A 72089-nucleotide genomic window follows, 5' to 3' on the forward strand; every position below is an offset into this window, starting at 1 on the left:
CATCTCCTTAGGTGTTATTTTATCATTCTAATTAAAAATAATTCTAATTAGTTGTTCTGGCTCTAAACATATTGTGTAAATTATTGTTGCTTTTGCTTTTCACAATAAATGATGATATCTGTTCCTTATTAAAAAATAACAATAATTTCTGGAATTTTGACATTTCACTAAGTTTATATATTACATTGCGATGAACTTATCTAAGTACCATATCAATCTTCTAATCTGTGGGCATAGTTTTTATAAAGCTTTTAGTAAAGATTTTTCATATTCTTAATTAAATTAAATTCTAGATATTTAAAACTATTGCAAATGACCTCAGTTTTAAATTGTAAATGTCTAGTCTATTAGTAGATTATAAATAAAGCACACTTTTTTTTAACCAGTGACATTTGTTTCTAATGACATTCTTAAGTTAATGAGTTAGTGCTAATAATTTACAGATTTTATTTAACTTCTCTGTATTTATAATTATTCTGTAAAATTACCTTTAATTATTTGTGTTCAGTCATTTCCATTATTGCATTTTTTCACTAGATGGAATTTTATCAGAATACTGAATAGAAGTATTGATAGCTGGAACTCTAGATTTGATCTGATGTCTGAATAAATGTCTTTAATCTTTCACCAACTACAGTGCTTACTATATATTTTATATACATTAAGTATGCCAATAGCTTCTGGTTTTCCTTTTGTTTTCTGGTTTTATTGATTTTAGTTTTTAAAATACACGACAGCAGAATGCATTACAATTCTTACTACACATATAGAGTACAATTTTTCATATCTTTGTATATAGAGTATGTTCACGCCAATTCATGCCTTTATACATGTACTTTTTTGTATACAATTCTTATTACACATATATATAATAATTTTCCATATCTCTGTTTATATATAAAGTATGTTGACACCCAATTCGAGTCTGCAGACATGTACTTTGTATAATGATGTCCATCACATTCCACCACCCTTCCTAATCCCCTGCCCCCTCTCTTTCCCTTCCACCCCTCTTCCCTATCTAGAATTCATCTAATCCTCCCATGCCCCCCCTCCCTACTCCACTATTTGTGGTTTTTCTATCTATCTATTTATTTATTTATTTTTTACTTTCTTTGGTGCCAGGGATTGAACCCAGGAACACTTTGGCACTGATTCTCACCCCAGCCCTTTCTAAAATTTTTTATTTGTGGTAGGTTCTCACTAAGTCGCCTAGGGTCTCACCAAGTTGTTGAGGCTGCCATTGACCTTGTGATCTTCCTACATACCTCAGTCTCCCAAGTCACCAGAATTATAGGTGTATATAATACCACCATGCTCGGCTCCATTAAATTTATCAAATATAATACAATGCACCACTCTTGTGTTCTATTTAATACATTTTTACAGTAGCATACATCTGTATAATGCCAAATAAAATAGGGAAACGAACATTTTTATCCCCAGACATTGCCTTCTTGCTCCTATGAGTCATTATTACTCCCCAGAGGATATCACTTTTTCTTTTCTATCAATTTAAGGTTAGTTTTACCTGTTTTTGGACTGCATATAAATGGACTCATATATTATGGTCTTGTGTTTATCTAATTCTGTACCATGTTTTTGAGATTCATCTATGTTATATTTCATAGTGTCTATTTCTTTTTCTACGTTATATATCATTTGATGAAGTCACTACTCATTCCTGTTCCATTTATAACACTGCTTGTGCTGTTGGAACATATATATGTGTGTTTTGTGAACAAATGTTTTCACTAAAAATCTAAGAATGAAAGTTCTAGGTCATAAGATTAGTGTATGTTAACAAGAAACTGCTCAAGTTCCTGCAGTTTCTTATTAAGTTACACATACATGAACTATATATAATAGTTACACCAGCCTATACTTACACTATCAATTTATTAGATTTATACCTTTGGGGCAGGGTTGTAATATACTTTGAATTAAAACTTATAGAAATCTTAAAACTTAAAGAAATCTTCATATATTCACCAACTGGAGTGAGAAAAATCATTCAAATTAGGTTTCCAGTCCCTTCAGAATCAGTCTTTTTTAACAATAAAATATAAAAAGGAAAACTCAGGTAGCAAAATGTACACAAAATATATTTAGAACTGTTTTGCCAAAACTTTTGCTCTCCAAAATAAACACGTGAACATTCATATGCTTATTTGTACACATTTATGTATTCATCAACTTGAGAAACTCAAGACAAAGCATAACTAGACAGAGAACCGTCCTCTATTACTCATCTGAAATGCATATTTTTTTATTTCATAAATGTTTATGAATTATATATCTATACAGATATTTGTGTATGTGTATGCTAAAGTGCCATGTATATACACACACATACTTATGTATGTATATGGTGAGTGGTGAGCTGAGGTGAGCATAATATTATAATCAAGATAAATGAAAAGTGTTTCCTGGAACCATCAGACCCTTGGTCAGAAGTTCAAGGAGAAGACAAACAAATTCAACACATTTTTTTCTATAGTTTTCTCCTTGGTTAAAAAGCTGAAAAATGCAGAAATTGTCTCAAAAGTCCCAAAAGATCTTTTCCTTTGAACCAGAGCCTCCTGAGACACTGAACTGCAGAGACCCAAGCAGGTGCACACATTGGAGTCTGGAAATCTTCAAAAGGTGCAATGATGCTCAGAAGAGGCAGAACCTGACTGCTGTGTGACTCCTGGTGCTCAGAACTCTCAGGCATGCACACCACCAGTCTGATCTTTGCTAACACTGAGGTGACTTAGGTTGATTCCCGAAACTCATATTTTCAACAAATGAAAATATCTAGACCAGAAACACAAGTGTGTGATATGTGATTAATGGCAAATTCAGGATTAATTGTTTTTTACTCTCACCCTAACACGTTGCCATTTATTTGGGGAATAAGAAGGGAAAGGCTTCCTGGAGTTGTGAAATAAATTTAAGAACTATGTCATAATTCACTGGAGATAGCAAAATATGTGCAATAGTGTGTTGCAATAAAAGGAAAACAAAAACTTTTACCTTAATTATTGCATAACTACACTCAGAATTGCTTTCAGTAGGAATGTTTTTTGTGGGGAAGTGGAAAGTGAACCAGTATCAGACATGAATCCAAGAAAGTATTAAGGGCACTTGCTAAAAGAAGCTTCAATAGAGAAATCCTCCTACATGATCCCCTCCCTCTGCAAATGGGTGCCATATAGCATCTGTATGAACAAGTCCAGGGAGGAGAATTCAGCAATGACACAGATATATTCTCTCTATTCACAGAGCTCCTTTTGCTAAGGATTGACTTGCTGTAACTTTGACTTGCTGTAACTATAACTTCTCACATTTGTTCTACCTCTTCCTTAAGATACAATTAAGAAACATTTGTGCATGTGATAATATACCACAATGAATTCCATTATAATGTATAACTATTATGCACCAATAAAAATAGATTTTTTCTCTCCTGAAATTGAAAATCAGTTTCTTTCTGTGTTACCATGAGTTGTTTAGTCTAGTTATGTTCAGCTTATGCAACTCTTCTTCAATGTTTAGGATCGGTAAATAATTATAACAGATGGAGTCTGATTAGACAAGTGGCTTTGAAGTGAAAGTTTAATTTGATTGAACTTTGCCTTTACCAGTTTTAATTTTTTATGAGGATAGATATTTTGATTAACCTTGCATCTCCATCTCATCATGTATAAAATGATAGTTATAACAAATTTGTGATATTTAGATTGAAATATTAGCAGCCTGAGTGGAAGAGATTTGACTTGGTTGATTAGTATATCCCTAGAAACTAGAAAGGTGTCACAAATGTTGGAAACAATCAATAAATACCTGTTAAGCAAATAGTGTATGCCTCATCATATATTCTGACAATTTTAGAAGTACATAGCATGTGCTGATGTCCACATTCCAAGCACTGTTGAAAGAGTATTATTTAGCCTTCTAACATGTCTATGGTGTATATTATTATCTTTCTCCTTTGAGAATTTTGAATATACTTGCAAGGTGAAATGTGCAACTTGCTCAAGTCCATCCAGCTAGTAAGTGTTGGAAACAAGATGTAGCCAAAGGAGTCTGGGGTGCCCATGTCTCCATAGTAAGCAAGCAAAAAATCAGATCTCATACTTTCCGAGAGCAGACACTTAGTCATCTACTTTTCCTTCTTTTGTATATATTCTAAATTTATAATTAGTTTGCCTAACAGCAGAATCCATGTGAATCCTTGAGTGTCATTGTGAGGGAGGTTGTACACAAATTATTTATGAACTGAGGAGGAGGAAGGATAAACTGGCTCTGAATTTGTGTGCCTGTTTGTAAACTAACGAGTATGGTTTGATGTTTATTGATATTATTGATGCTTGGATGAGACTGTGATGACTGCCCAGCTTTTTAAACCAGCAGTATAAAGCCTAAAATCCCCACCTCTCCTGATATCCTGTCTTTTCTCCAGTCTTGTACCTCTTGTGGCTTCTGGCTACTTGAAAAGAAACAGAGACACAGGCAGCATTCCCTACAGACCAGTTCTATTCTTGGTGATTCCAATAAACACAGGATTAGTTAACTTAGAAATAGGAAGACCTTTGACGGGATTTAGTTGAATGAAATTTTCCTGGATCTGATTCCAGATCTTAAAAGACATTTATGTTTATATTTTTTTCTATCTAAAACACAGGCGCATGTTTAAATCTCCTGTCATAGTAACATATGTATTTTCTATAATTGACTTGCCAATCTCTTGATATAGCTGAGATTTTCAAAATTCCACACTATCCTTTTAACTCAAAATATACAATGGCACTTGAGTTCACAAAGGGTGAGTAGGTTTATTTGAATCTACACTTATTATCCAAGGTATGCTTGATCTCTTGGGATGCACTAAGCTAACTCAGAAGTGACAATAATAGCAGTCGTGATTATTGTTTATATCTGTTAAGTATTCACTCTGCACCATTCAAAGTTTTAGCACCTAATATTAAATTAAGCTATTGAATAATCCTGATAAATAATCCTGACAAGAATGCAATGATCTCATTTAGATGGAGAAAACCGAGGCATAATGTGGTTAAACAATATGTTCATATCATATGCTATGTGAAGTGAGAAACAAGTGGAACATGAATCTAGAAAGAGTGACTCCAGGGGAATCTGATAGATTCTCATTGCAAAGGCCTTATTGAAATCACACAGCTAACCACTAAAGACACTCCAAATCATGGTACTATCCAAAAGTGGGATCCTAAATTAGAATAAATTATAATCCATGTATATATGTCAAAATACATTCTCCTATCATGTATATATAAAAAGAACAAACTTAAAAAAAAGAATTCACAGAGTAAAAATAAAATAAAATAAATAAAAAATTTTATAAAGATGTTTTTATGCTCTCTACTTACCTTTGGTTTCCTTTCTGGCCCAGGGAACTGTCACTGTTAAAGAGTCTAAAATGCTCTCCTCCTGTCAGCCATTATGTCTGGAGCCAACAGTTCCAGCCTGACACCAGGATTCTTTATCTTGAATGGTGTTCCTGGGCTGGAAGCTTCGCACACCTGGATCTCCCTGCCATTCTGCCTCATGTACATCATTGCTCTTGTGGGGAATGTGGGACTCATCTATCTCATCAGTCATGAGGAGGCCCTGCACCGACCCATGTACTACTTCCTGGCCCTGCTGGCCTCCACTGATGTCACCTTGTGTACCACCACTGTGCCCAACATGCTGTGTATATTCTGATTCAACCTCAAGGAGATAGACTTTAATGCCTGCCTGGTCCAGATGTTTTTTGTCCACATGTTGACTGAGATGAATTCTGGGGTGCTCATGCTCATGGCTCTGGACCGCTATGTGGCCATCTGCTACCCCTTACGCTATACCACCATCCTCACCAAGGCTGGTCTTGCCACTTTCTTGAGGAGTGTGATGCTCATCATCCCATTCACTTTCCTCACCAAACGCCTGCCCTATTGCCAGGGCAACCTCATCCCCAACACGTACTGCGACCACATGTCTGTGGCCAAGGTGTCCTGTGGCAACGTCAAGGTAAATGCTATCTATGGTCTGATGGTTGCCCTCCTGATTGGCATCTTTGATATCTGTTTTATCTCTGCATCTTACACTATGATTTTGAGGGCTGTAGTGAGCCTGTCATCAGCAGATGCTCGTCACAAAGCCTTTAGCACCAGCATATCTCATATCTGTGCCATCGTGATCACTTATGTACCTGCTTTTTTCACTTTCTTCACTCATCGATTTGGAGGCCATAATATTCCCCACCACATACACATCATTGTGGCCAACCTTTATCTGCTATTGCCTCCTACCATGAACCCAATTGTTTATGGAGTCAAGACCAAGCAGATTCGTGAAGGAGTCATCAAATTCCTATTTGGAGACAAGACTGGCCTCACTTAAGACAAGCTAATCACAAAATGCATTGTTTGGCATGGAGAGAAAATAGTGGAGAAGAATTCATAAAATGTGCAAATGAAATATTAAATCATTCTAAAACATAGATTTTCTAAAGTCTTTGCAAGTGTATATTTTTAAATGTTTATTGTTTGTAAATATCTGCCAAAATAGAGAATGCAGAATTAAAAAGGTAAAATATTCATTCCCAATAAAGATTATGTTTGTCATGAATTTTTATAGAATCATATGTTTAGTGACACTAGAAAGTTAATAAAAGGCAAAAGGTAAGCCTGATGTATCCACACATTGTGTGGAGAAGTAGGAGGCTAGACTAATGTGGGCAAGCACATCGTCTCCACTAGGAACAAATTCTATGCAGATCAAATGCATTTTTGCCATGGGGCCATAAGGGTCCAGGGTTGCAATATTTTCTAATAATTTTTAAGGCAAGCAAGATTTGATGTTTTATAAAATCTTTGAGTTTTGTTCACTATTTTTTGAAAAAATCCTGTTTCATACAAAATTTTCTAAGTGTTCTATTTTGTCCTATGTAATCATTTTGCAACCTTTATTTAAAATGTATCTAAAGGATATAGTTGTCTTGTTAAATATCAAGGAGGCAAATGTGTTATTATTAGTATACCTATTAATTAATTCACTCCTTCACTCATTCATTAATTTTGAGACACTGATAGTAATATTTGTCATGCCTTGAATTTAATGAAAGAGAGGCAGAGTTGAAAATAATTCAGTCTCAGGCTTCAGTGTGTAGAATCTAGATGTTGGACCAGGATACATGAGAGGAAACACATGTGAAAAAAGGAGGACAGATCATTAAAAATGGATGAAATGTGGAGGAACCAAAAAGTTAGTAGGAAAGAGTTTGAGGAGATATAACATGAGTTTAATATCTAGTTAGTCCCAAAGTTTAAATACTCTGTCTTTTAATATCTAGTGCCTAGACTTTAAAAGACTACTTAATCTAAGTCTCAACCTCCATTTTTTTTCAAGTGAGGAAAAAAACAACAACATCAACAAAGATGCATCTGGCCAATTACATGCTCTAATATGTAATTTTTTAAAAAAAGTAAAACCATGTAGCATGGTTTTGGACAAGTTTTGCTTTTTTATGACTTATTAGTTTCTACTCTGTCTCATTCTGAACATCACAGTCGCAGGAGAAATATTTCCAATTGTACAGTCAGTGGACAATTAGTTTTCTATGGTTAAGCTTGCATTGAGTTTTCACAAACATTTTGTCAATATGAACAAACAAGTTTTTCTGGGTACTCTCTAGGTACCTGGCTTCATGTTATGTACTGTGAAATATAAATGATTACAAAAACTCTAGTGAATTCTACTCTAATAGAGGATAAAAAATGCTTGGAATGGCTACCAGACAATGTAACAAGTTTTGTTTGCTATTTTTTAAAAATAGCGAATAGTGCAACAGATTTTCAAAAATCATGGAAACTGAGAATAGGATCATCAATATCAATTAGAGTCAGTAAGTAAATTCTTTACAGGGAAGGTAGGATTTGAGATGAATCTTGAATTATACATGAGTATTAAAAGAAAGAGAAAATGGGATTATTTGAAACAATAAAATATTTTCATATATTTTGTGTAAAATGTGAAGGTTAAACAAACAATATCAAGTTTGGGCAGATAAATGTCTTCAGAAGCAAAAGATAAAGAGAAAGACAAAAAGATGGATCTGAAAGGTAGAAGCCTTGCTGGGAGGTGCATTGCTTGTGAGCCTGGGCAGGACACCAGGAGCATCAGGTGCTGCTCCTCCATCAGCACTGAGAGGCCACAGGGGCCCTAGAATGGCCCTTAACCTTGAGCAGCTGCTGTCCAATGGTCACTTTCCTGGACTGTTCATGTCTCCACCATAACCTCTGTCTCTGAAGGCCTGTCTCCCTCCCTGCTTTCTTCTATCTTCCATATAGACTCTATTTTCTCAGTTCTACTTCCTTCTTTGGTGAACCATCCTGAGTTCTTCAAAGGCTGTTCCTGGGTACAGTGTAGATTCCTTGTCTTCCTCTACTTTTTTTTTTTTGAAGATGTTGAGCATTTTCATAAGAACATGGTTTCAAAATTATAACAACAACAAACATATATGGCCCTTATTTTCCAGATATTTTTCTAAGCTTTGTATGTGCGTTTGTTCTTAAAACAAGTGTGAGGATGGCACTATTTCATGTCCTTTCTACAGGCAAGCTTACTGAAGCAAAGGGAGGTTAGACAATGAAAGTCATATAGCCAGCAAGTGGCAGAACTTGGATTTACATCCAGGCCACCTGGACCCAGTGTCTTTATTTTTAACAACTGCAATATACTACATCGTTTTCTAAGGAATTAAAAGTTTGTAGCATAATTTTTTTTTTATGACTGGGATAATGAGAAGTTCCTTATGGTGACCCTGCCCTGGGTGAAGAGATTCTCTTTTGTACTTCTTTATGACTGAAGAGTATTCATTCTCGTGTGAGAGAATGACTTATGAAAATACAGAACTGCCATCAGATTCTTAAGGGTCCCACACAATATTTGACTCAAGTGCACATAATTGCAAGAGAAAACGTGTGCTCTCTATCCTGCTCTTGTGTTTTTCATGGAGCATGTTGCTTTCAAGACTTTTATTGTGTGTCCCCCCCCACCAACCCTACTATATAGATGATTACTGCCATGATCGCTTCTTAGCCTTTTGACTAAGACCAAGTTTAGGTTATTAATGCCATGAAATCAGGATCTTTACCCGATTTATTTACCAAGGTATCTCAAATTCCAAAATTATTGCCTGCTACGTGGTAGATGCAATAAAAACATATCACCAAGCACCTCACCTAGACATGAGTCAGAAGCTCATTGCTGAGAAAGGAATTTTTAAATTCCATTTGAAAGTGGAGATAGACCAAGTGGGAAAATTAAAATAAAGATCCAAAAAAGACTTACATTCTTCTGTAAACTATGGTTATGCTGGTAATAATTTTTATAACTCATATTATTTCATAATATACTATAAACATTTTAATATTTATATATAAGAGAGTATATAGTATTTGTTTTTTTTGTACTTGGTTTATTTCACTTACTACATCCTCCAGGTTTATCTATGCTGTTACAAAAAGCATAATTTCCTCCTTTTTAAATGCTGAGTATTATTTCCTTGTGCACATATACCACATTTTCTTTATCCATTCATCTTTCAATGAATATTTGAGTTGTTCCCACTTCTCGGCTCTTGTGAAAAATGCTACTATGAATACAATGATGTGTACTTCTCTTTGAGATATTGACTTTATTTCCTTTAGATACATACTCAGCAAAGAAATTGCTGGATCACATGATAGTTATATTTTCAATATTTTGAGGAACTTTTTTTTACATAGTAAACATTTATTTACATATCAGTATAAACAATATTATTTTTGTTAATATTATAAACAAAAATATTCAAAAACATGTTATTTCAAAGAGACATCAAACAATATATAAAATTAGTTGAAAATATTATTATACTAGATTCAAAAATAAAAGGTTAACCATCCTTTAATATCCATTTGAACTTGATATGTTAATTTTTGATATATTTAATATTTTTTTGGCTTCAAATATATCTCTATCTCCATCTCTACCTACCTACCTAAATATTTATTTAATTTTATTTTTGAACTTCCAGCTGAAATCTACTGAACCTGGTGACTGATGTTGGCAATATTTTAGGAAAAGTTGCACCAAGTATGAAACTCTGTATTCATTGGATTTCTTTATATCTACATATCTATATCAACCTGTCATTTATCTGCCTATTTGCATAACTCTTTGATTTCATTTTTGATTTCTAAATGAAATCCAAACATCTTGGTAGTGTTACCAATATTTTAAGGAGAGTTTATTTCCATAATGGCTTTACTAATTTATGTTCCCCTTACCAGTGTACAGTTATTCTTTTTCCCCCTATATCCTTGCCAGTAATTGTTATCTTTTGTTGTTTTCAACAAGTTAAAGTCACTATGGTTCCCTTTCTTTTTTATATATATTTATGAATAAATTCATACAGCACTCATTTTTCTGTGCCTGTTTTTTTCAGTTAGCATAATTATCTCCAGTTAACGCTATTTATACATATGACAGATTTTTGTTCTTTTTTATGATGTTTTATGATGGAAGAGTGTTCTATTGCATGTATGTATGACTTTTTTTATCAATTCATCATTTTACTGTTGGCTATTATGAGTAATATTGCAATATATTTGGTAGCCCAAGTGTTTCTTTGATATACTTTTGGAGTCTTATTTTTTAAAAAATCCACACCCATTCCAAGGTTCTAAGTGAATTTCCTATACATTTTCTTCTAGTACGTTCATTATTTTGTGTCTTACATTTAAATCTTTAATTTATTTCAAATTGATTTTTAGAACTGGTAAGAGATTGGGCTCTATTTTTACTCTTCCACACACTTATAACCAATTTACCCAGCCCCATTTCTTGAAAAGACTATACTTTCTCTAATGCATATTCTTAACAGTTTTGTAAAAATTCAGTTGGCTCTGGATACCTGGATTAATATCTATTACCTGCTTTTGGCACCAAAACAGACATATTGACCAATGGTACACAATAGAGGATACAGAGACAAACCCACAAAAATACAGTTATCTTATACTAGACAAAGGTACCAAAAACATACATTGAAGAAACTTTTTTTTTCTTTTATCCACTACCTTAAGATACCTAGCAAGTTAAACACAGTGTGTTGCTAATAGGGACCCATGGTCTCTATTTAGCTGTTACTGATACTTGCTTTTTGTAGTCTAATTCCCTCACTGAAGTTTGATAAATGTCCACATCTCTGTGTGAACCAGACGGGATCTAGAGGTAGACCTGAAATTCTCTGGGTGGTTATGAGGATTAATGGATATTTCTGATTTAGTTCTGTAGATCTCAAAAATCTTCCATGCTACTTGTACTGTGTCCTTTGGAAAGCTACATATTTAAAACATCACCATGTGAGAGTCATAATTACATTACAAATTTTAAGTCAACAACCATTAAATTTAATGGAGTCTTATTCTGGTTGTTTGTACTTCTTGGCTCTTGTGAATAATAGATTATTATTATGAAATAATAATAATTATTATTAAATAATATTTTAAGATAAAGAAAATCTATGCCCTAGGTCAAAAGTATTCAAATTGAATTTACAGTATAAATATGGCATTATGTTGAAGTGATTTTGATAGAAAGATTAATTCATTGCTCTTTTCATGCCTTCTAATGGTAGATCCACTTAATTTTGTTAATTCATGTAGGTTGTTTCCACTTTTGAACTAATAGTGTTATTATAAAAATGTATGCACAAGTTTGTGGAAGGTTATCCAAAATAAAGAATGAGGGTAAAAATTAGAACAAAGATCTATGAAGTGGACAAAGGGATTAATGGTGAGGAAGGAAGGATAGAATAAAGAATGAACATTGGAACAAATCTGACCTAACTTTCCTATGTACGTGTGTGAATATATCACAGTGAATCTCACCATTACATACATGACAGTAATTTTTAAAAAACTGTAAGTAAATAGCAGAAAGATTATTAGAGCAGAGGGAAGGGAACTGTGGGAGGGATAAGAGGAGGCAAAAATAAAATACTGGGGACTAAATTAGAAAAAAATTATATTCCATGCTTGTACAATTTTGTCAAAATGAATTCCCTGATTATGTACAACTAAAAAGAACCAATAAAAGAAAAGAACAAGTTTTTGTTATAACAGTTGCTTTCCATTATGTTTTGTCTGTACCAAGGAACAAAATGCTGTTTTTTCCCCATTGTTTTTAACTGCCTGAGTAATTGCCAAACATTTTTTTCACAGCTGTTCTACTACTTAACATATCAATAGCAATATATCTATATGTCTATAAACACTTGCTGATTTCTAATTTTTAATGATAACTATTTTAGCAGGTATAATTATACATTATTATAATTTGACTTGACTTTGCTTAATATTAATGACTAACGATGCTGATTATATTTACAGGTATTCCTTGGTGATTTGTACATTTTCTTAGAGAAAGTTGTATTCAAATTCTTTGCTCATTCAAAATTGACAACCAAGTTCACTTTCTTCTCTGCAGAATGTGGAACTCAAGATTCTTAAATATTTTAAGATGCAAAAAAGTCTTAGCAAATAAAAAATTTGAGATAATTTCTTATATCTCATCAGATTATGATGGAATGGAATTAGAAATCAACAAGATAAAAACAAAAACTGTTTTGGGGCTGGGGTTGTGCCTCAGTGTTAGAGAGCTTGCCTTGCATGTATGAGGAACTGGGTTCGATCCTCATTACCACATAAAAATAAATAAAATAAAGGTATTGTGCCCATCAACAGCTAAAAAGCTTTATTTAAAAAACTATCTTAACACTTGGAGATTAAATCTTCTTCTTCTTGAGAAATAGATCACAGAAGAAATCAGGGGAGACATAAAAAATTCTTTGAAACAAATGAGAATTGAGGTACTACATATCAAATGGGGCAAACTACATTTAAAAAGTTTATAGCATTAAGTTCCTACTTAATAATATGTAAAGATTAATATATAGAAAGGTTGCAAATAAATTAAATTTATACCTCAAGGCCTTAGCGAGAGAAGAACATACTAAGTGTTAAATATGCAGAACACAGGAATTAATGAATTTCAGAGCTGGAAATAATGAAATTGAGAATAAAAAAAGACATAAAGGAACTATGCAACAAAGAAATGGTTCTTTGAGAAGATAAACAAAATTTATAAACCCTTAGCCAAACAAATCAAAAGAAAGAGAGAGAAGACCCCAATCAACAAAATTAGATTAGAGAAGAAATACAAAATGTTAATGCAGACACTTCTAAAATTCAGAGGATCATTAGAAACTATTTTGAAAATTTGCACTCCAGTAAACTGGAAAACGTGAAGATAGAGACAACTTTCTGGATGACATATCATCTACCCACATTGAATCATGAAGATGTACACAGCTTAAACAGACCAATATCAAGCAATGAGATTCAAACAACCATTCAAAGCCTTTCAACAAAGAAAGCCCAGAACTGGATGGATTCCAATTCAGCTAATTTCAATCAGACTTTTAGGGAAGAACTAATGCCAATACTCCTCAGATGATTCCATGGGACAGAAGGGAAGGAACACTTCCAAATTTACTCTATAAAGCCAGTATTACATTGATATCAAAATCAGACATAGACACATCAAGAAAATAAAACTATAGTCCAACATCTCTGATAAACATAAATGCAATAATTCTTAATAAAACTTTGGAAAATTGCATTAAAAACATTAAGATGATCACCATGACCAAATGGATTTCATTCCAAAGATGCAAGATTTCTTCAAAATAAATGAATTGAAAAATGTAGTTCACCACATGAATAGAATTAAGAATAAGAATTATATGGTCCTCTCCATAGATCCAGGAAAAGCATATGACTAAAATTATGGATTCATACGAGTCAAAAACAGTGGAGAAAATGGTGATAGAAGAACTTACCTCAACATTATAAAGGTTATATAGGACAAACCAATGCAAACATCATAGTGAATAAGGAAAAAAAGTAGAAGAATGAAACTACATCCCTGTCTTTCACCCTGCACAATTCAACTCCAAGTGGATCAAAGACCTAGGAATTAGACTAGAACTCGGCAATTTCTAGGGAGAAAATGTCATTTCAGCATTTCAATATTTTGGCAAAGGCACTGACTTCCTTATAAAGCCTCTAAAGTACAAGAAATAAAACCAAAAATCAATAAGTGGGAGGGCATCAATTGAAAAATCTTTTCCACAGTAAAAGGAAACAAGAATATGAGTAGATAAGACTGGGAGATCTTTGACAGCTGCTCCTCTGAAAAGGATTAAAATTTAGAGTGTATATCTATATCTATCTATCTATCTATCTATCTCTCTATATATATATCTTTTAAAAACTTTACACCAAGAAAACAAATAACTCAATAAATCATCCAAAGAAATAAGCAGATGTGTCTAAAAAGCAGAAATACAAAAGACCAACATATACATGAATAAATATTCAATATCTCTTGCAATCAAGGAAATACAAATCAAAACTACATTAAGAACTCACTTCACTCCAGTTAAAATGGCAACCATCAAGAATACAAATAATAATAAATGCTGTTAAGGATATGGGGGAAAAAAAGTGGCATGCTGTCGATGGGACTTCAAATTAGTACAAACATTTTGGAAGTAGGATGGAGATTCCTCAAAGACTAGAATGGAACCACTATATGACCCAGTTACAGCCACTCCTTGGTATTTATCCATAGAAACTAAAAGTAGCATTCTACAGTGATTCAGGAAGATTGATTTTATAACAGCCACTTCCAACAGCCAAATTGGGCAACTATCAACAGATGAACAGGTGCCCTTCAACAGATGAATGGATAAAGAAAATGTAATAGAGTAACACTTACTCATAAAGTAAAATGAAATTATGGCATTTTATGGTAAATGGATCAAATTGGGTAAGATTATGCTAAGTAAAATAAGCCAGACTCAAAAAGTCAAGGGTTCAATATTTTCTCTGATGTACTGATGCTAGATCAAACTAAGGGAAAACAGTGTTCAGAATTCCATGGAAATAGAAAGGATATTATGGAGTATGATTGCAGGTGATGGGGAGGGAAAAGGAAAAGAGAGAAATGGTGGAATGAAATTAAACAAATTGTGCTGTGTACATATATGAATATACCATAGTGAATTCAACCCTTAGTATCTGTAAAGCACCAATTTTAGAAAAAAAAAACTATAAATGAGTACAAGGAATACCAGTAGAGTAGAAGAAAGAGGATAGAAGGATCAAAGTGAAAAGAGAAAAAGGAAGTACAGGGGACTGAAGTGAAACCAATTATATTCCATGCATGCATGATTATGTCAATATAAACCCCAGTATTGCATATAACTATAATGCACTAATAAAATATAAATTAATTAAAAATAAGAACATACAGTAAGGCAAATAAAAATGCAAATATAATTTATACTCTATCAATAATTAATAAAAAAGACTAAACTGTCAAATTGAAAAGTAAATATTGGTAAGTACCTGATCAAATGACATCTATTCATCATCCTCTGGACCTTCTACTTATAGAAGCCATAAAACATAATGAAAAGTATATTCTTTTTTATTGGTTGTTCAAAACATTACAAAGCTCTTGATATATCATGTTTCATACATTAGATTCAAGTGGGTTATGAACTCCCATTTTTACCCCAAATACGGATATATTCTATATATCTTTCCCTTAGATTCCTTGAAACAAATAGCAGCATTATGTTATTTTTTGTCTTGAAGATTTTTTTCTTGACGCACAAAGATTTCAAATAAAATTTCCCCATGTATTGTTCTCCAATTATGATTGTTACCATAATTACTTGTGATAAATGAAAACTTGCCACAGTGTCAATATTATTTACTTTTCACATTCACAGTCGCTGATAAACATAAAGGGTGAGTATATAAAAAAAATTAAAAAAAAGACTGAGTATCTCCTACATGTTATTTGCCCTTGATGTTCAGCCCAAGCACCTTGCATAATCCCTGCCTGAGCTCCTTGTTCTTGATGGCATACACCATGGGGTTGAGAGCAGGAGGGATAACATTGTGTAGAACATTGAGTAGAACTGGGATGAAGGGAAGTTCCATCCCTGCACTATGCGTGATGGAAATAACAACAATGACAGTGTAGAAGAATAGAATTAAGATGAGGTGGGAAGTGCAGGTATTTAGGGCCTTAGATGCAGCTTCTTTGGAGTTGAGCTTCAGTACAGACCGAAGAATCAAAGCATACGATACAATAATCAAACACAGATCACTTCCCATAATCAGCCAAGCCAGAAATATCTGATTGATACTGTTGATTTTCCTGTCATCACAGGAGAGGCTAGTGACTCCAAGATTAGAACAAAGACAGTGTTCAATTTGATTCTGCGAACAGTAATTTCTCTGAGCAGCTAACACAGGCACTGAAATTGGACACAGACTGTTTCTAACTGCCATGAACAAGGTTGCTTTGATCACAAAAGAGTCAGTAACTATTGATGGATATCTCAGTGGTCGGCAAATGGCTACATACCTATCTATTGCCATGCAGACAAAGATGCCTGACTCCATGGCCACAAAACAATGGATGGCATACATCTGAGCAAAGCACTCAGGAAGGCTGATGGCCTTAGCACTGAACCATAAGATGGCCAAAATCTTGGGCATGATGGTGGTAGCCAGGCCCATGTCCACCACAGCCAGGATGCCCAGGAAATGGTACATGGGCTGATGCAGATTTGCTTCTTCGTAGATGGTGGTCAGGATCAGGATGTTGGCCCCAAGGCCTAAGAGGTAGAGCAGAGCCAGGGGAAGTGAAAGCCAGTGTTGCCAGCTGTGGATTCCTGGGAATCCCATCAGTATGAACTCAGAGACCTGGAACTGAGAGCTGTTGGAATCTTTGACATCCTGGAACATCCTTTAGTAAGAGGAAGAAAGCTTAATGTTACACCTCTTAACTGTCAGTGTGAGAGTGTTGGAAATTGTCTCACCAAGGATAAAAATTCTTTATCATTGATACTGTGTCTTTATCATTCCTGTTCTGATATTAACACTCACTTAATTTTCCTTACAAAAGTGAAACTGTGATAAGTGTAACATTCTCATTCTCATCCCTAAAATTCCATAATGTAGCTCAAATTTTTTCATTGAATTATAACAGTGTGGACATCATTGTCTGACTGTGAGATTTGGCTTTGCTAATAAGTTGGTTGCTTTGAGGCCTAATATTTAGATTTGTTAGAAGCTTTCATGCATGTTGAATTCTTCTTTAGGAGCTTAGATTATAGGACATATGTTAATGAGTTCTTTTTTATTCAGGTACATGAGACTTTATAAAGTACCAATAGGCTCTTTTAAATTTTAGTAAACTTGTATGAAGCAAAGTAGACCCACTTTATACTAAGGACACTGATGTACCAAAATTGTAAACACCTTTCTAAAGCCAAGCAAGTATAAAAGGCCATAATGTAGTTTAGCAGCCCCAGTGATCTTTAAATTTCATTAATTATGTTTTATAGTAATTTACACCTACTTGATCTACTTGAACATATGTTTCTTGAAGTCCTTATAATCATGCTTCAATCATTGAGAATAATTTTTTTAAAAAGCACAAAATATATGCATATACATAACTGCTTTCATAAATTTCTTACTAACATCAAAACATTTTCTACTTAATATACTTCTTTAATATAAATATTTGCCAATATTTTAGTGCAAAAATTTATAATGGATGTCCAATATGCATTCTTACCAAATGTTACCATGTGCTTTTCCTTCTGTTTTGAAGATTTCAAATTATAAGAATAAAAATTATATGCACAATGTTTTAAAATATTGCAGATTAGAATGAAAAAACTACCAGAGGATGCAATGCAGGTGTAGACTTGGTGAGTACTTTCATCTTAACCCCAATTCCATCCTCATTTGTCCTTAAAATGACTGAAGTTACATTATTAAATCTATTTAATTAGAAAAATGTAGTTATTTATCTTTAAGTATATTATTTACAAAATCCTATCTTCTCATCACTTACCTTCATAAATTTGTTTTAGAGTTACTTACTACAAAATTGCCTGCTTATTTTTCACTACAAATTCAGACTTTTGTTTTAAAGTTCGTATTCTAATCTGTTTGTCTTTGACAACTCACTCAGACTTAATAAAAGGCTTTGAAAAGCTGTATCAAGACTGTGGATGAGTGAGCATCATTGAGAGGATCAATTTTGGGTGCTCTTCTCTGACCCTTTTGCTTCTTTGTAGACATTCTTAATTAGCACTGTTCACAGGTATTTCAAAAACACTTCCAATTGCTTTTAAAAAGTAGCCACCAATATGCAAATTGTTGAAATAACAAAATGGCAATGAGTGTGTTAGACTTGAGTAACAAAAGGTTACTGGGAATTTCATACCTCGATGTGAATGTTGATTCAGATCCCATTCTTTTAGAGTGCCTCCTTTTTGGACTTGTTCATATATAATGTACACCTGTACATATTATTAGTTGAAATGCGTACTTTGAATAAACTTTCAGACATCAAAAGAAGATAGTTTATATTACTTATGCTGGTGGACAAATCAGACATAGCTCATTGTTCCTCATTTGCTGTTCTTTCCCTACTTCCCTGTTTTGCACTGAAGAGTGACAGTGAGAAGGCAACTTCTTCTGGAAGTAGCAAAGAAACATAGGGTGAATATTTTAATAAGAGTATTGCTCAAACTCTTTTATTGTGTTATAATAAGATGTTAGAGTCATGTAGGAATATACAGAAATGGCAAGTAGGTGATCAAGAACAACTTCTAAAAGGAAAAGACAAATATTCTTATACCAGAAAGATTGCTGGTATTCTGCCAGATCAGAGTTTTCTTCAATTGTTATTTCTCATTTCCTATTCATATCACACTCAGTTCTTTCTTTGATGCTGTGACCTCACCTTCTTCCCCACCACATCAGGAATCCCTTTAGTAGGAAAACTCAGCTCTTTTGGAGAAGATAGCAGACCACACTTCAGTTCACCATAACATCATGTAACTAGGAAATTGGAAGGATTGTAGGAAGGAATATATAGGCTGATGGAATCTATATCTGTTGTTATTTGAATATAATGGTATCATGATTATCTATTTATAGTTTTGAATCACTCATAAAAGCACAACTATAATATTTGAACATATTGCATGTTATTTATGTTTTCCACATTTGAGAAGGTATGGTGTACATAGCAGATGCTAAATATCATTTGAAAATTAATGAGCTGATTAATGAATCAATAAATGTGATATAATAATAGACTTTAGAAATTATTATATTGGTGTGTATATATTGTTTCTTTGAAAATATAAAATATTCACTAGCAGAGTTAATATGTGTATCTCCTAGATCATCAGAAAAAGTACATTGCTCAGCAAAATTCCCATCATAAAAAAAGAAAAAAGGAAAGAAAATGCAAGAAAGCAAAAAAATTAGGAAACTTGCAAAACAAAGGTCCTGGTTTGGGGAATAAATGTCAATTCCTGTTTTCTCTGATATAAGGTGACTGATTCATAGTGGGGTAGGGAGAGGGAGCATAGGAGGAGTAGAGGAATTCTAGATAGACAGAGGGGTGGGAGGGGCAGGGAGGGGGCATGGGATTAGCAATAATGGTGGAATGTGATGGACATTATTATACAAAGTACATATATGAAGACATGAATTGGTGTGAACACACTTTATATAAAACAGACATATGAAATATTGTGTTCTATATGTGTAGTAAGAATTGTGATGCATCCCATTGTCATGTATTTAAAAATATAAGCAATTTTTAAAAAGCTGAATAATGTTCCATTGAATATATACACCACATTTTCTTTTTCCATTCATCTATTGAAGGACACCTAGGTTGGTTCCATAGTTTAGCTATGGTGAATTGAGCTGCAATAAACATTGAAGTGGCTTCAAAAAAACAAATAAAATAAAGTAAAATCAATTCATTAAGACCTAATACAAATCACCTTATTTCACAGATACAATTTATATAATGTATACGCAAAAATGTATATGTGTGCAATAAAAATATGTAAAAGAAAACCCATAAGCCAAAATATACTTTAAAAAGTTCTTTTGAATATCACAAATCATGCAAACATTAAAACCTACTAAAAAAGTTAGGAGGAAACATCAAAGTCATTCAATTGTAGAAACCAAAGACAGGAAACACTATCTCAAGATGAGTGGATAACATGTTTGACACAATGTAATTCAAACTGATAGTACCAAATTGTTTCATTCTATGTGTTTATCAGTTTGATAATTTCCCAAAAATAAAATAATAGGAAAAATTGTAATTGACTTCCTCACTGTATTTAGTCCATGGTACAAAATTGAAATATGGGGAATCTACTGAATCAGAGCATTTTATCTGATGCTTTGTTTCCTATTCAACAGCATTGTTAAGGACTATGGTCAAAATTGTAATTTTAACAAAAAACAAGTAATTTACATTATGGACAAAGAATAAAATAAATTTGTGTAATAGGAAAGCATTTCTTTATGTACCAAACTTGTCATCAAATTTTTCTGTCTGGTTTGTTAATTTTTATTTACTATTTCTGTTCAATAATACATTTTTCAAATTTCCATGAAAAATTTTCATTAAAAATTAAATTAAAACTTTCATATATGTATATGCATAGATGTATATTAAACATGTATGTAACTTATAATTGGTTACTATAAAAACAAGGTATACTTTGAAATGCATTCTTACTAGTTTTTATATGTATTATGTATCAAAAGGGTACAAACATGGATGCAGAAAGCATTCATGTAAAGTTCAGTGCATGAACAAGCAGTGAGTACACTCATGTGAATAAGAAATGGACTCACTTCTCTCATGTTCCTGAACATCACTTTCTGTTTCCCTTCTCCTCAAAGGCAATCAAGTAAGAGCTAACACTGTAGATCAACTTTGCCTTTCTATTCAATTTTTTGTTACAATTTTAAACATCTACAAAATAAATAAAATTTATACATTATACCTTAAGTTCAAAATTGTCACAAATTACTTTAAAATGTAAGATCATTCTTGTTACTTCCTTTCAGTTTATTTGAATGATCAAATCTTAGTTCATATTTGTTTTTTAACAGAAACTAAGTAAAAAAAATAAGGGATATGTGGATACCTGTGAATAGAGAATAGGAAATATATCTTTGAAATGATTTATGCTGTATTCTGAAGAATTTATACCCTAAATGTGAGACATAAATATCCCATTTATGATCCACACAATTCCTTTATAACTATGATTTTAACTTCTAATACATAAGAACACCTAGCTCTTATCTTCAATGTATTCTCAAATTGTTGAGTTAAAGATTCAAGTCAATACCATGAAGTGTGGCAATAACTACAATTAAATTAGACTTTTTCAGCATAAATTTAAGGTGTTTTCAATACTGTTTGATTTTACTTTTCTGTAAGGAAAATAGACTCATATTATGCTGTGATTAATTAGGTTCATTGAAGTAATAACAATAACACAATTATCACCATAGAATATACAACTTTCAAAGCATCTTTAATCTGTCTTCACTCCTAAACTCATAGAAAATAAGTTTGTGTCCACATTTGAACATCCTCAATCTTTACAACCTGTGGTCAAGTCTCTTGGTAGTGGGTTCATCAAAGTCAGTTTTGCCATCAAAAGAGGATGAAAGAAAGTCATAACTGTTCTCTAGAGAGGTTTGCTATGAAGCAAGTAAATTACATTCTTTTTTTGAGTGCAGGTAACAAGTGATAGTGTTCTGAAATTGACCAAACTCCTCTCCAGGTATTTCTACTCATCATGGTGTAATTTCACCTGTTTTCTAGCACTCCTGGTGAATTTTCTTTGGTCATTGAAAGAATAAATATTCACAATCATCATGAAAATTCACCTTTAATTGCAACATGAGAATTTGGGAAGTAAATATTTCCTAAGACAAAGCCATCTTCTACAACATTAATGCCTTAAACTTGGTGATGGAGATCAAATCTGCATTTCTGAGAACATTATAACCAATTAGTGTATATTCAAACAGTGTTCACACAAACAAAATATCACTGCGGTATGCTATAAAAAGTAACAACTAAATGATTTCTGACACTACTTTGTCTGCCTTTTCATGCCCTGTATTACCTAATTTCTGTGTGTTGAAAGAGTATGCAGGATACAATCTGGTCCAAGCAATCTGGGTTTGGTATTTTAAAAAATCAGAATTCTGCAACATATATACATGTATAGCCCTAAATATCTAATTCCCTTGATAGCTGTAGGATTGAACTAAGCCTTTAAACAAAAACCCCAAAGGAATATTTAACAGCTTTAGGACACAGATGCTGATGCAGAATCAAGATAATTCATATGGAAGGAGAAAAATAGAAGTTGCTTTTCATCTTTACAGCATGCATGATATGATACAGCATTAATACATGAATAATTTCTTATGCCTATGTCAGTACATGTGCTTGAGGGTGGCCGTGTGTAGATGGAGAGGAATGATAATGAACACAAGTTAATTTGAATGAAAATTCATAATTTTCCTATTATCTCAGATTTGTTTCTGCTTAAGGCCTGTTGGAGACAAGAGGAAATCTTTTCTTGTATAGAACATTTTAATCACTCACACATATGCATTTATATGTTTCTTATTCATTTATGGTTTCATGAATTTACAGTGCTTAGTACTCACCAAAGCAGAATGTAACTATGAAAAGAAAACATTAGATAGCATGGACTCTGGTTTTCAAAAAAGAATTATTTTCAAATGAGGTTGATGATATATATTATTACATCAGAGAAACTCAGAAAAAGTACAGGTACACTTTTTTTTTAATGAAACCTGACAAAGGTACCTAAAACATACTTTGGATAAAATACACATTTTTTAAAACAAATGTTGCTGAGAAAACTTGTTATCTATATATAGAGGAATAAAACTAGACCTTTATCTCTCATCCTGCACAAAAATCAATTCAAAGTGGATTAAAGACCTAGGAATTAGACCACAAACTATGGAACTTCTAGAAGAAAATGTAGGGTCAAAAAACTAATATATAGGCATAGACAATACTTTCACAATAAGAGCCCTAAAGTTCAGGAAATAGTTAAAAGTTGATTAATTGGATAGCATAAAACAAACCACGTTTGTATAAATATGTCAAAATATAGTTTATTGTAATGTATAATAAAAATAAAAGCATTTAAACAAAATTAAAGACTTCTTCACAGCAAAAGAGAACTTTAGGAATATGAATAAAGAATTACAGAATGGAAGAAAACCATTGCAAGCCACTCTTCTGACAGAGGATTAATATTAAGAATAGATGAAGAAGAAAACAAACAAACAAAAACCATAAAAAGCAAATAATCCAATTAATAAATGGGGAAATTAAGTAAATAGACACTTTTAAAAAGAAATATGAAAAGTTAATAAATATATGAAAAATATTTAACTCATTAGCAATTAATAAAATTCAAATCAAAACTACACTGAGATTTAATCTCACACCAGTCAGAATGGCAGTCTTCAATAATACTACTAATAATATATACTGAGAAGAAGTGGATAAAAATGAACACTTTTACATGTTGGTGGGGTGGTGATTAGTACAACCATTATGGAAATCAGTGTAGAGGTTCCTCAAAAGACTAGGCATGAAACTACCATATGATCCATGTATACCAGTCCTCAGTATTTGTCCAAAAGAATTAAAGTCATCATATTATAGTGGCGCATTCATGTTTATAACAACACAAACTATAGAACTAGCCAAATGATCATCAAAAGATGAATCAATAAAGAAGATGTAGTATATATACACAGTAGAGATTTATTCAGCCATAAAGAAAAATCAAATTATGTAATTTCCAGGAAAATGTATGGAACTAGAGACCATTGTGTTAAATGAAATAAGCCAAACTCAAAAGGTGAAGATTTGTATGTTTTCTCTCTTATGTGGAAGGTAGAGAGGAAAAAGGAAAAGAAATGTGGGGGGCGGTTGGAGATCTCATAAAAATCAAAGGGAGATCAGTAACCGAAAAGGGCCAGATGTGAAAGGTAGGGAAGGAATGGAGGAAGTGCTAAGGAGTGATATTGGCCAAAATATCTTGTTATATTGTGTGCATGTACATAACAACAAATCCCATTATTATGTACAACTCTAATACAACAATTAAAAATGTGGAAAGAAACTATACATGTAGTATATATAAAACAAGTGTATGTGTAACATGTACTTTGTCAGTTTTGTTCATTTGGTCCATTTATTTTTTAATTATTTTGAATTATTACTGCACTAAAGTTTGGATTTGTTTTTGTAATATGTAGCAAACCCTTATCTCCTTAATTGAATAGAACATTTCAAAGATAAAGTTTTATTGTATATATCAAGATTTACAGGGCTGGAGATGTGGCTCAAGCAGTAGCATGCTTGCCTGGCATGCATGTGGCCCAGGTTCAATCCTCAGCACCATATACAAACAAAGATGTTGTGTCCGCTGAAAACTAAAAAATAAATATTAAAAAAATTCTTTAAAAAAAGATTTACAGGATGATGTGATGTGATACATAACAAAGAGCAAAATAGTGATTATAGTTAAACTGATATCTTACCTCATAGTTATATTTTGATGGAATAATTGTTTTGTATAGATTATTATATTGGATTTTGTTTATCCATTCATCAACTTAAATATACTTATAGTGTGTTTCCACTTTTTGAGTAATAGTGCTACTATAAACATTCATGTATAACTTTTTGTTCTGACATATGATCTCAGTGATGATGGATTTATACACCAGAGTTAAATGTTGGAACCTATCATCATTTCAATTACTGGGTGATGGTCTAAATTTTTCACAGCTATGGTACAATTTTACATCTCAACAGCAATATATCAACATTTGCTAATTTCTTTCTAGTTTTGTTTATAGCCATTTTAGTAGGTGTAATGATAAGTTATTGTGGTTTTAATTAGAATTTGCCTAATTAATAACAATATCAAGCATATTTTCAGTTATTAGTTAGTGATTTGCATACCTTCTAAGAGAAATGAATATTCAAGTCCTTTGTCACTCAAATAAAAATATGACACATAATAAGACAAATAATAAACTACTGAATTAATTCCTACCATATTATTCAAAAGACTAGGAATGGAACCACTATGTAATTCAGTTATCCTATTCCTTGGAATTGATCCAAATGAACTCATTTTAGCACATTGCACTAATATGAACACATCAACTTTTATAGCTGCACAATACACAAAGCCAAGGTATGAAACCAGCTCTCAGTGTCTTTCAGTAGATGAATAGATAAAGTAAATATGGTATGTATGTATGCACAATGGAGTTTTACTCAGTCATAAAGAATAATGAAAATATGGCATTTGCTGGCAAATAATGGAACACCATGCTAAGTGAAATAAGCCAGGCTCAGAAAGTCAAGGGTCAAATGTTTTCTTTAATATGCAGAAGCTATAGTAAAATAAGGGGAAAAGGATGTGTGTGGTGAGGGGGAATCTCATGAAAATAAAAGGAATATCTGTAGAGTAGAGGTAGGGATTGAGGGGGAAGAGATCAGTAATGAGAAAAGTATGAAATTGACCAGATTATGCTAAGCATGTAAGTAAATATACCATATGGAAAGCTATTTTTGTTTATGTTTATAAATCATCAATTTAAAAACAAATAAATAGAAGGAAGACCAATAGAGTATATGAAAGGGGACGTGAGAATGAAGGAGAGAAAGTTAAGAAAAAAATACTGGGAGCTGCTGAAATGGAGCAAATCACATTCTATGCATGTGTGATTATCTCAAAATTAACACTATTATTATATTCAACTATAATACAATAATAAAACATTTTTAAAAGACTAGAAACAGAATCACCATATGACACTGCAATATTGTTCCTCAGTAATTATCCAAAGGAATTAGTGACATATAGTGCAAACCCATTTTTTAGATGTACATAGACACAATACATATTTATTTATTTATCTTTATATCATGCCGAGGATCGAATCTAGTGCCTCACTCATGCAAGGCAAGTCTTCCATAACTGAGACACAACTCCAGTGTCTATATATGTTTTATATCAGTTCAATTCAGAATAGCCAATTTATTTAACCAATCTATGTGTCTGTCAATAGATGAATGCATAAAGAAAATGTGATAACAACACACACACATACACACACACATATATATGCACACAATGGAGTTTTATTCAGCCTTAAAGAAGAATAAAATTACGGCATTTGCAGAAAAATGAATGGAAATTGAGAGCATTATATTAAGAGAAATAAGCCAGACTCAGATCGTCAAGCATTGTATATTTTCTCATATGTCCAAGGTTAGAAAAAAATGGGTGAAAAAAGGGGGTTCTCATAAAATTAGGAAAAAAAGACATAGAGCTGAGAAAGGGAATTCAGTGGCAGAAGAGGATAGGAAAAGGGGAAGGATTAGGGAGTGAAAGTGACTAATTTTGTTATATGTGTGTACAAATATGTCACAATGAATCTCATTATTACATGTAATTACAATGCATAAATAAATATTAATTAAAAACTCCTATTTTATCAATAATTACATCAAAATAAAAGTACTATACACTCAATTTTAATTGTAGATATTGATAAATACTTTCTCTAACCATAATTACTCAACATTATTTGAACATTCTAATCATGGAAAATACATAACATAATAAATTGTAAATTCTTCACATCTCGTGATTGGATTTCTTGAAACAAATAGCATCATTATGTTACACTTGTCATGAGATTTTTGTGGGTAATACAGAGATTTCAAATATTAGCTTCCACGTGTCTTGTTCAGAAGCTTTAGTTGCTGCCATGGCTTTCCTATGAAAATTGAAAAGATGCTACTGTATCTCTATTAGTAACTTTTCATATTTGCAGTCACTGAGCACTGTAGTGGGGTAACTGTGGAGAAAATAAAAAGTGTGTCTTTTCCATGTTAGTTGCTCTTGATGTTCAGCCTAAGCAACTTGCATAATCCCTGCCTGAGCTCCTTGTTCTTGAGGGCATACACCATGGGATTGAGAGCAGGAGGGATAACATTGTGTAGAACATTGAGAAGAACTGGGATGAGGGGAAGTTTTATTCCTCCACTATGAGTGATGGAAATAACAACAATGACAGTGTAGAAAAAAAGAATTAAGATGAGGTGGGAAGTGCAGGTATTTAGGGCCTTGGATGCAGCTTCTTTGGAGTTGAGCTTCAGTACAGACCAAAGAATCAAAACATATGATACAATAATCAAACCCAGATCACTTCCCATAATCAGCCAAGCCAGAAATATCTGATTGATGCTGTTGATTTTCCTGTCATCACAGGAGAGGCTAGTGACTCCAAGATTAGTACAAAAACAGTGCTCAATTTGATTATGAAGACAGTAATTTCTCTGAGCAGCTAACACAGGCACTGAAATTGGACTTAGACAGTTTCTAACTGCCATGAACAAGGTTGCTTTGATCACAAAAGAGTCAGTAACTATTGATGGATATCTCAGTGGTCGGCAAATGGCTACATACCTATCTATAGCCATGCAGACAAAGATGCCTGACTCCATGGTCACAAAACAATGGATGGCATACATCTGAGAAAAGCACTCAGGGAGGCTGATGGCCTTAGCATTAAACCATAAGATGGCCAAAATCTTGGGCATGATGGTGGTAGCCAGGCGCATGTCCACCACAGCCAGAATGCCCAGGAAATGGTACATGGGCTGATGCAGACTTGCCTCTTGGTAGATGGTGGTCAAGATCAGGATATTGGCCCCAAGGCCTAAGAGGTAGAGCAGAGCCAGGGGTAGTGAGAGCCAGTGTTGCCAGCTGTGGATGCCTGGAAATCCCATCAGAATGAACTCAGAAACCTGGAATTGAGAGCTGTTGGAATCTCTGAGATCCTGGAATATCCTTTAGTAATAGAAAAAAAAAAGCTGAATGTTACACCTATTAAATATCAATCTGAGAGTGTTGGAAATTATCTGACCCAGGATCATGATATTAAACAGAATTTAGTATCCTTCATGTTCTCATCCTTTCATTCCCTTCTTTTACTTCTTTCTTATGAAAAAGGAACTCTAATAGGAGACACAATCCATTTATTTATTCAATAAACCATTTTAAAATTCCATCAACTTGATAATATTTTTCCATGTTTTTAACTAAAGAACTGACTATTAGAGAAAATCAGGACTGTTAAAGATCATTCGTGTTGTAGGTCATAATAGCAGCAGAAGATGAAGATGATCTGATATCACAGTCTGACTGTGAGGTTTGGCTTTGCTAATGAATCGGTTGCTTTAGAGATCTAACGTGCAGACACAATAAAGGTTTTAATGTGTGAAACTTCTGCTGATGGAGGTTATATAATAACTTTTTAAAGTTATATATTTGAGATGTTACAAACTTGTGTGTGTGTGTATTTGTGTGTGTACAGATATATATTTTTTAAAAAACGCATTTTTAAGTTATAATTAATGATGGTGGAATTAAGCTAGACATATAGATGTGGTTTTAATAGTAAATATTTAGGTGCTATTGGAGATTGAACCCAGGGCATCACATACACTGGACAATCAATGCAACAATGTGGTACATCCAGTGCTCCTAATAATTAAATTTTTTATTCATAGATAACATGTGTGCACTAATGTATGCACAGGCTGTGCATACATAAAGGTCTCTGCATAATTACACAGTGAAAACACTTGTTTAAACAAGAAACAGACCATCTTCTCTTATATCCCGCTGAAAATTGCTTTCTCCTTTCCTCATCCCCAAAGGTAAGCAAAATCCTAAGAGCTTAATGTTAGATAAACTTCATCTTTTATACAAGAATTTTAACACAGATTTTTAAACCCAAACAAAATAAATAAAATAGTATAATATACCTGTCTCTTATCTTGAACATTGTCAGGAATTGCTGAAAAAATGCAATCTTTACTTGTTCATTTCTGTCTTAATCAGATTTTTTCTCCTGTGGTCAAAAAAAACCCAAAAATGATGAGAACAACTTTAGAGGAGGAAAAGTTTATTTGGGGGCTCACAGCCTTGGAGGTCTCAATCCATAGATGGTGGCCTCCATTACTCTAGGCTAGGAGAGGCAGAACATCATGGAAGAAGTGTGTGCCAGAGGAAAGCAGATGAGAACAAAGCACTAGGAAGCAGAGAGTGAGGTCCACTCAACAGGAGCAAAATATTTACTTCATAGCCATGTCCCCAGGGATGCACCTCCTCCAGCTACACCCTAACTGCCAACATTTACCACCCAGTTAATACCTATTAGGGAATTAATGTACTGATTCGGTTAAGGCTCTTATAATACAATCATTACACCTCTAAACTTTCTTGTATTTTCTCACTCATGCACTTTTGAGGGACACCTCAAATCCAAACCATAACACTCTCTCAATAAATTTGACTTAAGAGTCAACTATTATATGTTGATGTAACAAAAACAAGTAGAAAAAAATGGGGAAAACATAGATGCCCTTAGTTGATAATAGGATATATATAGCTGAGGTGACATTTGTTGTATTCTCAAGAGTTTATATTCCTAAACTCTTTCTAAATATCCTATCTATGTCTCTCATCACACTTTCATAGTTATAATTTTAATTGCTAATATTGGTTTTATTGTAACAAAAGTCGATGTCTCATGTTCATTGTATTTTTAAATCTCTGGGTTAAAATTCTAACTGATACCAAGTAATATATAGAACTAAGAACAAATTAAATTAGACATTTTACAATGCATCTAAAATGCTTTTAATACCATATGATTTTACATTTCTGCAGGGAAAATGGGCACACATTATTCTGTGTAAGGTCAACTGAAGTAATAACTCTGAACAAGAGCATCACTGCTTACAAAATATTATTTTGAAAGCATCCAGTGTATATTCTCACTTCAAAACCCATAAATGGTAAGTTTATTTCAAAAGTTGATCATACTCAATTTTTTCAACCCAAGTTCTTCTGTCCACGTGACTGTGGGCTCATTCCAGTCACTTCTCCTAAGTTGAGTGAAACATAGTCATGTCTAAGTCTATGTTGAAAAGAACAGTTTAATTAGATTCTTCTCTGGAAGAACAAGGGAGGACAGGTAAATACAATAGGGTACTGGCCATGATTAACAACACTTCTCTAGCTCTTTCTTCTTGTTATGGGTGATTCTGTTACAGAGTGCATGAGAATTACAAACTACTACACATATTGAGCCAAATAGAAAGGGGAGAAAAGTCCTTTAATGAGTATGGCAGGCTACCACATCAAAGAACTCCCAGCAACTGAATGTTGGAAGTATAGAGTTCATAAAGGCAAAAATCACAAGAACAATTAGCACATATAGGTCAGAAAGACTCTGTTGAGACAGATATTTTGATTACATGAGAAAATTGTTTGATTACACATTTCAGAGTCATCTTTGTTATACATAAGAGCCATAGTCAGAGATGCAGGAAGGTCCTACTGTACTGTCCACAGAGATCCAGATGTCAGGAGGCTGAAAAGAAACCTGTTAAGTAACCACAAAATGGAGTCAGGTCAGAACAAAATTTCATTAATTTGGTTCTTTTCCATTTCAATTTATTCCTGATTTCCACCATTTCCAATAGTGTCTATTTGTCTAGGAAAAACAAATATTCATACTCAGTATGAAAAGTAGCACTGTATAGAAATCTAAGAATTGTAAAAAGTAAACATTTTCAAAGACAAGCAATCTTCTCAATGTTGTCTGTTTTTAAACTAGGTGGATGGAATCAAAACTGTATTTCTGAAGTTATAGTTACCAGTTAGGATATATTCAAAGCAGCTCTCACCAATGTATCTACTAATATCAACAAAAAATACTTGGTAAGTAGTACCCCTTTGCATATCCTTTAACACCTCACTTCTGAATGATAAAACAGAGAGATGGAAACAATCTTATTTAGCTATTCTGGGTCTTATTTAAACAATATCACAATCTACAATGTATACATGCCTGGTACTCATTGTCTAAATCCTTTGATATCTGTTGAATTAAACTGAACCTTTAAAGGAAAGTGTATCTTATATATCCTGAAGGATATATCAGAGTTGGTGTGGAAACAACATTAATTTTAGGGAAGTAGAATAAAGACTTCAGGAGCTTTCTATGGCCTATGTGATAATACATAAAAAAGTGAAATAATTTCATTTGCGTGTACCTATGTGCATGTTTGCACATGAGCATATGAATACTGAAGGGAGTGAGAATTATCATGTTATTTTTAATAAAAATAATGATTTCAATAGTATTTTTAAGACATTTCTTTGTATTTAAGGCCTTGTGAGATACAGATAGAAAGTATTTAACTACAAAATGATTCAATTATTCACATTTGACAATTCATCTATTCCTTTATTCATCTCCTTTTGGTTTTGATGTTGTTACTGAGATACTTATGCTCTTTCCAAAACATGTACTAAATATTACATGGAACTCTGTCATCAAAATTTACTTCAAATTTTTCTTATACAGTATACTTTGTTTCATTGTGTCATATGTTGTACATGTTTATAACATGATTATATTCACTGCCTATTACCTCCTTTTTGTCTTCTTCTTTCTGTCCCCTGATTCCCTTCCTTTACACTAATAGTGCCACATTCACATTTATGATATACTTCCCCCCATTTTTTTTAGTTTTATCATATGAGAGAAAATATATATCTTTCTGATTTATTTTGCTCAACATGATGATCTCTTTTGCAGGAGCAAATGGTATAATTTCATTCTTCTATGAGACTGTCAACAGATTAATGGATAAAGAACACAAAAATACAGAACAGAGTATAATTCAGATGTAATGAGTTATGAAATTCTTTCATCTGCAGGAAAATGAATGAAACTGGAAGATATCATGTTAAGCAAAATATACCAGATACAGAAAAGCAGATATTGTGTTTTTGCTCATATATGGAAACAACAAAAAAATGGGATCCTGAAAGTAGAGAAGGGGATAATTTTCATAGGATTTAGGGTGTATAAGAGGATAGAACTGCACAACGATCCATATATGCATATATGGGAATGCCACAATGAATAACATTTATTTTTACAATTAATATGTGTTAATTAAAAAGAACAAGGACAGGATTAATACAACAAATCCAGAGGTAAAGCATAAGAATAGATAAGATTAGTGGAAAGAAAAGCTTACATGTAAAAATATTATTAATATAGATACATCTATGGGAAATAAGGAAAATTCAGAGCGTAAGTCACATTTGAGCTCCCTCCCAAGTAAAATTACCCTGCAACAAATAAACTACATGAGTTCAAGATAGAGTGCCAATCAAATTAAAAACCATAGCTCCTAACAAAATTGACAATAAAAAGTAACACAAGGAATAAAAATACAAATAGAGCAAATTTACTAAAGAAGTTAATATTTCATTCAAACCAATACAGCTCACTGTTTTTCTTCTAATAAGTAAATATGCTGTTAAAAAAAACCCAACAGAACCATAATGTTTCTCTATTTTGATGAGTACACTTCAAGATAGATTATTCTTGGATTATGTAAAGTATCCCCAGAACTTGGTAAAATTAGGAAAACATCTTCAATTCATTTGCAAAATATTTACCACTAATTTCAAAAGCAATTTCATTACAGACAGTATAAACAAAATTATGCAAATAGTTTCTTCATGATTTTATAAAAATATAATTGAAATATTAGTTATCAATAATGATGTTTTAAAATAAGATTATGATCACAGCATGTTCACCACAATGATAATGAGTTATTTACCAGGCAAAGTTCACTTTTAAATATTTTTACTATATTAAAATTAAACTAAGAATCTTATAGTTATCTTATATGCACATAAAGCATAGAAAAATGATTTTATAGAGTTCTAAACTGATTTATAAGAAAAACACTCAGTTGAACCAAGTCTTGTTAGCTTACAAAAGTATATGTACAAAACCCAGTATGCATGACATTCAACTGAGACTATTTAAAATCATTCCCATCTGCTTCAAAAGCAAGGCAAAGATATTCAATGTCATCATATAACTCTGGTGCTTGTGATATGTCTTCAGCAAGGAAAATATGAAATGATTAGTGTTTCTGAAGTAAAAAAAAATGAATTGATCAGTGTTTCTGAAGTAGTGTTCAAGGCAGAAGAAATAAATAAATAATAGTGTTTTTTGTTTTTTGTTTTTCTTTTTTTGATAGAGTTTCTGAGAGGCTCTGATAGATGAGAACAGAGAACTATCTATGCAATTTAACATGAAAGGCACAGGTTAAATAGACAAAAGCAATTCAAGATAACTGGGAAGAATGGCAAGTTCAGGAAGAGTGATTTTGGTGGAGAAAATGAAGAAAGTTAATGTTACCTTTTGTTTTTTCTTTTAAGGGAAGTTTTCCTTTAATTAAGTAGTTAAAGGTGTGATTGTATTTTGAGTAGTGGCATGCCTGTTTTATAGGATTTTTAAATAAGAATAACAGAAAGAAATACCATCATTAAATAGAAATTCATGAGTACATATAAATTGATTCAGGTGAATAAATTTGCATTCTTATTTGTTGAATAAAGAGAGATTAAATCATTGACTTTATTGTGTATTCCTATTTAATTGGTATCACTTTGGTGACATTAATATCAAATATTATTTTTTATTTGTTCTAATTAGATATGACAGTAGAATTCATTTTGACATATCATACATAAATGCAGTATAAATTCTCATTCTTTTGGTTGTACATGATGTAGAATCACATAAAAGCACTATTTTTAAGTCTGTCCTCTAATTATTAATTTGTAAAAATCTTAAAAATTAGAGAATGTAGCTTATTTCATGAGTTTCCTTCTCAAATACGAAGAAGGCAAGGTAAGTATTTTTGTACCTCCCTTATACTACGTTCTTAAGATAATATTTATTTTTATTCTTCTTAATGTAAGTAAAGGACTTCTCTGTCTCTCTAGTGTGTTTGATTTTGAAGGTGATCATGGAAAGAACTATGTATCTCTTTAGTCTGTGGGGAATTGTATTGTTTGGATCAAGTTGGGAGAAATGTGGTCAGCTGACATATTTACAAATTAAAACTCCAAAAAGTGAAATTTCACACTAAAGTCCTCATGTATGTTTCATAGCTTATCCATTAGGAAGACAGCATTGTGACAGTAGAGGAATTTTGGTAATGACAGCATGCATTTTCCAGGGGGAAGTCACAACTGCCCTTCAAACTGGACATTCTGATCACTATTTTGAAAACAAGATGAATTAGCATATGGTCTCATGATCTCCATCCTCTGGACACTTCTACTGAAAATTGACTCCAATTCCCCTCATGTTTGTTCATGGAAATGTGGATTAAATATAAGAACAGTTCTTCATAGAATTGTGGAGAATAAAAACTCAGAGAAAGGACCTGTTAGTGACTTGGAATTTGAGACTATTTAATAGGAATGTACCATTCAACACCCTCTTGTCATGGACAAAATGGGACTCTTAGGAAGGCATCACTAGCCTCTGACTAAATAAGTAGAAAAACTGTATCATTTTTCCTATTCTCTTTCCCTGGATCCTCCTCCCTTTTCCTGAGAAATATGTCTTTCATACACTCTGGGATTTTATCTCCTTAGAACCTGAAAGGATCTTCTGACACAGTCTCGTATTTCTTTGTTTTTACCCCATAGAAAATAGGGTTCATAGTGGGAGGCAAGAGCAGATAAATACTGGCCACAACAATGTGGCAAGATGGAGGGATTGTGTGGCCTCCAAAGTGGTTAAAAAAGAAACAGAAGAAGGCAGGACTGTAGGAGAAAACAATGGCACAGATGTGGGCAGTGCACGTGCTGAAGGCCTTTTGCCTAGCATCTGCTGAGGACAGGCTGACCACCGCCCAGAGGATCATGGTGTAGGAGACTGTGATGCACAAGATGTCAAAGCCTCCAATCAAGAAGGCAACCATCAGACCATAGATAATATTGGCCTTGATATTTCCACAGGATAGCTTGGCTACAGATAGCTGATCACAGTAAGTATGGTGTATCATGTTGCCTCTGCAATAGGGTAATTGCTTGGTGATGAAAATCAAGGGAATGATGAGCAGCACTGCTCTCAAGAAAGTAGCAAGCCCCGCCTTTGCAATGACAGCATTGGTGAGGATGGCTGAGTAGCGCAGAGGGTAGCAGATGGCCACATAGCGGTCCAGGGCCATAAGCATGAGCACCCCATACTCCATCCCTGTGAAGGTATGGATGAAGAACATCTGGACCAGGCATTCATCAAATCCAATTTCCTTGAGGTGAAACCAGAAGATGCAGAGGGCTTTAGGGATTGTACTAGAGCACATGACAAGGTCAGTTAGAGAAAGCATAGCCAAGAAGTAGTACATGGGTCTGTGCAGGGAGTCCTCATAGCGGATGAGGTAGAGGAGTCCACAATTCCCAACCATAGCTACAACATACATGGAGCAGAATGGGAAGGAAATCCAGATGTGCATGTCCTCCAGGCCTGGGATCCCATTGAGAATGAACGAAGCTGGGGTCAGATCTGTTTGATTCAGCAATGGCATGATTAGGTTGGTAGTCTTCTGGAGGCTTGTGTTGTTTTACTTTTTGTTTGTTTTAGTTTTTGACCCGTCAAGATTAGGAAAAGTAGAAAAATAAAAACGTCTTAGTAGTGTTGTCTCTGACTTTTACTTATTAAATAGTGCGCTTCAATATCAAATAACCAAACTTCCAATGACAGATAATATTTACTTAAATAAAGTCTTAATTACACATGTGTCATTTGTTAATTCACTAACTTATCAATGCATTCAACATATACATATTTAGCACCTACTATTCACCAGGTTCTGTTGCTATTGTTTCAAGACAAAAAGGACATAGATACAATATTCATAAATTATGGTTAAGTGTAATATGAGCATTCTGATAGTACTTTTGTTATGTCTATAAGTGTTCGTAACTCTACATGTCACCATTTGGGTATGTTCGTAAGGAGAAAGTCATTGATCATCTCACGAGTGACATAGCAGATATTCTGGGGATGCGTTTACTGTTGTTCTTATTTTTAATTAATTGGTCATATTTATTATTATTACATAGCAGGCACCCTACTAAGAATTTTATTTTTATTAAGTCATTTTAATTCTCACTAAAATCTGAGCAATAATTTCATAATTAAGTAGAAGCACTATATAGATGTGGTTTCTTTATGTACCAGTACAAAACTTAACACTTCTCTGGCCTTTTGTTTTGAAATTATTTCTCTACCTCTTGCCACAGAATATGTACTTATTTTTTTAATTAATTTGTACTCTAAAAAGAATCATAATAATACAAACAACCAGCTCCACTATCTGTCTGTGGAAGTTCGAATCCCCTCAGGCATTCCCTCTCACCTGTTTCAGCTCTCTACTTGCTCTGCCCTTTGCATTCCTACACAACACATCCATTCATTCTATCGTTCCTTTATTCTGTGAAATTATTTTTTCAAATTATTATTTAAGATTTATATTTTATCATAATATAGGTATTAACTCCTTGCTAAGTATCTGGATAAGACACATGTATTTTGTTTGGCATTCTATATTGTTTATTCATTATTTTATTTTGTTTGGGATTTGTTATAGACATCTGAGGATTTTTGAACAGATTATGAGAATAATAAAACATTTTTAATATTATGCTCCTGACAGTTATTTTTCTGGACCTTCCCATATCATCGGTATATTTTGGAGAACTATCTACTTTCTATGAAATATAGTTGTTCCCTATATAGATGTAGGTTTAATACATAATTCTGAACCAGAAATTCCCTTTCATCTACCACACATTTGACATTACTATTTGTGGATTTGATTTTTCTTCTTTATATATTTACATGAGGGCATGGAAAATATTTTCTGAAAGAGAATATTAATGTTTGTATATGGCTTATTCTATAAATGATTTTGATGGTTTTAGAATTTGAGGTTCTATGTTCTTTTCCCTTAATATTTTGCAAACATTGGTCTATCAATCTCCTAGATGTCAGTGTAGATATTAAAAGAACGATTCTGAAATTTTATCTTCTGTATGTGAATTATTCATCCATTGCTTTTCTTTTTTTCCCTGACATGTATTTGAGAATATTTGAACACTTCTATGCTTGTGAATATAATGATATTTATAGGGATAATGGACCTACATTAGTACATGCAGCCCTTTTTTTTGAGTTGTAGTTGGACACAATACCTTTACTTTATTTATTTATTTATTTTTATGTGGTACTGAGGATTGAACCCAGCACCCTGCACGTGCTAGACGAGCACTCTACCACTGAGCCACAACTCCAGTCCCTGTACATGCTGCAGTTTTTGAGTCTAAAAATCTATGACCTTTGGTTTTAAAAATTATTCTAAGTTTGAAAGAATTAATTTCCCACTATTTCTTTGTTATTTTTCTACAACTTCTTTTAATCAAATTAACTATTTATGCACTTATCCTTCTTTTCATTTTAGAAAAGTTCCAAAATCTTATTTCCTTTGAATCTGACAAATAAATGTTATATATATAATTGTGAAATCAGCATATGAAGCAGAAATGCATCATAAGTATGTTTGTGTGTGAGATATATATCTCTCACACACACACACATATATATATATATATATATCTGCTTCATATGCTGATTTCACAATTTCTATTTTGATTACTTATTTTTATAGTTTTTTCTGTATTTTATATATAAAAATTTATTTAAAATATTTCCAAGCATCTATTATTCTTGATTATTAATTCATACCAAAGAGGCTTTAGAAAGCTGATTGGAACATTGGGTATTAGGTGAATCTCATCAATTGGTAAGGTTCAGAGTGCTCAAGCAGGGACCTCATTCTACCGGAGACATACTTAGTTTCAGTATTCATAGATCTTTTCTTGAGAACCTTCAATTTTTCTAGAAAGAAAACAACAATCAGCATCTTGGCTTAGTTAATCATATTTCATACTCGACTTTAAGAATTGTTAAATATTATTACTTGGACAGTATAAAAGGAACTACAATTACCAGAAGAAATGAAACCAAAATATCTACCTCATAAATATCAGGAAACAGATTTTTTAGAAATCCATCATAAATTGGAGAAAATAGGGGAAATTCCAAGAAAGCATAAAAGCATAATGTAGTAGGTAACTTAAATACATTTGTTTGAGAAATAAGTTATATAAGTTATTTGAACTACACTAGCAATCGGGCATAATGTATTAAAAGGAGGTACATAAAATATAAATCTCCCTTAAAGTATGCATTAGGATTTTCTGGGTAGATAGAAAACACACAGACATAATAAAAACATACTAAAAGTGAGAGAAATATTAAGTTCATTACACATAAATATAAAAACAAGAAAATGTTAGATCTTGATCACATTGGAAAGCAATTTTAAAAAGCTTTAATGTAGGTCGTTTGAAGCTCATATACCAACTGTTTTATCTCTGATTCAGTAAATTCTGTCACAACAAATATCAAACAGTGAAATAATTTTCTTCTTGCTTTGTTAGTACACAGAGTTTTTTAAATGGCACTATCCTTTGCATCATATAAACAGTGTATTATCTGATCTTCATTTCCTTCTTTAGCACCAACAGTTTATCTTAAACCAATAATGGCAAGGCTAACAAAAGACTTATGATTATCCTTTTGGAAAAAATCTTGTTTATACTAAAATCATGTTTCATGAATACCAAAATTTCCATCATTATTCTTTTTTCAGGCTTATAAATGTGTAGTTTGTGTTTGCATACAACATGTTTTCCCAGATATTATTAAAAGAAATAAATTTATAATAAATCTTGTATGTTGGTATATATACCTTTATGCACACATATGTATACGAATACATATAACCATATATACTTCATTACCAGGAAATAAAATTAATCTTGAAATTTGTTTTTTATAAATATTTGGATAGTATATACTGAATATTCATAAGTTGCTAGGGAAAAAATGAGTACCATTACTAATTTTTCCTTAATACACTTGAGTAGTCAATCTTGACTTTGTGACCACTCAAGAAAAGCAAGTAGGGAAATTAGGGAAAGTATAGATATCCACAAATTTAAAAAGAAAATTTATTTCCAAGATTACTTGTTATATAACTTGAAGAACATCTTTCCTAAATACAATATAAATAAATACCTTTAGATCTGGTGTTTTTGTAACTGTAGCTTTAATTATTAAAGCTGACTTAAATGTTACTTGAATCTTTTGTCCCATGTTAAGTATATTTGGAAAATTGTCAGTAAAAAATCCATATTTATACCACAATAATATAATATTAATCTCAAAATAATTTAGAATTTTTCCCCAAGTCAATTTCTAATAGTTTCAATGCATCAAAATGTAATTGTCCATTCAAGGAAAATTAACTCATATTATTCCATGGATGTAGACAGCTGTATGGAAATGGTGACATTAGTACACAAATACCATCATTTATAAAGTATAACACAGATATCATCTGATGTCTATTTTTCTTCACAAATCTCTTAGATAATGAATTTGTTTCCTCACCAGATCATCTTTAGGATCCATACTCTTTCTCTGAACATGACAGGAGTCCCTCCAGATAGTTGCTGATACCTATGTGGATGAAACACAGTCATAACCAAGCCCTTCTCGAAATGAACCAAAGAAAATTATTTTCCCATTCTGAGGAAAGAAAGGATGGCAGGGGAGAGGCAAAGTGTTCTGATTATGATGAAAGACTAGTCACTATTCTCTAGCTAGTCCCATTTCTTTCAGTCAGGGGTAGTTTTTTTGTTTTTATCTGACTTGCATTATTGGAGAACCAACTATTTCTATTTCATTAGGAAAATAACAATTGTAACTATAATGAAAAGTTTAAGTGAATTGTAGCCTGATAATTCTTTTCAAAAACATTTTTGAAAGGGATAATACTGGGGAATGATATTGGCCAAATTACATGGTTATATTGTGTACATATATGAACATGTAACAGAAACCACACCATTATGTACAACTAGTATGAGCCAATAAAATATATAAAAATAACAACATTTTCCAAGAAAACCCAATCTTTCATAACATTTCTGCTTTTAAACATGATGAATGAAATCATAACTGTATTTCTGAAAATACCACAGCCAACTTATATGCAACCAAAGCCTCTCTCCAATGAATCTTACTGCCTAAAAAATGTCCTGCCACTAGCCCCACCTTTGTATGCCTTTTAATACCTAGTTTTTGGTCAGCAAAACATTGAACGTAGTCTGGTCAGGGTATTCAGGGTCTTCCTAAAAAAAATCACGTCTCTACAATATATGTATATTTAAACACCTTGATAACTACTGTTGAACTGAGCCTTTAAAGGAAAATCTGTTAAATATCCCAAGGGAATACTTCAGATCCTGTGTCAGAAACACAGGTACTGGTGTGGGAATCAACACCATGGGAGGGGGAAAAATGCATGATACATAAATAAGGATATCACTCTATTCATGTGTGCCTGTGTCTGTGTGTTTGTGTCATAGCATGTTCACAGTTGGTGGGAGATAAGAATGAACACAAGCTATCTTTAATAAATTACACATTTTTTACATTTGGTGCTGACTTGTGTTTCTGCAAAAAGCCTAGTGGTGAGCAAGTTAAAAGCAGTGAGTACAGAATGTTTCAATCACTTGTAAGCAAAGCTTCAGGTGTTCTTGTATTCATTTGTTTTCACATGTCTACATTTAAATCACATCATTGAACTCTTAGTACTCCCTAAATCAGGTTAGGAGCTAATAAAAAACAACAGAAAATATGGGCTCTTGTTTTAGTGCAGTTTAATTTCTAGTGAGGTTGGTGATAGTTATTACATCATTGTATAAGTTTGAGATTATTATGAATACATATTAAATTATGTTGAGAACATTTGCAAAATTGCCAGTAAAAATCCACACTTAAACCAAAGTAATATAACACTGATCTAAAAACAAATTAAATGATTTCAATACATCATAATTTAATTGTTAATAAAATTAACTCACTTTATTCTGGGAATACGGACAACTGTCCTGATATAGTAAAAATAATGTAAAATTAGGTTTGTTATGCATGCATATTAAACTATAAATAATTAGATGTTAAACCTTGTGATAATAACTCAGTGGTGAGAATTGCAATATTAAAATGATTAATTTCAATTTTACATTTCTTTAATTTGATAATTAAAGTAAAGCCCATGTTTTATTAATTTGAAAAAAATAAAATTAATTTTGATGTCGATGAAAAGCATGAATATCAGTATGTGAAGAAGAAGAGGAGGAGAAATGAGGATGAGGGGTAGGAGGAAAGGCTTCTATCTCAGATCATACACAAAGGTTAGCTCAAAATGAATTAGCTGTATAAATATAAAAGTTACAATCTTAAAACTCTTAGAAAAAAATGATGGCAAATTTTCATGCCTTTAATTGGTCCATGCTTCTTTAGATATGTCTCCAAAAGGATGATCATGGTGGCAATGTGGGGTTGGGGAGGAGGTGACAAATAAATTGGACTTCATCAAAATTTAAACAAAAGAAAATTTTGTGCATAACAGTACATTATCAAAGGTGAGAAACTGCTGACAAAATGTGAAAGAATATTTGTTAATCACAGGTATGAGGAGAATCTAGTATCAAGAAAACATAACAAATTCTTACAACTCAACAATGGAGACAATGCAATTAACAAATGGGCAAAGTATTTTAATAGACATTTCTCCAAAGAAAATATACAAATGGGCAAGACATGTATGAAAAGATTATCAAAACCCCTAGTCATTAGGGAAATGCAAATTAAAACTATAATGTACTGGTCATGGTGGAGCACTCATGTAATCTCCGTAACTTAGGAAGTTAAGCAGGACCATCCCAAGTTTAAGGTCATCCTCAACAACTTAGCAAGACCCTTAGCAATTTAGATAATCTGTCTCAAAATTAAAAAATAAAAATAACTAGAATGTATCTCAGTGCTGAAGTGTCCTTCAGTTCAGTCACAAGTACAAACAAAACAAAATGAAAAACCCCAATAAATGCCTACAAAAAAATCTACTTTATATACACTAGGATGGCTGCATATAAATTTTCAAAAATATCCAAAATAACAAATGTTTGAGATGATATGAAAGTATTATAATCTTTGTATGTTGCTGGTAAAGATGTAAAAATGATTCAGTGACTGTGGAAAATAGTTTGGAATTTCTTCAAAAAGTTAAATAATTATTGCACCACTCAGAAATTCCATTGACAACTGTAAATCCCAAACAATTGAAAATATAGTTCTGTTAAATTTTTTACAAAAATTGTAATTTCAGCATTATGCACAATAGGTGAAAGTTAGAAAGAAGCTAAATCTGTTTTATTGATGAATAGATAAACAAATGTAGCATATTTATACAATGAACTATTATTCAGTCATAAGAGGGAATGAAATACATAAACATACTACAACATGGACAAAACTTGGGAGCTGTATGTTAGGTCTAAAAAGATAGACATTAGCAGGTATTATATTATTCCATTCATGTGAAATATGCAGAATAGGTAGATTCATAGATTTGGAAGAAATTGTGGTTACCAAGGACTAGAAGAGGGAAGTGACATTCAAAAAAAAAAAAAAAAACCCACAAATAACCCAATCAACAAATGGGCCAAGGACCTAAACAGACACTTCTCAGAAGAGGATATACAATCAATCAACAAATACATGAAAAAATGCTCACCATCTCTAGCAATCAGAGAAATGCAAATTAAAACTACTCTAAGATACCATCTCACTCCTATAAGAATGGCAGCCATTATGAAGTCATACAACAATAAGTGCTGGAGAGGATTCGGGGGGAAAAGGTACACACATACATTGCTGGTGGGACTGCAAATTGGTTCAGCCAATTTGGAAAGCAGTATGGAGATTCCTAGGAAAGCTGGGAATGGAACCACCATTTGACCCAGCTATTCCCCTTCTTGGACTATACCCAAAAGACCTAAAAAGAACATACTACAGGGACACAGCCACATCAATGTTTATTCAATATCAATTCACAATAGCTAGACTGTGTATCCAACCTAGATGCCTTACAATAGATGAATGGATTAAAAAATGTGGCATTTATACACCATTGAATATTACTCAGCACTAAAAAATAACAAGATCATGGCATTTGCAGGGAAATGGATGGCATTAGAACAGATTATGCTAAGTGAAGTAAGCCAATCCCTAAAAAACAAATGCCAATGTCTTCTCTGACATAAGGGGGGTGTCTCAAAATGGGATAGGGAGGAAGAGCATGAGAAGAAGATTACCACTAAATAGGGAAGAGTGGTGGGAGGGAAAAGGAGGAAGAAGGGGAGTTGCACAGAAGATGGTAGGAGACCCTCATCATTATACAAAATACATGTATGATGTTGTGAGGAGAAAAAGAAAAAAAAGTGTGTCACATAAGTTTGGATAGAGAGAAGTGATGGAGGGGAGGGGAGAGAAAGGGGGGATAGGAAGGGCAGCAGAATAGAATAGACATTATGATTGCTGTATGTATATAGGTGACTGCATGACCAATGTGATTCTGCAATCTGTACAATCAGAAAAATGAGAAATTATACCCCAGTTGATTCAAATGTATGAAGTGCCAAGGTCATTGTAATGTCATGTGTAGCTAATAAAAAAAAATTAAATGTATGAGATTTTTTTTCCGAGGGAGGAATAAAACATTTTGGGAATTATATAGTGTTAAAGGCCTTAGTAGTGTTAATGAACTAAAAGCCATTGAAATAAATTCTACATTATATGACTTTTACTATAATTGTTAAAAGAACACCAAAATCTCTTTCAGCTAGTTTTTTCTTGATTAACCATTTCTCTAATTTCTAAATGCTTTCCATTATTGTCAAGAATTCTGAAAAAGCCAATTCTGGCAGCTTTTGTTAGCAATAAGGAACTAAACACAAAAAAAATAGCAACAAAGAAGCAAAAACATAGCTTTCTCGGAAGCTGAGGTGTTCCTAGTGGTTGTGATAGGTCAGGAGACATGAAGATGATTGGAGGGCATAAGAGAGGGAGTTCCTGGGTCTGTTTCATCGAAAAGCTGTTGAAGTAAGAGAAGATACTGGGATCTCAGGGTGCATGATCTCACTATGATCTTTTCTAACAGTTTTAAGGTTTTAGGTCTTGTATTTAAGACTACAAACCACTTCGAGTCACTTTTTTTCTTGTGTGTGTTAGAAGAGCTCACAGCTAGCTACTCCCTGATATTTATTCAAAAGAATTAAAGTCAGCATACAATAGTGATATCTGCTAACCAATTTTTCTAACAGCAACAATTTGCAATAGTCAAGTCATGGAACCAACCTAAGTGTCTGACAACCAATGAATGAATAGAAAAAGATGTAGTATAGAACACAACAGAGTTTTGTTAAGCCATAAAGAAAAAAAAATAACCAATTCACAGAAAAACAGATGGAACTGAAGAACATTATGCCACGTAAGATTAATCAGACTCAGTCACAGGTCATGTGTTTTCTCTCTAGAGATAAAAAAAGGAAAGAAAGGGGACCTCATGAAAATATAAGGGAGACCAGTAGACTAGGAATCGGGGATCAGAGAAAGAAAGAGAAAAGGAAGTGGGGTCAGGGGAGACAGATATACCAAATATGTGTTGTGCGTTGTGGAATGTATCACAACAATTTTCATTTTGCAGATCACTTTCCTGAAGATTTCCTAAATACCCAACACCCACCCTCCTTTGTGTTCTAGTACTTGGAATTTAATCCAGGGTCAGTTTACCACTGAGTACATTCTCAACCCCTTTTATTTTTTTATTTTGAGATACGATCTTGCTAAGTTGGTGAGACTGACCTCATACTTGTGATCCTCCTGCCTCAGTCTCCAGAGTTGCTGGGATTACATGTTGTACTACCACACCCAACACCCCTTTTTAAATTTCTTTTTTCTTTCTCTCTTGCTTCTGAATATGAGAGAAAACAGAAATCTGCCAAATTATGCTGTTCATGTACAATTATATCACAGTTTATCCACATATATGTATATAATGCACTAATTGAAATTATTATTATTAATAATAATAATAATAGAAGGGAGACTAGTAAAGTAGGGCAAGTGATCAGGGATATGAAGAAAAAGAGGAAAATAAATGTATTCAGGAAGAGATTGGAAAATTATGTTATGTGCATGTACAAATATGTTATAATGAATCCCACAGTTTTGTAAAATTAAATAAAACAAATAAAAAGTTTAAAATTCAATTTACTCATATTCCTTGTCTAATTGGTTTAGTTAATAAGCAATAAATATGAAAATTTTATCCAGTTTATAACTTCCTTATAGTGTTCACAACTGGAAATAATCTAAAAGAAATGGATTTTGATCACTTCTCATGTGGTTCCTACCAAATATATATTATATTTACCTTTAAATTTGCCTTTAAAAATACTACCTCTCTTTCCAGAGTGTGCTTTTTAAAGGTCTGTTGAAGGAAACTAAATGTCCAATTATTCTGTTGTGAAATAACTATGCATGTGGCTGGACTAGGGAAGACCTAGTCAGACTAAAATTAAGATTCAGGCAAGATGCTGAAAGACTTCAAACTCATAATAGTAATGACTTCATGGGGTGTATTCCATCTTCTTCTTCAGTAAGAAGTCACTGAAGAAAGACATTTTAAAAAAACTATAAAAATATAGAACAAAGATCAGTATAGTAGAGGTTGGTAACAAGGGAAGGGTAGGGGTTAGGAAAAGAGAAGTACTGGGGATTGAATTAGAGCAAATTATATTTAATGATTGTATAATTATGCCAAAATGAATCATAATGTTGTATATAACTAAAGTCCGAAAAGAAAAAAAAAAAGAAAAAATTATGTGGTCGTGCATGGTGGTGCACGTCTGTAACCTCAGGAGAGAGACTGAAGCACAAGTTCAATGCCAGTCTCAGCAACTTAGTGAGACTCTGTTCTCCCAAAATAAAAAAGGGCTGGGGATATGGGTCAGTGGCAAAGTTCAACCCCTACCCCTGCACCCCCCAAAAAGAAAAGAAATATGTAGTACATATTTCCAGAAGAATGTAACTACTGGCCATCAATCTGGAAATTACTATTTGAAAATAAGACTCAGATTACATTATTCCACTTTGCTCATTTTTCCTGAGGTCTTTTTAAGGGAAACTTGATATACTTATTAGACAACTTTTTCACAGATATCAGAAGGTGAAATTCAAAGAAAATTGCTGGACATGCCAGTGACTTAAAAATTATCAAGGCACGTTTGGAAAATGCACAATTCTATAAGCTCCATCTGTATGTATATGTGTGGTTAAAACAGATGTATTATCTTACACAGCTAAGGAATTTATCATGTCCTAAAAAAAAAAACAGGGAAATTTTAGATATAATTATTTTCTTCTCTTCCACTTCCACGTGCTTATTTATTTTATGTTGTGTGATTTGGTGTCCTTAGAACCTGAAAGGATCCTCATGACACAGTCTCATATCTGCTTAGTTTTCACCCCATAAGACAACAGGATTCATGATGGGAGGCAAAAGCAGATAAATATTGGCCACCATGATGTGGCAAGATGGAGGGATTGTGTGGCCCCCAAAGCAATGGGAAAAGAAGGAGAAGAAAGCAGGACTGTAGGGGAAGATGATTGCACTATGTGGGCGGTGCAGGTGCTGAAAGCCTTTTGCCTAGCATCTGCTGAGGAGAGCCTGACCACGGCCCGGAGGATCATGGTGTAGGAGACTGTGATGCACAGGATGTCAAAGCCTCCAATAAGGAGGGCTACCACTAAACCATAGATGGCGTTGACCTTGACATTGCCACAGGATAATTTGGCTACAGACATGTGGTCAAAGTATGTATGAGGGATGACATTGCCCCTGCAGTAGGGAAGGCGCTTGGTGAGGAAAGTGAAAGGAGTAATGAGCAACATCCCTCTTAGGAAGGTGGCAAGCCCAACCTTTCCAATGATATCATTGGTGAGGATGACTGAGTAGCGCAGAGGGTAGCAGATGGCCACATAGCGGTCCAGGGCCATAAGCATGAGCACCCCAGACTTCATTCCTGTGAAGGTATGGATGAAGAACATCTGGACCAGGCATTCATCAAATCCAATTTCCTTGAGGTGAAACCAGAAGATGCAGAGGGCTTTAGGGATTGTGCTAGAGCATATGACAAGGTCAGTTAGAGAAAGCATAGCCAAGAAGTAGTACATGGGTCTGTGCAGGGAGTCCTCATAGCGGATGAGGTAGAGGAGTCCACAATTCCCAACCACAGCCACTACATACATGGAGCAGAATGGGAAGGAAATCCAGATGTGCATGTCCTCCAGGCCTGGGATCCCATTGAGAATGAACGAAGCTGGGGTCAGATCTGTTTGATTCAAGATCAGCATGATCAAGCTACTATGGTCATGAACCAGCTGAAATAGGAAAATGAGAAGAGAAAGCATAGGTTAAGGGTACTTTCTCCCCTCAACCACACTTTTTTAAATTATGCAATACATTTTAATGATGGTATTCTGTCCATCTACAACTATCAAAGATAATAAAATCATATTGCTGGAAAGACTTTGTTAAAGCATACCGCCATGGTTTAAGTACTCAGGATGCATAGTTGTATTTTCTTCCCATCATAAACTAAATTTTTCTGAGTGGCCAAGGACAGTTTTGCTTGTTTGTTATTTGTTGTTAATTAATTGTTTCATTCAGTAAATTCTTATTATGCAGTCTGTTTTGATCACCAACACTGAATCTACATCAATTATTTTAAAGACTGATTCACATCTACATAATTCATAACAAAGTATAATAAGGAGTTTTTGTTAGAATACCTGATTTAACTGTTAATTGTTGTGCACAATCACTGTGTATGTGATCTTAAAGAAGAATGCCTTGATCACCTCACTGATGGCCAAAAAAACATAATGACTGATGCCAGGCACAGTGGTATAAACCAGTAATCCTAGCAACTCAGGGAGGCAGTAGAAGTTGGAAGCCAACCTCCACAATTCAGTGAGGCCCTAAGCAACTTGGTGAGACCTTATCTCAAAGTAAAATATAAAAAGGGCTTGGAAAAGTTAAGTACTCCTGAGTTCATTCCTGAGAACCAAAATAAAATTAAAATTAATGACTGACATTTATTGTTGGTTACCAAGCACTCTTCAAAGCATTCTAGAATTATTAAATGGCATCTCTCAAAGGATCCTAGGATTTCACCAGCCAATGAAATGCTTGATTTAGTCTTCTCATTTTTTATGATGCATGCTTCTTGTCCTTTCCCACATCTAGTCTATGTGCATTTCTAAATTTTTTCTCAAATTAAATTTTTACTCATATTTAAAGTTGCTAATGGTGCTTAAAATAAATGACTTTATTAAAAAATAATAAAATCTATGAATGGTGACAGGTCATTTCTTTTATTGTTTCTATAAATATTCATGTATTATGGCCAGGCATTGACAACTAAAAATAATTTATTAAAAATACAATCATGGGGCTGGGTTTGACTCAGTGGCAGAGTGCTTGTCTAGCACATGTGAGGCACTGGGTTGGAGCCTTAGCATCACATAACAAATAAAATTAAGGCATTCTGTCCATCTACAACTACCAAAGAATTTATAAAATATATAATATAAATAAATAAAATGATATTGCTGGGGAAAATCAAAGACTTTGTTAAAACATACTGCCATCATTTAATTATTCAGGCTGCATAGTTGTATTTTCTTATCATAAACCAACATCTGGAAGACAAGTGAGATAAATCACAAGGCAACTTCTTTCAAAAACTGTGAAAAAAATGCAGATTGTACACATTAATTAGTACACTTTTCAAGGGCATAATTTTAGGCTATGGCAAAGTCTTAGAGCTATTCCGGTGTCAAAGGAGCATCTGTGTATTTAACCTAGTCTCAAGAGGACCTATCAGCGAAATGGGAGAATGCTGTAGACCTGAAGCATTATACAATTCTGACATATCAAAATGGTGGGGATCCTGTATTCTTTCCTATTTGCTATTTTCCCTACTTACATAAACTTGTATTCTTGGTTTTGTGGTGGACAATCCTCTATCTTTTGGTTTTCCCTTTGCCTACCCTCCTCAAATATGGCCAAATCCTATTCATTATTCAAGCTAAACCATCATCAGGAAGACAAAGATGTCCTTAAGACGTGATAGTGATTCATCCTCTAAATGCTCAAAAAATAATGCAATTACCAAGAGCTGTGATGAATGGTAAGAAATCCATTGGTTCAAAAATTATTCTCTTTACTTCTCCTTATCTGAAGATACCATAAAAAAGAATTCATATTTAGTAATCCTTCACAGTTTAATAAAATCATTTATGTTAAGGACAGTATCCAACAAACCATCACCAGTGTCTATCAAATCAATTTACAAATAATACATATTTATAAAGGTATCTTTAAAATAAAAAATAAAAATAGATGAATAATGAATGCATGACTTGTTGAAATTCACTTTAAGAATTACTAAATTGTAATCTAAGTTTTATCACTTAGTGCATAAAACACACTAGAAGAAAGAAAACTGCATATTATATTCCTAAAGATTACAGAGAAAGATAAATAAATAAAGCTTCATTGTCATAAAGTACAGAGAAAAAGAAAATTAAAAGAAAATATAAAACGACAAAAATATATTTATATTATAATATGTTTATATTAGTTTGGGCAAGAAAAACAAATCATTCAAACTTCCCATTACAAAACACAATTATAATTACTTTTAAATTCCTTATGAAGCTTGAATGAGTGCATAGAATAAACACAAAAGTTTAAAAATATATACAGATTTTTTTTTAAATAAACAGTATCCCAAAGTATCAAGGAGGTTATATTAATGTTAGACAAAGAGAATTCAAAGGAAAAACACTTGGGTCAAGAGCACTTTGGAGAAATAAAATGCTTGAAATTTTGAAATTAAAGCTAATTGTATCAACATGTTTGATTCCAGGCCTTATAAGATATTTTCATAATACAAATGATGAAAGACAGATTCACATTCATATTTTGTGAACACAGAAGGAAAATTAAAATATGGACTTCTTATCAACCACTCTTAATTTTCTATTTAAGATAAGTGTATTAGTCATAAGCTAAAATGTTAACTTTGGAATTTCAAGGAGGGTATTAATTTTTATTTTAGTATAAAGCATAAAATTTGGCCTTTTCAACAAAAAAGGCTTTTCTTTTAAAAACCAAAATTACAAACAAGGTGCCAGGGTTGTGGGATGGTAATGTCTTCTGTTCTCTCTGCCACCCTGAGCAATAAAGATAGAAGGCAGTGTTTGTTTTTGGACAACAGATGGGTGAGATACAACATACAGCCCTAACATATAGCTTGAGCTCAAAGTTCAACCATGAAACTTTGGTAAACCAGAATCCTGAGTACATCTTAGGTCTGATCGAAGAATCACATTCCACCATCCACACCATATTAGCACATCAACATCCTTATGGTGGCCTAATCTTGTGTGATTTCATGAAAGAAAACTATACTCTTCAGAGGGAATCTCATCTGTTGACCAAACCACTCTCTTGAAACCAAGTCTCAGCCATGAGGCCCCAGGACAGCCCAATAGGTATAAGTCACAGTGCTTCTTAGGGAAAATGGGTAACTCCACAAGCTGGTGGTTTTAGGAAGAAGATAGTAACAGAGTTCTCTGCAGAGGAGAATTGGACTTCTATGCTTGATTCAGGGTCAGGAAATACAACCCAGAGAGCCTTGTTGTTATCATTCACCAGATGTGGACTTCTAAAATTTTGAGGAAACTACTCCAAAGCACAAAAAGTTTTCCTGATAATGAAACTCAAATCAGGGACTCTGCTTAGCCTGGTCTAAGCATTTTCTTTCTTTTCCCCCTGGTATACTATGAATTAAATACAATGCTTTGCTTATGCTAGACAGATTCTCTATCCTCTGCTATATCCTCAGGTGTAAATTTGGTATTGCAGTTTGATTATGAACCACTTCAGAGCCAGAATTACTAGGTGCTTCAATCAACACTGTATGTACTATTATGTTTAAGCTTTTCCCATTTCCATGAATACATTTAACTGGAAAATTGCCTTACACATGCTACGGACTTCTTAATATCACTGAAAGAAGAAACCCTTTTATTTAGCATGTTTGTGTGTGTTACAGATATTGATCAGGATACTTACCACTCAGTACTGTGGACCACAGTGAGAAAGACAAGATCAAGTTCAGTCACTGTTTATTTGTGATCTGTTGCTCACACACAGAAATTCTGGAGTCTTGCTCTTCATTATCAACACTAACTCTAGGCTACTTTCTGTTTCCCATTTTTCTAGATATCTCCACCTGAGGCCCATGGTGTGATCTCACATAGTTACATAGAATATTTTTTACTCAAATCTTCTATAAGAGTTAAGAATTTCTTGACAAAGAATTTATTGGAATGATATTCTTTCTCTTGTATGTGAAAATCATATTAAAAATGAGTGTGATATTATCTATTTTATGTACATTAGCGTTTGCGTTTCTTTGGACCTCAGCCTTTTTACTCATAAGATAATGGGGATGGATATGGTTAAATGCATTTCCATATTTAAAAATTGATGTTCCTTTTAAAATTTTAGAAATTTGAAGTGGAGGTAGTAAATCAATGATAACACATGGAAAACAAAACAAAATAACAACAACAAAAAAAAAAAAAAAGTCAAACCAAATTATAACCCATTCACAGAGACGGAAATTTCACAAGGGCTATGGGCTACAGGAATTGTATTAGCTGGGGTCAAATTTAATGCCAAGAGTTGCCCAAGTCCACAGGAACTGAATAGTGTTCCTCTTCTGTCTTCCTGGTTATACCTGCCCTATTTCCTAATAATCTTTTCTGGTAAGTTTTTGGGTATTTTACATATTGTCATGCAGTCATAGAAAATGTTTCCAAAGTACAGGACATGAAGGACACTTCTGAGTTTTAAGCGAGAGTTCTATAGTCAGTCACAAATTTCAGTTCAGCGCTCCTTTGACTTATTTTAAAGCAAAGACACCATCCTCAATTCTAGAGTATGGAAAAAGGACTGAATATTGGAAATCAGAGTAAGAATAAGACAGAATACTAAAATAAAAATAAATCAAAGACTTTAGAGATGAAGATAAAATTTGATATCTCTGTAAAGGGTAGAAATTTGGAGCATTAATTTTCATCCAGATATTGCCATTATCCCATGGACTGAACCTTATTTCTTCATCTAAAATATTATTAGATCTGTTCTCCTCTAGGATCCAAGTTTACCGCATGAGAAAATATTTGGAGAGATGGAGAGAGTCCTACTTCAAGGCTACTGACACCTCCAGCATCTTCTCTATTAGTCTTTTTTACTTTTGTCCAGATATGGGAAGGAGATGAGGAGGACAGGCAGCAAAAGAAGTCTTGCTGTCAATACTAAACCACTTCCAGTCAGAATGAAAGATGTAAAAGCGGGTGGTATAAAATATTTAAAATGGAGCTAGATTATTATAACTTGAATTGCATATAGATATGTTTACCCAAATTCTATATAGAATTATTCTTTTTGTACAAATATCTTTACAACATGCTCTCGGATCTGCTTGGTCCTAACACCATAAATGACAGGGTTAAGGGCAGGCGGGATGACCACATATAGATTAGCCAAAAGAATATGGATGTACTGGGGAATGTTATGGCCAAAGCGATGAGTCATAAAAGAAAAAAAGGCTGGTGTGTAAAAGCACAGCATGACACAGACATGGGAACCACAAGTATTGAGAGCCTTCAGTCGTGCATCTTGAGAGGGAAGACGAAAGACAGCTCGGAGGATAAGCACATAGGAAGAGGCAATCAGGATCACATCCACAATAATATTAGAAATCACCATAAGCCCATAGATTATGTTGACCTTGATGGGGGCACAGGCCAGTCGGGCAAGACCCATGTGCTCACAGTATGTATGAGGCATGATGTGATTCCCACAGAAGGGCAGTCGAAAAATGAGAAATACAAATGGGGTTACAAGAATTAAATTTCTTCCAATGACAACAGAGGCTAGAATGATGATGGTTTTATTGGTGAGAATCACTGTGTACTGGAGAGGATTGCAGATGGCAACAAAGCGGTCATAAGCCATGACCACCAGCAAAACAGTCTCCATGCCAGTGAACATGTGGATGAAGAACATCTGAGCAAGGCAACCCCCAAAACTGATCTCTTGGAGACTGAACCAGAAGATTCCCAGCATTTTGGGGATGGTGGATGTAGACAGACCCAGATCAATCATGGACAACATGGCCAGGAAGTAGAACATAGGCTGATGAAGACTGTGCTCAGTCTTGATCACATAAAGAATGGTGATGTTCCCCACAAGGGAGGTCAGGTACACAATGCAGAAGGGGAAAGCAATCCAGATGTGTATAGTTTCCAGTCCTGGTATTCCTAGCAGGATAAAAAAGGGAGGATGGAACTGGGTATTATTGATGGATGGCTTTATCATAGAAAGTGTCAACGAATTCCTATCAAGTAAAAGCATCCTTGCTTTCATTAGAATCTTCTCTTTTCAAGGTCCTGGAGAGACAGGAAAACATCAATCAGTGTGCTGGATGGAATGATATGTGTTAATTTACAGATGTGTTAATTTACACACATCTGGGATTTGTTCCTTTCAAGGTAACTGAACGTCACTCAATATGAATATTGTTCTGAGATCTATCCCAGGTAATATTGTCCATGGTTTTATTTTTTCCTAATTCATGAGTTCTTTGAGGAAATATTTTACAATGTAGTGTATGTTCACATTTTATGGCATTCCCTTCCACCCATTACCTTGAGGAAATCACCATATCCAATGTTTCTTGAATTGTCTAGAATTTAAAAGTCCAATCAGTAGGGTAGAGAAAGGTACCAGAGGAAAGAATGAGCCATGAAGAGAGAGGGGTGGTACTGGGGAATAAAATAGACTAAATTATACAGTTATATTGGGTACACATACAAATATGTAACAAAGAATCCCACTGTTACTAAAATTATAATGTACCAGAATAAGGAAAACAAGTAAAATTTTAAAAAAGTCTACAACAGGTGAAAAATAAAATAAAAGTCCTAAATTACAGTAAGAATTGTTGCTGTATACCATTATCAGTATTTTGATTTGATATAAATTTAAGGATTTGCCTCAAGTATCTAATGTAATCACATGACAAAAGGAAGATCAATCAGATATCTGTCTTACAATTTTCTTCATTTAAATTGTCCTTCCCTGACTAGTCTGTTTATTCTATGAGAGCACTGCTTTTTTTCTTTTTTTAATTTTTCCTCATCTTATTATTAGTTTCCAATTCCATATCCCTGGTCTCATTTTTTTCTACAGTAACCTATCAGACATCTTTATAACATATACATCAATATATAATATCTAACATTATGATATGTCCTAAAATCATGCCTTCTCTTATATATAAACAGATCAAATATCTAACAAGTTTTGTTGATACTAAAATTAAACCATTGTTAAGGAATCTTCCTTGGTCCCTTAAATATAACAAAGAAAAAAGTATCTTCTTTTAATCCTTTGTAGCCCAAGGATATTGTGTAACTATGAAGCACCTAACAAACCTGATTCCATGATTCTTTGCCTACCGAATAGCTGCTACTCAGGTAAAGGAACAAGGAAATATTCATTTTAATATATCTAACATTTAAATAAAAGAATTTGGCTCCTAGTTTAAATCAGTACATGTTTGTGTGTGTGTGTGTGTATATATGAGAGAGAGATACAGAGAGAGACACACACACAGACACAAACACACACAGAGAAAGATATATATATATATATATATATATATATATATATATATATATATAGAGAGAGAGAGAGAGAGAGAGAGAGAGAGAGAGAGAGAGAGATTGAGGTGGGTGAGTGGAGGAAGATATTATATCCTGCATGTTGCATACAACAGTTGTCCTGTAACTTTGCCAGGTAGTTACCCCATAGTAGAAATGTCTAGGCAAGGGAGTTAATAATCCCCTGTTCTATATGAGAAGGAAATGAGTGTTTTTTAACCCCAGAGAAACTGGAGAGTATTGTACATGTTTGAGGGAGGGCACAATATTTTCCAGTGTTGAGGGGAAGATGCCAGGCTGAGAAATCAGAGAAGCTGCTTGTGCAACTTGGACTAGTCTGAGGAAATAGCTAGGGTGATAGGTCATGGAATTTAAGTTCAGAGTCAGTCCTATATTCAGGGTGGAGATTTTCAGTATGACCCTTCACTAGCAGAGGAAGAAGTTTCCAGGGAAGTGGCATAGGAGACCAATCTTTCACCGCATATCCGGACACTTACCCTGTGGCAGTTTAGACCAGGGTGCTTGCCTCCTTCCTGATGCAGCTGTGAGCCACAAACAATGGCAGACAGTGTGATCCAGAAGATTATTTCTGGAAGGCAAAGTGACACATTCATCTGTTAGACCAGGATGCAAGAAAAGACCACTGACTCCAATTAAAAGCAAATTAAAGCAAGCTTATTATTTTGACCGGCTGGGCTGCCTCTCCCTCCCAAAACCATGGGAACAAGAGAGCACCCCCACCTTTCCTACAGCCCAGCTTGATAGCCCAGAAAGTTACACAAAGGGGGGTTACAGATAACAGAACTCTGACAAGCATCACACTAATGGTAGTTTACTTTTTTTTTTGCTGGCCCCAACATCAGAATTTCTGAGGACCATTAGAGCCTCAGAGAGGGTTGTTGTCTGGCCAGGGAAGGCCAAGATTTGTGAGGTGTCACTAAAGTTTCAGAGAGGGCTGCTATCTGGTCAGAGAGCCAGGCTTGTGTGAGTTCAAGGCACAGGCAGGCATTCCAAGCAGGTTCAGAATTTGCAGTAATTTATAGTAAAGCCAAAATTATCTTTTCATGGTTTTGTGGCGAGATGCCCAATTTTAATAAAAGATCAGGTTAGGTCTATCATATCCTGCTTTAGGTGGGTACAAAGATCCCAGCCCTACAGTCCATTTCAAAATCCAGATTTATAATAGTTGAAGAACTCACCCTTCTACTGTCCACCAATGCTAAGATCACTGAGTCTGTGGTGTCTTTTTCTCTGCTGACTAGTCTATTTCTCTGACTCTAGTATGCTATTAAGAGTATTGATACTTTGAACCCATTCAAACTTAAAATGGCTCAAATCTTGCTGTACCCCCATTTGCTTTCTGGAAAGTTTTAGGCAAATTCCTTTCACCTTCTAGATTCATTTCTGCTCCCATAACATTGGAAACAATAAATCTAAGTAACATTGTTCATTTTTTATTGGCTGATAAGATCAATGTAAATCAAGGAACTAGCTCACAGAGTATTCCAAAATAGGATTCATATTATCAATGCCTGCCAATATTGTATTTTCTTTAGCCCCAATGTTAACACTGTAAATCACGTGGTAGCAAAAATAACAGGCTTCTTTTTAAAAGGCCTTCATTCATAATTAAGTCATCTTTGACTCTCAGATGGTATGTATGAAGGAGGTGGGAATGATGATTGTCACAGATGAGACCAAAGAGAGAGTGTGGTTGGGCCAGGCATTTATACTTATTTTTAAATCTCTATTAATACTAATATAACCCAACTTTGCTCACTTTGAGGGGAACTGTGTTCTTTCTTTAATCTTCCAAACTCTGTGGGACCAAGGCTGTTGAGGAGAGTGGGTAATAATCTCTATTTAAGCACTTTTTCATTTTTTGGTACTGGGGATTGAATCCAGGGGTGCTTAAACACTGAGCCACATCCCCAGATCATTTTATATTTTATTTTGAGACAAGGTCTTGATAAGTTGCTTAGAGCTTCACTAAGTTGCTGTGGATGGCTTTTAACTCATGATCCTCCTGCCTCAGCCTCCTGAGCTATTGGAATTACAGGTGTATAGTGCATGGTTTATTTCTGCACTTTCAAGACTGAGTCAGGAAATGGGTTAGGGAGGCAGGCTCAGTTTGGCTGCTGTAACAGTGGTATTGATTTATACAGATAAAGGCTTGGAATTGGTTTCATACAGTTGATAAAACATGAAGAACACAGTGCAGACCAAATATTTGTCATTCCATTTGGAAATTGACATTAATCACCATTCCACCCCCAACTCAAATATATGACAGTGTCCTATAAGGGTGTCTTTCTGTCTTATATAAACTAGAGTGAGTTTAGCTGCTGACATTTCCTCCTGTAATATGTAAATTTTCTAGTCTGAGCAATTTTCATTTTTTTGACAGTTGGTGTCAATATGATTATATTTGTGGCATTTGGTCTACAGCAAGTGTGCTGGGTACCTGAGTATTTGTGTGTGTGTTAGCCAGTGGGTGGTGTATAATAGAAAGAAAGAGAGGGAAAGAGATAGAAATGGAGATAAAGGGCAAAGAGACAAAAAAGAATAAAAGAAATTCTGCATATGTGTGTTACTTGTTGGTATGCCACAGTCCTCAGCTGTGGACACTCTACAATCCTACATGCTCTAATGCATTTGTCTGTGACAATAATGGCAATTGGGATAACTGTTTGCCAAAAGGGAGGCTCCTGTCCTTTTCTTTATTTTGTCCTTTCCTTCTCCTCTCTGTAGCATCTCGCCTGCCTTGTTCAAGCATTCTTACCTCTCACATTCCTTTCCTCAGCTCTCACTTGGAGCATATTTGCAACATGACCCAGGTTCTTAAAGATGGTGCTTGGGAGCCTCTTCAAGCCTCTGGGCCCCAAGCCTACCTGGTCACAGAGAGAAAAACTTTATAGTGAATCTAAGCATGTCCCAGAATCCCTGAGCTTAGTCTTCAGACTCCTCTGGGTATAAAAATGGACAAGGGTCATTAAGTCTCTCTAACTCTTTGTCCCCACACTGGTGCATCTGCGGAGAAACACTGTACCACATATAACCCCTAAGTGTAGGGAAGCAGATGTGCATGGAATGTCAGGAATGGAAATATTCTGAATGGGGGAGTCTGTTTGGGGTATGATGTTGAGTCAGCCTCTCTCAGGAGCCCTGAAAATATTAAATTCATACTATAATGTCTTCAAAGTGTGACATCTTAGGAAACTGCCCTTGGCAACTCTTCTGTTTTGTTTAATGAAAATTTATATATTCAGATTTAGTTTGGCTACTGTCACAATTGAGGATTCAAAGGATGAAGAAGGAGTAGAACTCTGAAACAGACCCCGTAGACTCTGTGGCAGCACAGAGACCCAGTGGGGGCAGCTCTGTTTATTGGCAGATGGCATGCCTTCAGATAAAGGCTTCAGCTTCTTTCAAGCCAGCCAGTCTCCTTCCCAGATTATAACTATGGTGAACATGAAGTCTCTGGGAAAATGTATGTTTATCTCTTTTGGTTGATGGTGGAAAAAAATCTGCATTTTCCTAAGAAAACCATGATATTGTCTTTTCAAGCCAAAGCACAGAAGTGTGTCCTGAGGGTCTCCCTTCCTAGACCTGGTGAAGTGGACCTGATGGTGCCACCAGGGCAGGCCACAGATTCTGATATTTCTAACTATAGGTGAAAGGGACTGATGGACAATGGAATTATTCAGCTGGGTTTTTTTTTTTTTCTTGTAAGTTTAGTCTTTTTTGAGTTGTTACCACAGAGAAGGCAATATCTGTCGTCCAGAAGAGATTCTGGTTTAACCTATATTCTCTTGTTCATTTCCTTTATTTTAATTAATGAGATTATGTTCTATTTTCCTGCCCTCCCCTCATTGAGTCCATCTTCCCTAATGTATCCCCATTTGTTTTCCCCTATTGAGTTTTCTATCTTTCCCATTCTTTTAATGGACTTTTATTACAGTGCTGTTTAACTCGACTTATCTAGCATAGTACCTTAAATGTTAGAAGTCTCAGGCATTATTGAATTACATTATTCTTGGAATATGAAAATTCCAGATCTGAGGGTCATAACACCATATAATTGTATATATTGTAATCTGGTCCTATGCCAAAAGTGATTCTACTATGTCTTATGGGATCAAATTTTCATGAACAGCAGTATTATTTTTGCCTTAAACCATTTTGATGTTCTATTGATTTTACTTGTGAGACATAAAGCCGGGTATTCCCTGAGGACATTGCTTCTCTGAAAACTTTTTAGCGATTGGATGTTTTTACACTATAACTCCTCACATGGAAAAGCCTGGAGGAAGGCTTCTCTTCATTTATTCTCATGGATACCACTGGAATCATATCCACTCCTCATCTCTAATAATCAAATCTACTTTGATACTCATGACATAATACAGTCAATACTCCTACTGCCTTGAAGATTTTGAAGTACAAAGCACTGCTGCTTTGTTGAATATTTTACCAATATAACTCTTGTTAGTTTCACTTTAAACTATGATGGAAATTTTGTGTTTGTTAGGACTTCTTATATACATGAGAAAAATTTATATTATATTCCTAGAATTACATTATAAGTCAGCATGGTACCACATTTTTACTAAGTATTGACAAATTACATCCTGGTTAATTTAACTCTTGCTGTACCCCATCTTTTAGGCAGCTATGTAGGCTTACTATGGTTTACACAAGGATGATAACTGTTTTCATCACCATCTCCATCTTATTTGTGTCCTGTATAGGAAACCTTCATATCTCCTTGGTTGGGTACCATCAGGGAGGATTATGTAATGTGATCAATGAACCAAACTTTTGCCTCATGGTGTTTGCATTTTGCATTCTGTTACATCATTTAACTTTAGTGACATAAAAAATAAAAACAAAAACAAAAAAACCAAACCAAACAAAACAAAAAACTTCTGTAAAGTTAGTTGTTTAAAAAGAGTAATTCTTTTTTTCCAGACATATTTTCTTTTTTGTTTTTTTTAAAAAAAACTATTTTTATTTTTTATTGGTGTATCATAATTATACATAATAGTGGGATCCATTGTGACATATTCATAATACACATAATATAATTTAATCAATTTTATTTTGGAGAACATTCCTTTCCCTTTATCTTCTTTCTCCTGGTACCCTTCATCTCCTTCCATTTTCATGAGACCTCCTTTCTTTTCTTCAGTCTTCCACATATGAGAAAAAAATATTGGTTCAAGATTCTTAGGGTTGGATGAGAAATTATTTCAGTCTAGGCTGTCTCACTCTATCTCTTCCAGCATTTGCTATAAGTCAAATCATAGTCTGGCTGGATGGTGGAAGACAGTTTCATTGTAATTTCCCCAGAGATTAGAGAGCTGAATGCTGGGCTCTTCCTCATTGCCCTTTACAGGTCAGCAAGTCAACTAGGACTCACTCATGACAATTTTGGGGTTTCAAGTGCTACAGCAAGAAACTCCAATTCACAAGCTCTTTTAAAGTCTTTGTTTGTTTGCATCACATTTACTGATTTCAAAAGAAGTTATATTTCTGCCCAAACTCAGGAGTAAGGAAATAAGCTCATCTCTTGATGGGAAAATGGGAAACATCATGTTGAAAGGGCAGTGAGGCAGGGGCAAGTCACTATCCCATGGATCTAAGTTGGTTTCTCATTTGGCTCTGCCCCATCTATAAAAACACTATGCATTCTTGGGTGTTCTGCAGTGCTGTCTGTCCTAAATCATGTCTGTATGTGGTTGTGTTTGTTCTGTACTAAACTGTTCCACCAGTTTGCCTGTTCTTGTACACATATCCCAAAACTCTGGTTAGTGAAGCTATTGGATGGATTTTGGACTGTAATAGTATAAACCGTAAAATGTTCTTTAAGATGGTCTGGCTCTTATCTTTTGAAGATATGTTATAATTTGTAAATGAAAACAAGTGGGCAAATAAACTCTCAGAAATATTTATTATATTAAATACATAATTCAAGAGGATTTAAAAAATATTGATTGTCCCACATTATTTACCTGGTTTATCTTAAATTTATACTTTGAGTCGAAATGTCCAAAACGTCATTTGTTGGATTTATGATGTTTCATAGTGCTATTGAAAATATATTAGAAAAATAAACTGCCAATGTGGATTTCCATACCTTGAAGAAGATATTTTCTTGGGCATAGAAATTTAGGTTGGCAGTTCATTTTTCCAGTATAGTTTTGGAAATATTATTTTACCATTTTCTTGATTTCTTAGTTTTTTAAAAAGATATTTGCTGTTAGTTTTCTTATTGCTCATTGAAGATATTCCCCCTACCCCCTTTGACTGTTTTGGAATTTTTCTCTTTATTTCTATTTCCCAATGGTTTTACTTTGACCCTATTAGGTGAGTTTTTTTTAATAAATTGTTTTAAATTTTTGGCTTGATTTCTTTAATAAATTTTATAATCTTCATTTAAAAATATTGCTTCTAACCTATATTTTAACTCTTTTATGACTCAAGTATATGCATATATAACTTGATTATTTTCTAAACCTATATTGTTTTTCATATTTTCTACCAACTTATTTTTCTAGGAATTATTATAGATGTTATTTTGATAACTCTCAGTTCATTATCTCTTCAACTAGGTATGATATGCTATTAGCTCATCTATTGAATATGTATTTTAAATTAATTCAATTTCAAAAAATAAAATTCCTAACTTGTTATTATTACTTTCCAGTTAATGGCTGAAAAATTTCATCTTACCATCCAATTTATTGTGTATAGTGATATTACTTCTTTTACAATCCCACTGATTTTCTTTTTGAAAATTTTAATGTTGTTTTTTTATTTGATTTTTGGTTGGTAATTATTGTCCTAGATGATTATAAAATCTTTTGGACACAGTATTTTTAACAATTACCTCAATATTAACTCTTCTCACTGAAATTGGATGATTCTCATTAATAACATTTAAAAAAATATTTATTTTATGTTAAGTTAATAGAATTCACTATGATTGTCATAGAAGTGAGTGAAATGCTGTTAATAGTGACTTCCAAAGTCCAATTTGATCTTTTCATTTCTTGAGCAATATTCTACTTACATTATTCACTCCTTTAAAATGCTCTTTATTGTAAATTAACATTATCTTTTCTGTTGCCATTTTTGAAACCATGAACTTATTATATATTTACTTTGTCCATTTTATGCATCTTATTATATTAAATTTTCCATACTGCAAAATTTTTAAGATTCTGTACAATTTGTTTTATGTTACTCTCCACTTTCACGCATTTCTTGAAGTTCATGAATAGTTTTCTTTTTTCTTACACATTTTCATGTTCAAAGTCATCCAGTTAAAAACCAGTACACAAATAAATAAATATTCATTCTTGCTCTCTCTGCAATGTGTGATTAAACTCCCCCATATCTCATACCTGGTATCTCATCCATATGTGAATTTTCACTACCCAAGTTCCAGTTCTCCTATCAGTGAGTACAATTTACATTATATTCCTAGAATTACATTGTAAGTCAGCATTGTATCAAAGTTTTGCTAAATATTCACAAATTACATCCTTATTAATTTAACTCTTAACTTAACCTCCAATTTAATATCTCTATGAAGGAAATTTTGTTACTACCTAAAAGAGGTCGATAGCCAGACAGTTCTAATACTAAGTTCTTCCCTCAATGAATTCAAGTTCTCCTCCTTGAAACTTACACTTACATGGCATATTCTGAGTAAGAATTCAATAGAGAATATGCACTCACACACAAACACACGTCTCCAATAACTGTGGTCAATATTTCATATATATGTATTTATATATATCTAATATGTTTATACAATTGAAGGTTGATTTGACAAAAGAAATTTCTTTATTAATTTTTATCATAAATTTCATTCTTTTAGGTCTCAGGCTTTCATAACCTAAATAAGTTACTCTCATTCAATCTTTTATAGCAAAAACTCTTCACCCACTCCTGGATCTGCTTGGTTCTGATCCCATAAATGACTGGGTTGAGGGCAGGGGAGATTAGCCAGAAGGATATGGATATACTGGGGGATGTTTTGACCAAAACAATGAGTGAGGAAGGAGAAAAGAGCTGGGCCAAAGAAGGCTAAGCTGACACAGATATGGGAACTGCAGTTGTTGAGAGCCTTCAGGTGCACATCTTGGGAAGGGAGGCGGAAAACAGTGCATAAAATTTTAGCATAGGAGATGATGATTAGAATCACGTCCAGGAACAAGATAGATATATTCCCTAGACCATAATAGACATTGGCATGGATGCTGGCACAAGCCAGATGTGCCACTCCCATGTGCTCACAGTAGGTATGAGGAATGATTCTATGTCCACAGTAAGGCAGCCTCAGGAGGAGATAAACGATAGGTGCAATCATGCACAAGCTTGCAGAACCACGGCCACAGCAATCACCCCAATGATTCTGTTGGTGAGCATTGTGATGTACCTGAGAGGGTTACAAATAGCCACATAACAATTGAAACCCATAGCCAGAAGTACAATGTTCTCCATGATTGGGAAAAAGTGCACAAAAAACACTTGAGCAACACAGCACCCAAAACAAAGATCCTGAAGGTTGAACCAGAAGATGCCCAGCATCTTGGGGATGGTAGCAGTAGAGAAACTCAGGTGGATCACGGACAGCATGGCCAGAAAGTAGAACATGGGTTGGTGGAGTCTAGGATCAGTCCAGATCACAAACAGAATGACAAAATTTCCCACAAGAGCAGTCAGATACAGGACACAAAAAGGAAAACCAAGCCAGTCTGTGCAGCCTCCAATCCTGGAATTCCCAAGAGCAGGAATGAGGAAGGGTGGGGCTCAGAGGCATTGGCAGAAGATATTCTCCTGCAGGCTGAGGGCAGTCATGGCTTTAAAGATTGCTGCCAGTTCCCATTGGGCAGTGCCTGCAGATTTCATTCAACTCTACAAAATTCAAAACAATAAAAGGCCATGAACAGAGGATTGATAATTGGAATATGTTTCTCTAAAGGCCTTTGATTATTTTTCTTTTCTTTGACTCTCCATAAATAATCCTAGTGACACTTTTTATTTGTACTGGAAGTGGGAAAGGATGAGCAGCTGATTAGAGGTTAACACCATACCTCTTCTAAAATTATGGGTTCAGAGTAGAAAATGTACTCTTCTCTTATTCAAGAAAAGAACATTATAAAGGATAAGAAAATTGATGATAATGATCACTACCACAATATATCAGCTATGATTAATTTGATATATGCTATTTTTCATTGTGTCTGATGTCATTTACGTGTATCATCTTGTTTAGTTCTCCCCCACAACTCCCTGACACAAAATACTACTAGTATCTGATTTTATGGAAGAGAAAGTTTTCAATAAATTTATTAAATTCCCATTTGTTTGGAAGTTAATAAGCAGAAGAGTCCAAGATTTTGAAACAGTTTAAAACTAGGCTATGTGACATTGATTTGCATCTGTCTGTGCAATACTTGCTAATGGAAGTAGTGATAGAAAGATAAGGCCTGAGGAGAGTAAAAGGATCTAAAATAGACAAAACTTCCTCACAGGAGAGTAAGTCTGTAAGATTTACACTACTGGGTTTTGAGACTTTCTATGAAGCTGTGTTAATGTACCTACTTCCAAAAAAAACAAAGTAGAAAAGAAAGTGGAACAAAACAAAACACACATTAGCACTCAAGTATTAACTAAATATTGCTGAGTGTGGTGGCTCATGCTGGTAATCCACAAAATTTAAGAGGCTGAGGCAGGAGGATCACAAGTTCAAGGCCAACCTGAACAACTTAGTGAAGCCCTGTTTCAGAATCAAAAATAAGAAAGGCTGGATGTATCTCAGTGTTAGAGCAATCCTGGGTTCAATACCCAGTACTGTTGAGAAATAGAGAGACATGGTAGGGGAGGAAGGTGAGTGGAGGAGGTCATTATATTATGCATGTTGTTGTATATATCAAGGTTCCCTGATATCACATGGTCAAAAGCCTCCACCCCAAATCCTACTCTTGGTCTTTCTGGAATGGCCAGCCCCTATCCTAAGACTTGGTATTTGCAATCCCCACTTAAAAAAAGACACTCCTACCAGGTGTAGTGTAGATTACAGCCCAGGAGCCAAGAGCAAATGTCAAAACTCTCTTGGGGGCAAAGCCAAATTCTTTACTATACATTTGCTCATTTAGTTATAAAGCTATCATTTTTCACTGCTGTATCTAATAATTTTACCTCATGCCTTATGTGGGGTCCTGGACTCAGTCATAAATTTAGATCTCTCAATAATCAATTTTGGGTTCAGTCTAATCTCTTTGAAGCATGAAGTGTGAAGAGACTCTAGCTGCTGATCACCAGGTTGCACCCTTTTCTTTAGCAGGGTGTATGGTAGCCATCTAACTGCAAAGACTTCAAATTCATTTAGCCTTTGCTTACTATGGTTTTCAAAAATCAATTTGTGTATTATTCACTCTATGTCCATAAAGGCAATATGTGCAGAAAGAATGAGCAAAACACCGGCTATTTATGTGTGGCACCAAGGCATGGGATAGAGTCTTGACTCCGTTCTTAGTTTTCGGACTTTAGGTAAGTTATATCATCTTCTGAATTTTGGATTCATATATAAGTACTATCCACCATATTATTGGGTGAGGTAAATGAGGTCATACATGTCTTAAATATTATAGGTGCCCAGAAAGGATGTTTTCCCCTTACTTCTTCCCAACTTATTCTTCCCTCTCTCTTCCTAGATCACAAATATGATATGTGACATTTCACTCCCTAACCCAGTATGCTCGACTTTATTTTTGTGAGTCCAAATTACAAGTCTAAACACACACTGCAAACACTTGCCAAAATTTCCTCCTCTGTCTCAGGGAGTCATGTAACAACTGTGCCTTCAGTTCGTATATATATGGTTTGAAAAAAATCATCATTACCTTCAAAGTGTTAGTAAAGTTGGGTAGGGGGTTAGTAATGAAGTCTCTAGGTGCCAGAGAATCTCCTGTTCAAATGAATAGTAATTCCCCCTTGTCATTACATCAGCTAAAGAGAACCTTTAGGGAAATCTCTGAAGATTCTGACTCTGACTCAGTCAGTTGTCAGTTCTTGTTATTGCACATAATATTTATGACAAGACCCATTTTATCTTTTGCTCTCCTTTCTGAATCTCTGTTAGTCTATGAACTACTTCGAATAATCCTTTGGGAACTATTGGACCTTTATATAATCAGTAACTGTTTTCTGTTTATTTTCACAAAAGGCATATGATATACAATTTACTATTTAAAAATATGCAATTTAGTGAATTTGTGTGTGTTTTACAATTATCACTGCTATTTAGTTTGAGAAAGCTTTCATTACTCTAAGAGTAAATGCTATATCCACTAAGCAGTCACTACCTTTCTTCCTTCCTTTCATCTTCTGAGTACTACCACTTCTGAATTCTGCTTCTATGAATTTTCTGGTTTAGCTTGTTGTGGATGGTTTATAAATGGAGTCATGCAATATGTAGCCTTTTGTGTGTGTCTTCTTTCACTTCACCTAATAGTTTCAGATTGCATACATATTACAGCATGAAGCAATATCTTTTCCCTTTTAATGACTAGGTAGTATTCATTGTGTGGATATATCATATTCTATTTATACATTCATCAGTGGATGTATATTTGCGTTGTTTCCAAATTTTGGCTATAATAAATAATGTTTCTGTAAACATGTTTTGCACAAGTTTTTATTTGAATATCTGTTTCTAAATCTTTTGCGTATATACACAAAAGTGAAATTTGGGGACTTATAATTCTACTTGGCTTTCTAAGGAAACACCACATTGTTTTCCATAATGACTGAAAAATTTACATTCTCACAATGTGTGAGGGTTTCCACTTTTCATATCCTCCCTAAAATTTGTTATTTTTCAACTTTTAAAATCACAGCAATCCTAATGGTTTCCTAGTGCTATCTCACCGTGTTTCAGATGTGCATTTCCCTAATGACTAATGATATTGGGCATCTTTTAAAAGGCACTTGAACATTTTTATATCTTCTTTAAAGAAATGTGTATGGAAGACATTTGCTCATATTTTATTGTTTATTTTATCATTGCTAAAGTTTTTTATTTTACATTCCTGAATTGTAAGAAGTCTTTATATATTCTAGCTGTTAGATTTTATAATATATATGACTTTTCAATAATTTAGCTTATTCTATAGATTTTATTTTCACTCTTTTGATAGCATTATCTGTTTGATCCTGATGAAATGCAACTTATTTATTTAATTGCTTCATTTCTGTAGTCCTGCTTAAGAAGCCAAATCTGAAGTCAAGAAGATTTATTCCTATAATTTGTCCTAAGAGTTTTATTATTATATTATGTTTAGGTTTTGATCTAGTTTAACTTAATTTTTGTATATAGTGTGGGATATCCAGTTGTGTTTGTATCATTTGTTGAAGAGATTATTATTTCTTCCAGGGAATGATTATGGAAGCATTGTCATAAATATATGAGTTCATTTCAACGTTCACAATTTTATTCCATTGATTCATTTTGACACAATTATAAAAGCCTGGAATATAATTTGTGCTAATTCAGTCCCCAGTACTTTTCCTTTTTCCTCCCTTTCTCTTTCCCCTGTTCTCTTCCCTCTACTGATCTTTCTGCTATTTACTTATATATTCTTTTTAAATTGGTGCCTTGTGGATATACTTGATGGTGAGATTCATTGTAGTATACTTGTGTATGTACATAGAAATTTAGGTCACATTCATTCCACTGTTCTTCCCTTATCACATCCCTCCTACCTCCCCCTCAATTTCCTTTTTCTACTCCACTGATCTCTTTTCTATTTTGATTAGATGCCCCTTTTTTCCCTTTCTCTCTCTTTTCCTCTCTCTATCTCTTCTCTTTTCTTATTTTAGACTAGCCTCTGCATGCCAATAGAAAATATTCTACTTTTGATTTTTTGGGACAGGCTTATTTCACCTAGCATCAAAATCTCCAGTTCCATACATTTACCAGTAAATGTCATAATTTCATTCTTCTTTATGGCTGAGTAGTTCTCCATTGTGTATATATACATACTGCATTCTCTTTATCCACTCATCTGTTAAAGGACACCTTGGTTGTTCCCATAGCTTGGCTATTATGTATTGCCAACACCACACTTTTTTGAGTGCTGCAGCTTTGGAGGATGTTTCAAAACTGTGATTCCTATAAAATTGTTTTAGTTTTCAGATTATTTTAGCTGTTAAAGGTCTTTCCTGTTTAATGTAAATTTTAGGATCAGCTTTCCCATTTCTGCAAAAATAAAAGTGAAACAACTTTGATATTTGGGGAATGATTGTACATTTTATATAGAATCCCTTTGGGGAGAATTGCCATATTAACAGTATTATCTCCTGATGTATGAATACAAAATGTCTTTCTAGTGATGTTTTGTAGTTTTCAGTGAACAAGTTTTACACTTTCTTGGTTAAACTTGTTTTTAATTGTTTTACAATGTTTGATGTCATTGTACTTGGAAATGTTTTCTTAATTTCAATTTTGAAATTTTCATTACTAGTGCATAGAAATACAACTAATTAACATGTTAATATTGTATTGTGTAACTTTCTTGAATTTTTAAATTAATTAACTTGAATATATTTTTATAATTTTCTTTTTTTGGGGGGAGGGGCATACCAGGGATAGAACTAAGGGTCTCTCAACCACCGAACCACATACTCAGCCCAATTTTGTATTTTATTAGAGACAAGATTTCACTAAGTTGCTTAGCACCTTGCTTTTGCTGAGGCTTGCTTTGAACTCGGGATCCTCCTGTCTCAGTCTCTTGAGCTGCTGGGATTACAGGTGTGTGCCACAGAGCCTGGCTCTAATTTTCTAAGATTATGCCACCTGCAAATAGAGACATTTTACTCCTTTCTTTACAATTTGAATGACTCATTTCTTTTTCTTGTCTAATTTGTCTGGCTAGAAATTTCAGTACAGCTGGGTGCAGTTGGTCTATGCCTGTAATCCTAGTGCTTGGGAGGCTGAGGCAGGAGGATTGCCAGTTCAAAGGGAGACTCAGCAATTTAATGAGGCAATCAGCAACTTATCAAGACCCTGTCTCAAAATAAAATATTAAAAGGACTGGAGATATGGCTCAGTGGTTAAATACCCCTGGGTGCAATCCCTGGTTAAAAGAAAGAAAAAAAAATCTAGTACAATGTTGAATAGCAGTGGAGAAAGCAAATATATTTGTGTTCTTCCTGAACTTAGGGAAAAGTTTACTTTTCCCCTGGAGTATTATCCATTTACTACAACGTGAGCTTTGAGTTTTTCATAACCTTTATATGAGGAACTTTTCTTAGATTCTGATTTTGTTGAGTATTTTTATCATGAAAAGTTGTTGAATTTTGTCAAGTGCTTTTTCTGCATCCACCGAGATAATATTTTTTCCTTTGTTCTATCAACATGGTGTATAGTGTTGACTGATTTTTCTATATTGAATGCCTCTTGTATTTCTGTTTGATTATTGTGTATAATCCTAAAATATGCAGTTGGTTTGTTTTGTTAGTAGCTAGTTTTTTCTTGAGGAGTTTGCATCAATATTCATAAGAAGTATTGTTCATTTTTGTTATTAAAAGAATATGGACATTCTGAGATGTAATAATAAAATCCACTAAGTTTGTATCTATATCTCTGTGTGTGCATGTGTGTGTGTGTGTGTGTGTGTGTGTATGTGTGAGAAAGAGAGAGAATGAATTTGAAGAAGACAACTAAATGAAAAAATATACTATGTGATACTATCTACATGAATTGGAAGCCTTAATATTTTTAAAATGTCCACATTTCCCCAAGTTATCTACAGAATCAATGCACACCCTTTCAAAATTTTAATGTTATTTGTCACAGAAATAGAAAAAATATTCAAAAATTTGCATGGATTGAAGAAGATCCCGAATAACCAAAATAATCTTGAGCAAAATCAAACCAAACCAAATGAAACAAAACAAAACAAGACAACACCTGTAAACAAAACAAAACAAACAAACAAAGCTGTGGGCAACTTGCTACCTGATTTCAAAATATGTTAGAAATTGAAAAAAATAAAACAGCATGTTACCAGTATAAACAGAGACATATAGACCACAGAAATAGAATGGAGAGCCTGCAGAGAAATGTATGTATGTACAGTCAATTTATGTTCAGGGAAGTTTCCAAGAACACGTAGTGGAGAGAGGACAATCTAATTTATGGTGTTTGGAAAACTGAATATTCACATGCAGAAGATCAAAATTGGAGCTGCGCCTAATGTCTTTTTAAAAAAATTCAACTCAAAGACTTTAACAAAAGACTTGAAACTGTAAAAATCCCAAAAGAAAACAGAGAAGATGTTTCTTGACATTAATTTTGCATTTTTTTGATAGATCTCAAAATCCTAGCAACAAAAGCAAAAACAGAAACAAGGGATTGCATCAAAGAAAAGAAAACTTCTGTGAATCAAAGGAAATAATCAACAGAATGAAGAGACAACCTTTGCCATGGGAGAAAGTATTTGTAAACCAAACATCTTATAAGGGGTTAAGGTACAAAATATATAAGTAATTCAAACAACTCTGTACCAAGAAATCAGACAACTTGCTTAAAAATAGACAAGGACCTGAATAGACATTTCTCAAAGGAAAATGTAGGCTAACAATGAGTAAGTGAAAAAAAAAATTACCATCATTAATCATCAGGGTAATGCAGATTAAAACAAAATAGTATAATACCTCACACTTGGTGGAGTGGCTATTATCAAAAAGAAAAAAAAAATATATGAGTGTTGGGTAGCATGTGGGGAAAAACAAACTCTTCTACACTGTTGGTAGGAATACAAATTTATAGAGCTGTTATGAAAAGCAGTGTTGGGGTCCTCAAAAATTAAAATTGAAGTACCACATATAATTAATCTAGCAATCTTATTTTAGAATAAGACAAAGATCCCTGTTCGCTCATGCTCATTGCAAAGTCACATTAGCCAAGACATGGAATCAACCTATCTTGACTGTCCATGGATGGATGAATTGGTAAAGATGTGTTCTTTATATGCAATATAATATTACTCTATCTTACACGAGAATAAAATCATTCATGACAACATAGATGAGCATGGAGAAAATCATTCCAAGTAAAATAAGTCAATAACAGAAAGGCATGCATGTTCTTGTATGCATAAAAATGTCTTTTTCACAGAAGCAAAAAGTAGAACAACAGTTGCTAGAAGCTGTAGGGTGATGAGAGGAAATAATGTTCAAAGATCATGAAGTTTCAGTTAGTATAAATAAGTTCTGGAGATCTGTTTTACAGCATGGTTACTAATGAGGCATATGTGAAAATCCTTGAGAGTAGGTCTTACAGGTGACAGGTTAATTAGCTTGATTTAATTATTTTGCAATGTATACATACATCAAAGCATCCCTGGGACACTATTTCTATTTGACATACTCAAATTTTAAACTGATAAAAGTAAAACAAAATAAATAGGTTTAATCAAAATTTTTCATAGCAACCTCTTATTATCCTTTATAATGTTCGATGTTGCTATTTTTGGTCTCATTTTTTTAAAAAAATCGCTATTGCTAAAGCTTTTGAATATTGATACTCTTTCAGAAAAACCACTCTTTCTTTCTTTATTGAGCTATTTTGTATTGTACTTCACGAGTTTATTCTTTGTTGTTCAATCCCTTCTCCTTTTGTTATGTTTGATTTTGCCATTTTTGTTTACTTACAATGGATACTTACATAACTTAATTTCAGCATTTCTTCTTGCCACCTGTATGCATTTAAAGGACACTCTTTACTCTTTGTGCACTGTGCACATCACTCAGTGCACATCACACTGGTTTTTATGGAAATGATACTTTTTCAATATCTAATGGGTAAATGTCTGCTGTCAGTGAAATAGAGGGAGAAATGCCAGGCTTTATTATTATATAAATCTGATCACCATGTCAGGAAGAGGTAAGTGGTTATCTATGCAAGAGAAATCACAAGAGAGTAAAAACAGTTCTTTGAATGGACAGTGTACATTGAGTGAGAGAAGGTGGCCTAGTAGATGTCACTTTGGAAATTCAAAGACTAAAATATGTACTCCAGTGAATGTAGATACCTCTTTTTTT

At 33.8% G+C, this 72089-nt stretch overlaps 5 protein-coding genes and 2 pseudogenes across 5 annotated transcripts; 1 reads left to right on the plus strand and 6 right to left on the minus strand.

Moving 5' to 3' along the window:
- Nucleotides 1-5466: 5466 nt before the first annotated feature.
- LOC113177235 (olfactory receptor 52N2-like) lies at nt 5467-6408 on the plus strand. Its single transcript, XM_026381779.2, is given in 1 exon segment — nt 5467-6408. A coding segment is annotated over 1 exon segment (942 nt).
- A 9578-nt stretch (nt 6409-15986) lies between these two features.
- On the minus strand, nt 15987-16946 carry LOC113177241 (olfactory receptor 56B2-like). The gene has a single exon (XM_026381784.2). It carries the CDS (start codon nt 16944-16946, stop codon nt 15987-15989), a length of 960 nt encoding a protein of 319 aa, XP_026237569.2.
- Nucleotides 16947-27039: 10093 nt separating this feature from the next.
- LOC144254274 (olfactory receptor 56B2-like) lies at nt 27040-29950 on the minus strand. Its single transcript, XM_077797283.1, has 2 exons — nt 29943-29950; nt 27040-28000 (listed from the first exon to the last, which is right to left on the minus strand). Exons 1-2 carry the CDS (start codon nt 29948-29950, stop codon nt 27040-27042), a joined length of 969 nt encoding a protein of 322 aa, XP_077653409.1.
- A 4754-nt stretch (nt 29951-34704) lies between these two features.
- Nucleotides 34705-35643, minus strand: LOC144254440 (olfactory receptor 52N4-like). The gene has a single exon (XM_077797596.1). It carries the CDS (start codon nt 35641-35643, stop codon nt 34705-34707), a length of 939 nt encoding a protein of 312 aa, XP_077653722.1.
- Nucleotides 35644-46601: 10958 nt separating this feature from the next.
- On the minus strand, nt 46602-47510 carry LOC113177238 (olfactory receptor 52N4-like; annotated as a pseudogene).
- A 5164-nt stretch (nt 47511-52674) lies between these two features.
- Nucleotides 52675-53619, minus strand: LOC144254441 (olfactory receptor 52E4). The gene has a single exon (XM_077797597.1). The coding sequence runs from the start codon at nt 53617-53619 to the stop codon at nt 52675-52677; it is 945 nt and encodes a 314-aa protein (XP_077653723.1).
- A 9245-nt stretch (nt 53620-62864) lies between these two features.
- Nucleotides 62865-65185, minus strand: LOC113177868 (olfactory receptor 52E8-like; annotated as a pseudogene).
- Nucleotides 65186-72089: the final 6904 nt, after the last annotated feature.

The sequence above is a fragment of the Urocitellus parryii genome, chromosome 4 (assembly GCF_045843805.1).
Source record: "Urocitellus parryii isolate mUroPar1 chromosome 4, mUroPar1.hap1, whole genome shotgun sequence".
Classification (NCBI taxonomy): Eukaryota; Metazoa; Chordata; class Mammalia; order Rodentia; family Sciuridae; genus Urocitellus; species Urocitellus parryii.

Bases quoted from the DNA above. Each gene is read 5' to 3' on its own strand.
- LOC113177241 (XM_026381784.2), bottom strand. From the start codon at position 16,946: ATGTTCCAGGATGTCAAAGATTCCAACAGCTCTCAGTTCCAGGTCTCT.
- LOC144254440 (XM_077797596.1), bottom strand. From the start codon at position 35,643: ATGCCATTGCTGAATCAAACAGATCTGACCCCAGCTTCGTTCATTCTC.
- LOC144254441 (XM_077797597.1), bottom strand. From the start codon at position 53,619: ATGATAAAGCCATCCATCAATAATACCCAGTTCCATCCTCCCTTTTTT.